The sequence below is a fragment of the Danio rerio genome, chromosome 16 (genome assembly GCF_052040795.2).
Source record: "Danio rerio strain M-AB ecotype USA chromosome 16, GRCz13ab, whole genome shotgun sequence".
Classification (NCBI taxonomy): domain Eukaryota; kingdom Metazoa; phylum Chordata; class Actinopteri; order Cypriniformes; family Danionidae; genus Danio; species Danio rerio.
Window position 1 is genome coordinate 46,582,382 of NC_141036.1, and position 72,089 is coordinate 46,654,470.

The following is a 72,089-nucleotide window of genomic DNA, read 5'->3' on the forward strand; positions in this document are numbered from 1 at the left end:
AGAAATCCTCTTGTGACATCAGCTCGACAGTTCAGGCCAGAGACAGACTCAGTCTGGGAGACGTACAGAAACAGTCGTGTCGAAATGACCGACAGATGATTTTTATTCTCTCATTGCATCTCCTGAAACAAATTTTCTCATGACAATTTTTAGTTAGGCAGCACGCTGGCACAGTGGATAGCACAATCGCCTCACAGCAAGAAAGCCACTGGTTCAAGCCCTGGATGGGTCAGTTGGCATTTCTGTATGGAGTCTGCATGTTCTCCCCATGTTTGCGTGGGTTTCCTCTGAGTGCTCCGGTTTCCTCAAAAAATCCAAAGACATGCGCTATAGGTGAATTGAGAAAGCTAAATTGTCCGTAGTATATGTGTGTGAATGAGTGTGTATGGATGTTTCCTAGTGATGGGTTGCAGCTGGAAGGGCATCCACTGTGTAAAAACATTCTGGATAAGTTGGTGGTTCATTATGCTGTGGCGACCCCAGATTAATAAGGGGACTAACCCAAAAAGAAAATGAATGAATGAATAAATTTCCTGTTATTTGGCCTAGAAAGCCATGGCTTTAACTTTAATTCAAAAGTGTTTAGCAGCTGGACTACAGGGTACTGAGGAAAGTGTTATTGTGAAAGAATGCTAAAGTTCAGACTGAGCTGAAACATCCTATTATACCTAATATACAATAAATAAATAAAAATCAGCTACCCAAATGTTGGCTAACGGATTATCACTGCATAACTTCACTTTAAAAGCATCATGCATCGAGGAATCACGTGGAAAAATCTACTTAATTCAAACTGACTGTCAATTCACATTGATTATAGTAACTGATTCATTGATTCAGTTCAGTTTAATTTGACACAGATCAGTTCAACGCATTTCTGTTCTTTTTCCACAGCTTTTCCACATTTTCAAAACACTGTCAACCTTTTTCTAAATTCTACACACAATTCCCAAAACTACACACACAAAATGCAAAATGCCTAACATCTCATTCAAAATATAACTCTGCATTCAAAATGCCATAAACACATGTCAGAATGAAGCATTTGTTCACATGGCAAACACGTCTTTCATAATACTAAATGTTTGGGTACACCATGTAAACACTGCTGTTTTAAATCTAAAGCTCTTTGCTCTTTCATAAGCTTATTTCTTCATTTCAATACAATGTTCTACAGTAAAAGTAATCTGCTGAGAGGGGGAACAGGTACACTGTAAACATCAGCTTACCAGCACCAGGCTAAGCAGATTTCCCCTATTCTTTTTAGAGAAATTTAGAATTTAGGATTTTAAAAAAGTGACTACTAAAGTTTTTTTCCAGATGCTTTCAAAACAGCATCTCCTTGTTTCAAAACTCTACACACAATTCTCAAAACTGCACAAAAAAAAAATGCAAAATGCCTCACATCACCTTCAAAATGTAACTGCATTCAAAATGTCATAAACACGTCATAATGAAGCATTTGCATCAAATGGCAAACACTTCTTTCATAATTTAACACTTCTACATATAATATGTGAACACGGTTGTTCTAAATTTAAAGCCTTAGACTTAAATCTACAGTTCAATACAATGTCTACTGAGAGGAGTAACAGGTACACTGTATTCACCAATGACATGAAGAACAGAAACTATTTATTAGGCAAAACATTATTGGTGTAAAAAGCATACAAAAAATTAAAAGCATTTTGTTACTATAATTAAAAAAGCATAAGTAAAACTATATTCTTTAGAATCCAGTAAAGAACACAATTGTGTGAGGGGGGTCTTGGGGGGAAGCATTCATTGCCTGAAGAAGTGTCATGCTATAGGGTTGGCCAACATACACTTTACAGAGCCAGGCTGAGAAGAATTTCTCTATTCTTATCTAAAGGAATCTAGAATTGAGGATTTAGAAAAGATGAATATGCGCTAGGTACAAAACTACAGATTGTGGATGTTCTTTTGGACTATAACAGCCTGGTGTCCCATCGCCTTTGACCTGTTTGTCGTGATTAGGTCATTAGGCCTATAAAGCAGTGATTGCTTTGTGATCAGTTAAGAAATGACTGCTTCCACATTTGTAGAGAGAGTGTGTGTGTGTGTGTGTGTGTGTGTGTGTGTGTGTGTGTGTGTGTGTGTGTGTGTGTGTGTGTGTGTGTGTGTGTGTGTGTTACCTGGTGAATAACTGTAGCATTTTATTTGGTTGTGTTTGGAAAAAGAAAGCCTGTGGCTTCCTGTTAGATATTTGTGTTTAAGGTAGAGCATTGTGTGTAATGTTTTGGAAAAAAGTGTTTTATGCAATTGAATACTAAATTCAAGGCTGAGAAATAGGCTTCAGAGGCTTCAAGGCTTCTGGTTTTGAAGATTTGTTGTGTAGTTTTGCATTTTAAGTGCAAGGTTTCAGAAATTGTGCTTAAGCAGTTGGTAATTCAACACATTTCAAGGCACTTTTCTGCTGTACAGAGGTGGATGGGACAAACAGGAATGAAGAATGTGCAACTACCATACGGATCAAAAGCGTCTTAGTGTCATTTCATGTTAGTATAATTTAAGTCATCTTCATTTTAGTAAATAAATATATAACAATTTTCCCATTCATTTTTATTTTAGTACCTCAAATAAAATGAGAAATATTTCCTCAGTAACAACATTTCAGTTTTAGATATATTTTTGTATTTTCGTTTAAATTTATTTGCGTTAACATTCTTATTAATTAGCAAAAAAAATGTTTTATAGTTTTATTTTTAGCAAACAAATAAGAGAAAATTAACTCTGACCAAACTTAATTCACTTTATTTCATTTTTAGATTGAATGTAGATATGACAGTGAACAAAGGAAACCCAATTCCTTCTAAAAGCATGTGTCTTCCATTAAGATTCATCATCATTTGCTGGAAAACACATGCAGGCTTTATGCTTCAGCTCCTTGCTGGTCTGGCATTAAAGTCAAATAAAGGTGAGTTGTCAGTCTCTCTCTCAGCAGTGGCCATCAATGACATCATTCCTGAGCGGTCACATTTAGGGCTAAACATCACGAGAAGTGAACAGAAAAGTGAGTTAGAGACAGAGAGAGAGAAAGAGAGATCAGCATTCAGTGGCGGCCCCGTCTGCTGGCACTGACTGATATTCTGCTCGCTTCATTTTGCCCCGCTTGTTTTTCAAGTGAGTACACAATTTACATTATCAAAGACTATTATCCTGCTTAAAGGGATGGTTCAACTTCAAATAAAAATCCTGCCATCGTTTAATGCTCCTTAAAAGTATTTATTGACTTCCATAGCATTTCACTATACTTTATTATCTTTACAAACTGTTTTTACTACTTTCCTATCCATATGAGTTACTGTTTGAATGTTCCTTTCGTGATCCTGTTTTACATGTTACAGGACATAATTTGAATAACGTCACTGTCACCACGCTATCCACATTTCCTCTGGAGTTTCATGTAATTTTGGGTGTTTCTTTATTAATTTGTCGACTTTAAAGGGTCACGAAACACCAAAACACATTTTTTGAGCTGTTGATAGTCATATATGTGTCCCATGCTGCTATAAACACTATTAGGACACATATATTACACAAAAAAGTGAAAATAGGTTATTTTTGTGTTACTTCGAGCAAATTTGTTCTTCCGGTTTGAAACGAATTTTTGAAGCTGCATCCTTGATTAGATCCTTAAGTGTAATCCAGCGTGTAAACTGGCTGTCTGTACCTGGGAGTACTTCGTGATGTCTTGGAGTGTGCAGCAATCATTCATAAGAAAGACTTGGTTCAAACCAATCAGCACGCTCTATTGTGTATGCGGTGCAACTTCATTAATATGCATGATACCTTTGAAGAATGTTTGTACCTAATACAGTGTTCAGACTGCAGAGAGACGACACGATGTGTTGCCAAAACAAGTGGGAAAAGAAGAATTGTTTGGAGATATGAGTTGTCAGTGTTGCATTTTTAAATGTGCTGTAACTAAGGTTTTGTTTTAATTTTCCTGCTATGAGAGCGCAGGTGGACGTGTGGATTACAGTGCACATGACACGCAGCAGAAATATGTTTGGACGGAATATTTATTACTCAAGAACTTTTCGCATCTGGAAATGGTGAAATCTTCTTTTAATAAAGAGGTAGTTCCATTTGGTGTTGATTGTTGAGCGATCAGTGGTCTTTGTTTATTCAGATGGCAAAGTTAGTACGTATCATCAGCAGTTCTCTTTCAGTGTTTAAAGACAGACCTTAGTCTGAATGATTTTTAAGTTTCTTAGTTTACAGTAAGTTAATATCACTACAATATTATTGACTGAAAGATCTGCTGCAAATGCTGCTCTCCGAGTGTAAACATGTTAACACCGCAATCAAACTGTTTCCGACAGTCATGTTTAATTTCCGAAGCATTTTGTGATAGTCTACACCAGGGGTCACCAATCTCGGTCCTGTAGGGCCGGTGTCCTGCAGATTTTAGCTCCAACCCTATTCAAACACACCTGAACAAGCTAATCAAGCTCTCACTAGGTATACTTGAAACAACCAGGCAGGTGTGTTGAGACAAGTTGGAGCTAAACCCCGCAGGGACACCGGCCCTCCAGGACCAGGATTGGTGACCCCTGGTCTACACACTCACGGCTTTCTGACCTACCGAGTGCATCTGAGTTACCGAGAAATGCAGAGTTTTTTTTCTCTTATACAATGTGCAGTATCAAACATTCCAATGTCATTAAACGCAGTCACTGTCTTTCCCCCCTGCGTCTGTGTGTTTGTTTTGCCTCTGAAAATCAGCGCTTGCCCAAACGAAAACTCCCATTTTCATCCAAATCCATCCCTCTTTCCCTCCCCCGACACTTCAACCTAAACAGAGCTAGACACACCCACTTTCCTGACTTTTTCCAAACTACAAGTGTGAAAACACCCTGCTGAAACAGGGGGGTTTCATGGCCCTTTAACTAAAGTTTGGCACTTTTACTTTCATTCAGGACATTTGTCCCCGTGACAAACGAGATATTGGAAGCGAGTATGAACTGCTGGAAGAGTGTAGTTTTAATGGAATTGGGAAGAAAAAAACTTTGATTTGATTGATAACTTTGATTGCGGTGTTTACATGTCTGTACTGCACTTCAATAATGCGACTAAAATCGGCATACTCCACATGTCTTAATTCCATTCCTGTTTAGTTTGATTATGACTTTAGTCGGATTAAAGTTATCAGAAATCGCTGTTAACATGGTAGAGTCTTAATCAAAGTCTTAATAGCATTAAATACAGATTATCGTTGTCCATGCAAAGTACTCAATAACTACCAGTTTCCAACATTCTTCAAAATATCTGCTTTTGTGGTTGACTGGAAAAAGGAAACTCATGAAGATTTAAAATCTCTTCAGGCTGAGTAAATGATGAGTAAATTTGACATTTGTGTGAATTTTCATGTAAAAACAGGAAATTCTGACATTAATTACTCACTATTGTGTTGTACACTTTTGCTGCTAGCTAAAAAAATTACATCTAAAATGGGCTGAAACAACACAACTCTTGAACTTGTTATACATTTGTATTGTTTCATCAACTTAAATCTGACATTTGTTATATATATAAAATGTAAACTACAATAATTGAATATTAAACCATCAGCCAAATATTAAACCATTAATAATTAAACGTATACGAGTGAATGATGTTGTTGGTTTACTGCTCCTTTAAAGTGTTTATTGACTTCCATAGTATTTTACTGTACTACCTTTATAAACTATATTACTTTACTATCAACAAAGAGCTTAGAATGGCCAAGAGGCGACACTCAATTGAACGCTCCATTGCAGCAGTGCCAAGCAGCAGCCCCGCGATTCTGCCATTTTGGAGTGAAAGCGATCGGCCGTCTATTGGATCTTATTGCTGTCGCGATGGTAAGCAGCTGCTTTGTTTTTTATTTATTTACTTTAAAAGCGCATTAAAGCTGAGATACAACTTGAAAGGCAACAATACAACACTTACTATGACAATCATCGGCACTTTTAATAGTTTATTCTACAGACTTATAATATGCTGTTGTTCTATTGGAATTTTCAGTCCAAAATGGCCACCGCGTGACACAAGTGGCATCTAGTGGCTGTTTCCCAAATAACAACCAAGTGTCGCCTCATGGTGATTCTATGCTCTTTGCTATCCATATGGATGTTAATGGCTACCAGTTTCCAACATTCTTCAAAATATCTTCTTTTGTGGTCTACTGGAGAAACGAAACTCATAAAGGTTTGGAATCACTTCAGGCTGAGTAAATGATGAGTACATTTGACTTTTTGTGAGTGTGAATTTTCCACATAAAAACAGGAAATTCTAGCATTACTCACCTTTATGTGGTAAGTTTTTGCTGCTTGTTAAAAAATCATCTAAAATGAACAACATAGTCTCATTCTGAAATCGTAGCCCTATGTACGTTTCTGGAGATCACGAGTTATGTAGCCAGAAGTACGTAAATTATGTCTTTAAAACGAACGCTACGGTGCAGTATAATACGTTCCTTTTCACACTTACCAGCTGACTGCTTACCTCCATATGTACAGCTTTCTGGCTGTTACCAGTATGACCAGCAGCTCGCCATCTACGTCGATGGACTTGAGACGCAGAGAGAAGTTGACCGCTATAACAGGGATCGAGTCTGGTGAGGAACAGTTCCAGAAAGCGGGTAAGACAAAAAATAATAGGGAGTAAATAACAGGGTGATAAAGTGGTAAAATCTTAAAACGTGGTAAAAAATCAGCCAAAGGCTTTTCTTTTTCTGAATTGCTTTCTAAAATTGTCGGTTGGGTTTAGGGAAGGGGGTGAGCGGCTCAATCTGCGCTTTCGAACTATTAGTTGGGTTTAGAAAAGGAGGAAAGTGGGTCAGTCGATCAGCCAGTCAGTCAGTCAACAGCGGCCTCTGGTGGATTTACATGAGAACAGCAGGTGCGAATGGCACTCGTAAGAAAAATTTGAGATCTGAAAAAGCATACACAGCGGCCTCTTGTGAATTCGTGAAAAAAAACTGCAAAAAAATTTAGCTTCTGGGACGAATTTGACAGTCTTCAGAAATGTATATAGGGGTACATTTTCAAAATGAGCCTGAGTTGCTAAAATAGGCTGAAACAACACAATTCTTGATCTTTTTATTTATTTGTATTGTTTTATCACTTTAAGTTTGAAATGTATAGATATGTATTTGTTTTATTTATATAAATGTAAACTACAATTATTAAATATTAAACCATCAGCCAAATATTGAATATTGAACCAATATTAAATCATTAATAATTACAATTGTATGAGTGACTGATGTTGTCGGTCTAACAATTATGTCTAAACTACAGTAGCCAACATTTGAAGTGGATCAAAAAGGTTTTTAAAACTGTTAATTAATAGTTTTAGGATAACCTTGATAAAAGGTTTCGATCCACTTTAATTGTTGACCACTGTATATGTTTTAATTTTTCAACATCTGAGGTATCTGTTGGCGCATTCAGTATGGCTATAAATGTCACCAAAATGGTATTCAAACTCACACTGGTAGCATTTAAAGGAACACTCCACTTTTTTTAAAAAATAGGCTCATTTTACAACTCCCCTAGAGGTAAACAGTGGAGTTTTACCATTTTTTTATCCATTCAGGCAATCTCCAGGTCTGATAGAAGCACTTTTAGCTTAGCTTAGGTTAGCTAAGCTTACCATAAATTATTCAATCAGAATAGACTATTAGCATCTCGCTCAAAAAAAACAAACAAACAAAGTTTCAATCATTTACAAATATAAAGTTTAACACTTATGGAGTTACATCGTGTACTAAGACAGATAGAAAATGAAAAGTTGCTATTTACTAGGTCGATATATGGAAATATTCTACACTCGCATTCTCAGCACCATAATCAGCTGGACACTATTGTGCAGAGTTATGTGTGAAGAAGAAAATATGTAGACAATAAGTGTATAGCTAAGTGTTTAAAGTAAAGCAGAAGACTTGTTCACTTATCTTAGAGCTTTAAAAAGATTTAAGTGAGGTTTTAGGTTTTGAGAAGAGCAGTTTCATCTCTGAGATCAGTCGTTCAGTTCTGAGATCAGTCTATTTTACTTGTCAAGTCCATATGTTATATATAATATCAATAAAAGTTACTAAAATAGCTCAATTTTAATAGTATCAGATAACAGAACTTTCTGCTGGTCCAAAAGAAGTGAGTGAGATCGACTGGTTCAAAAAGAGTGAACTGTGTTGAAAGTAAATTCACAAGAAATTCAAATGAAAGAGAATTGATTTTGTTGGTTCAAAATAAAGGTTTGCCCTTGAGTTCCCTTTGACTATTAAGCCGAAATAACATCATTCAAATGTGTGGAAATGTGGGTCCTAATTAATAACCAATGATTTAAGTGTACATAATAAAAGTATAAACAATGTGTTTTTAAGCACTACTGAATGTTTATTTATTTTTATTTATTTATTAAATAATTTTCTTTTGAGCGTCAGCCTAAAAATGCTGCAAAATTGCTAAGGGTTGTGTTTATATTTTGTTTTGTGCATCTTTAAGTGTGCTGATTGACAGAAAAGAAGCACTTTAAAGGCGAAGGTTTGCCCTCAAAAGGCATTTTAATGGGCAAAAATGTGCTTCACTCATTATGTGAGTACAAATTCCATGCCTGTTTCCATTCTGACCATCTCAATGGAACTAAAAAGGTTAGTAATAGCTTTTGTGTTGAAAAGACCAATATTTTATGGTTTGGGTGCATTCACATTTACAGCAATTAAAGATATTGAGGTCACCAAGTCACTGTATTATTTGTTGCTATAGTTCATACTTGACTGCTGTGTCTAAGTGTGAAGTGAGTATGAGTATGTTTGTTTGTTTTTTCTGTTAATATCTAACTTCCTGCTTAAAGACGTTTTCTTTAAAATGTTTTTTTTTTTCCCAAGGTTCTTTTTGTTTTGTTCTGTATCGTTTCATATTGGTTCGTTTTGTGTGTTTTTGTTTTGTTTTGTGTTTATGTTTGTTTCAAACATCAGCTATTAGAACTTTATGAACTATTTACTTTATGATTAACTTTCTTTTTTAGAATCATTTAAGTTGCCTTAATTTAATTATTTAATATTATAGATATTAAATATTTCTGAATACATGGTTACATTCACATTCATTACAATTAAAGATATAGAGGTCATCAAGTCACTGTATTATGTCTTGCTATAGTTCATACTTGACTGCTGTGTCTAAGCATAAGACTTATGAGCATGTTTAGATTTTTTAATTTATTTTTTTTTTTGCTTTAATCTGTTTATATCTAACTTCTTTTAAAGTCGTTTTCTTAAAAACTTTTTTTGTTTTGTGTTTCGATTCATGTATTGTTTTGCTTTGTTTCATTTGATTTTGTTTTGTTTTGTTTTGTTTTGTTTTACCTCATTTTATTTTGCTTTGTTTCGTTTCATTTTGTTTTGTTTCGTTTTGTTTTGTGTTACGTTTCATTTCGTTCACTTTTGTTTTGATTTTTTTTTTTTTTGCTTCGCTACGTTTCGCTTCATTTCATTCCATTTTGCTTCATTTAGTTTCCTTTTTTATTTGCTTCATTTGGTTTAGTTTTATTTCAAATGTTTACAACATAAAAATGCAATAAAAATGTTCTCACTTCTCCTACCACTTGAAGAGCCTCGGAGCTTTCTGTTTGCGCCCAGCAGTGTCATCAACTCCACTGACCCAAATCTGCTCCAGGACAGTCCAGAAACCCTCCTCACCTGCAACCCGCAAATCCACCAGCCCATCTCTCTCTCTCTCTCTCTCTCTCTCTCTCTCTCCCAGCTGCAGTGTCTCTGTCCCTTTAGCAGCACTGCAAAGTCAAAAGATGATGTGAGTGTGTGTAAGAGTGTGAGCTCTTCAGCATGTTTACATCAGTGTGATATGAAGGATTTATCTGCAGATTAAAGGCATCAGGGAGGAACTATGATACTACTGTGAGCTGTGAGGAAAAAGTAACTAATACATCCTTATTTTAAAGTGTTACCGGTTTCCATATTTAACTGTTTACCATATGCCATAAATAATCTGTAAATACCACTAGAGAAGCATGTGTATTTTAATCAGAAAACATTAAAATTTTTATGATAATAGGTATATAAATATTGTGCTCAAAAGCAAGAAAGCCCATTTTGCTGTCTACATCAAACTCAATTTACAAAAGTAATTATATAAATATAACATGTTTACCTATTAGTCAGCATAAAAAACATATGATAGTCATTTTATTATTGTCATAATTTATCATGATCACTTTTTTTAATGTTACAATACCACGATAATAAAATATGTTGCATTGTCATTCAGCATAACAGATATGTTTATCTTAAATGCATTAACACACTTATTCTGACCTTTACTGATTAAAACATATAGAGAATAAATGATCACGATAAATTATGACAATAATAATATAATGACTATTATATATTTTAAAATGCTGACTAATAGGTAAACATAACTACTTGTAGGCTAACTTTATGCTGATGATTGAATATAATATAATGTAATTAAAAATAAAATATAATTACATAAATATTTTTATGTACTTTAAATCATGAGAATGCATGTGAATAATGTTTCATATACTCAGGGGCGCAACTACACATATACTGAGAGGTATGCGGGTTCAAGTTTTGTAACTAAAATAAAATAGTTTTGAACAAAAAAAGTTACCAAAAGGCCTGATGTATCAATATGACACATAATAAATTTATAAAAACATGTATATTGTATAAAATGGATCTTGATAGAAGGACTAAAAACATTTCAGTTCCAAAAAATGTGAATATTCGGACAATTTGTTCATATGTCAACTTTAACAGGGTTAAGAATCATTATAATCAAGTATATAATATTTATATAGGTGAATTTTTAATCCAAATATTTTATCTGAAATATCGGTTTATGTGAAATAGGTCTGTACTTACATAAACATACATTTTGTGTGATCCCTCTTATTTAGGCAAAATAATTAAATAATTAATAATAAATAATAATAAATAAAGAAAAAATTCAGATTAATCTTGACCTCAATTGACCTAAAATTGACCTCAACTGTACTATATGTATGATTTGACAGTTTTATTTTGATAAAAATTGTAAAAAAAATCTAAAGTTACATTTACATGAACACTTTACACTTGGCTCTGCGACTGCATGTTATTGTGTTGATTTTGAATTAAAATGTGTATGCCAACGTATGCAACTCATGGTATAATTTTTTATTTATTAAAATACAATATTATACTCATACAAAATGCAAAAAAAACATTTTTAACAAAACATATTTATTTATTTATTTATTTATTTTGAAACTTTTAGTAAGGATAATTTCAAAAATAGTTTTGGCACAATGGCGACCCCCCATGTGTGGCGCCCCTATGCGCCGCATATACTGCATACCCCCTTTTTGCGCCACTGCATATACTGCATTATCTATTATTATATTTCAATATACTAGTATTATTTTTCCATTTCCTATCCAACTTGCTACTAACAGCAATTGTGGTAGTTTTGTTTGTGTGTGCGTGTGCATGTGTGCTGGTCTTGCTCTGCCCTAGGCAAAGCAGAAGATGTGGCCAGTGTGCTACAGAAATTTGTAATTACGAGTACAAAGATAAAGGGGGATTGAAAGATAAAAACGACTTTTACAAGGATAAAGATAGTCGGCTGGTGGTGTGATGAGTGTTCATAATCACCCTGCATCTCTGTCTCCCCCTTCTGACTAAAAACAGCACAAACAAACAGTTCCACAGTAGGCTACGATGTACTGTGGTGTAAAGTCACAAATTACAAATACTCAGATTACAGTATTTGAGTAGTTTTTCCTCAGGAATTGTAATTTGCTATGTAGTTTAATAAATGTAAACTTTTACTTTCCCTTGAGTACATTTTTAGTGCTGTTTTGGTATTTTACTTCATACTTTCCTTCAACCTGCAGTCATTATTTTTTCTTGGGAATTTTATTTCTTACCTATGGGAATTAGAAGAGTCAGTCCTGTGATTTCTGTACAATCAAAGCGCACATAGAAAATAAATCGCATCATAAAGGACTACCTCAAGACATGGGCGATTTATAATCACAGCAAACTGTTTGGAAGGATTAAAAGTGTCCAAGAAGATGTCCAAAATCTTTACACGCATTGACCCTGAAACTGTTTAGATGCATGTCACTGATAAGAAGATGACTGGTGTTTACTAAATGGTGACCAAAATGGCCTTAAACACCCAGGAGGCACAAGACATCAACATGACGTTAGATTGACATTGTACCCCAACGTCAGAGATGTTGCATTTTGTTTGAAAATGAAAACCGGGTTAAAATCCAACATAACATCAGGCCGATGTCAATTTCCAACCTACAATTAACACAATATCAACGTCTAATGATGTTAAAATACCATGATAATAAAATATGTTGCATTGTCATTCAGCATAACAGATATCTTTATCTTAAACACATCAACACAATTATTCTGACCTTTACTGAATAAAACACATAGAGAATAAGTGCTCACGATAAATTATGACAATAATAATATAATGACTATTATATGTTTTTAAAATGCTGACTAATAGGTAAACATAACTGCTTGTACCCCAACGTCATGGGGATGTTGCATTTTGAAAAAGAAAATCGGGTTGACATAAGCACATAACATCAGAACAAAACATCAGCTTGGTGTTGTGAGGACGTTACTACTATAAATATCTGATAGACATTACCGTCTATCAGATATTTGATTTTGGTTACCATATAGTACCTGACAAATAAATGTCAGTATTTGACGTCAATATGACGTTGGTTTAAGATGTTGGCTCAACGTTGAATTTTGGTCACTTTCCAACACAACCTAAAATCAACCAAATATCAACGTCATATGACATCATTATTGGACATTAAATTGTGATTAAATTGAAGAAAATGTGCTCAACAATGTTCAATAGTGCTCAATAAAGTTTATAAACAGTCAGTTCAATGCAATGTAGCTAAAAAAACAATATATTACAATCTTAAACTTATTTTAATCTTATAAAAAAAAAATCTAACACATACAATCACACTACTTTCCTTAAAATATAACTAAGGAACAGTGACTTGTTTAAGTGACTTTTGATTGTTAAGCAGTATATTACTTTTAAAAGTAATTTTACCCAACACTGCTTGAAAGCCGTTTCTGAAAGATGGGTCAACACTAGCAGTTTATACCCTCGACTTTATACCCAAAACATATATTTTATTTGTGAATTTGTAATATTCATATTTCGTAAAATATGAATCTTTCTAAATTTACTTGTTAGCATGCTAACTTATAAAGCTAATGTGGCTAATGTTAGCATTAGCTGCGTCCCAAATGGCACACTATACACTATGCACTCATGCACTATGTACTTATGCTCTTACACACTCAATAGGATAGTACATGTATGTAGTGGCGTCCCAAATGGCACACTACTGTTTTTTTACTAAGCGGAAATTCAAACCGTTTCCCTGATAACGTTTGACGGTTGCCAAATCAGTGTAATAAACGACCGAATTGTCAAACAATACCTGGCGCGAGTATTTCCGCATTCATCATTGGGGGGCGCTAAAATCACTCTCGTGGGAGAATTTTGCTTTCACAATCCAAAATAAATAAAGTTATTAAACATGTGCGTCCGATAGCTCCGCCCTTTCCGCTACGTAAGCAAACCTGCGGTCGTTGAGTGCGTGAAGTGTCCATCATTACACACTTCACTTTAACGGCTGAATGAGTGCATCATCCGGGTAATTAAAGTGCACTTAATTTTTTTAGAGTTTTCATTGTGAACGCACTACTTACATTATTTATACTACAAAATGGCGCAGAATAGTGCATAAGTATGCGATTTGGGACGCAGCTAACGTCTCTGGTTTCATTCAGAAAACACTCTGTTCATCAGATCATTCATTCATTTTCTTTTTGGCCTAGTCCCTTTATTAATCCGGGGTTGCCACAGCCGAATGAACCGCCAACTTATCCAGCATATGTTTTTTAATGCAGCGAATGCCCTTCCAGCTGCAACACATCACTTGATAAGTTGGTGGTTCATTCCACTGTGGTGACCCAAGATTAATAAAGGGACTAAACCGAAAAGAAAATTAATCAATGACAGTATATAGTCAGGTGACAAACTTTTTACACTTTTAATAAGGATAAAATAACTGTATTGACCTTGTTCTTTGCATATGAGCTGGCACAGACGTTTGAATATTTTTAGCTCGAGACTTCCGGTCTCATTCACTTCCATTCATTTTTAGACATTAAAAACAAGCTCATTCTGCTACATGATGTTGCAAACTGATAATTTCTTATTATATTATTCTGCTTTGTCTGTATAGCCATGAACCAGCTTGTTTGTGGAGCAAGTAGTTTGACCTTTTTTTTGCCATTTATTATTCCTAGTCATTTCTCCCATAGGCAGCTGAATCGGAAGTTCTAAAACAATCACAAAAATGAGAGTACTTCTGCAACGAAAAATAAGGTCAAAAACAGAGCAATATTTATTTGGAAAGACCAGCACAGGTCAACCAAAGGTTGTAATTAAGTGTGCTCTAGAAATAAACTTTGATTTGATTGAAACAGTGAGGTAACATGCTAGTTGATGAGTTTAATCTTACTTTACATAATTTATCTAATGAACATAAATGTATCCACAAACTGTTCAGAACATCCTAGAGCAGCTAGCATAGAAATTCTAACTCTCCATAGTGTCTGACTGTGATTTGAATCTGCTATTGGTCCTTTCTGACCATTTTAGCTGCTGGAAATTCTCTTGTTTTGTTGTTTCTGTCATAATAGCTTGCAAAAGTGACACAGAAGAACAACATGATTTCTTCTCACACCCATATATGGCCAAAGATTTATTTATTTAGCAAACTATAATAAATTATCTGTGTGGCTGTTTTGAGCCCCACACCCCCCACCATACTTCACCTCCTTAAGCTTAAAAAATGACACTACACCTTTAACAGTTGCCATATTTATTCCCACCATTTATATTTGTCCCTCTAACCATTATAGTGATTTGTACACTGTATTTTAGGCTGCTAAAAATACAGAAGTGTGTACCCCGAGCGTTCATCTCTTCGGCTGACCTTCAGCAGCAAATGCTCCACTCGCCTTGGCAGACGCTGTGAATCCTGACCTCTGCTGGATGAATTGCCTCCCATTCTGTTATACAAGCATAACTCACTGGGAATGTTTGGTTACAAGGCTGTCAAGGGCCGCTGGAAATCAGGGTCAGACACTGTCACTCTGATATCTCTTCTGAAGGAGCTGATAGAGACACTTGTTAATTCATGTACTGGAGAGAAATCTGGAGCTTACACCACTGGATCATAAGCCAAAAATTGGTTGCAGGTTTGTTGATTGTGAACAGCACAGGAAAAATATGGCAAATGATCAATAATAATAATACAATATTTTTTTTAATATATCATAATAATTCATTTAAGTATTTCAAGGAAATTTTCACAGTATGTCTGATAATATTTTTTCCTCTAGAAAAAGTCTTATTTGTTTTGTTTCGGCTAGAATAAAAGCAGCTTTTAATTTTTTTAAATCCATTTTAGGGACAAAATTATTAGCCTCTTTAAGCTATCTTTGTCTTGATAATCTACAGAACAATCTACTGTTATACAATAACTTGCCTAAATACCCTAACCTGCCTAGTTAACCTAATTAACCTAGTTAAACCTTTAAATGTCACTTTAAGCTGTATAGAAGTGTCTTGAAAAATATCTAGTAAAATATTTTTTTTACTGTCATCATGGCGAAGATAAAAGAAATCAGTTATTAGAAATGAGTCATTAAAACTATTGTGTTTAGAAATGTGTTGAAAAAAATCTTCTCCCAGTTAAACAGAAATTGGGGGGGGGGGGGGGGGGGGAATAAACAAGCGGTCGAATAATTAGTGGGGGGCGGGGGGGTAATAATTCTGACTTCAACTGTATATATATATATATAATTATACTGTATATATAATATTATATTTAATATCAATGTTATTAATTGCTTTTTATATATGATGTAAATTAATTTTTTACTTTTTAATTTTTCATACAAGTACAGTTATGCTGTAAAATAACATAATAATATTCATTCATTAATTCATTTTCCTTCAGCTGAGTCGCTTAATTCATCAGGGGTCACCACAGTGCAATGAACCACTAACTTATCCAGCATATCTTTTACACAGCAGATGCCCTTCAGCCACAACCCATTGACCCAGCTGCAAACAAGGGAAACATCCACACACACCCATTCACTTTAAACTATGGCCAATTTAATTTATTCAATTCACCTTTATAGCACATGTTTTTGGACTGTGGGGGAAACACAGGGTGAACATGTAAACTCCACACAGAAATGCCAACTCGAGCCAGGGCTCGATCCAGCGACCCTCTTGCTGTGGGGCGACAGTGCTAATCACATGTCGCCATAATAATATTATTGCCCATTTTTATTTGTAACTTTATATATTAACTATATATGATACATGAAAAAGTTACAAATAAAAACAAGCAGTTAATATAATTCTATTATTTAAAGCCTAACTTCTTCTAGTTATTTTTTATTTCCATTTTTTTAAGTAAAGATTAAAACAACCATCCTAATTACGTCTTGCTTTTTTTTTTACCTCTAATATGATCCATTACTGTATTTCCCCTGCCAAGACTGCTAACACTGAAAACTGTGTCTGTGTCTGTCTGTTATAATCCTGGACAGTAGACAAAAAAGTCAGTCCAGTAATTTTACTGGAGGTGCAGGGAAGGTCTTGCTGGAGCAGAAGAAGTGTTTCTGGCTCCCATTGTGTGAAGCATCTGCACCATTAAAAATAGCGTGCAGTTTCACAGGTGCGTCTGTGGCAGCTCCAGGTCACAGCTATCAGTCTGAGACATACGGGACAACAGAGAAACACAATTACAGCTCGCCGTGATCTCCTCCAAAACTCTTCACTGAAAGGAGAAGGACAGACACTGAACATTAATAAAGATAATCCATCCATCTATCCGTCCATTCATCCATCCCTCCATCCATCCATCCATCCATCCATCCATCCATCCATCTATCTATCTATCTATCTATCTATCTATCTATCTATCTATCTATCTATCTATCTATCTATCTATCCATCCACTTACCCACCCTTCTACCCATCCATCCATCCATCCATCCATCCATCCATCCATCCATCTATCTATCTATCTATCTATCTATCTATCTATCTATCTATCTATCTATCTATCTATCTATCTATCTATCTATCTATCTATTTATCTATCTATCTATCTATCAATCTGTCTCTCAACCCATCCATCCATCCATCCATCTATCTATCTATCTATCTATCTCTCTGTCCATCCATCCATCCACTTACCCACCCTTCTACCCATCCATCCATCCATCCATCCATCCATCCATCCATCCATCCATCCATCCATCCATCCATCTATCTATCTATCTATCTATCTATCTATCTATCTATCTATCTATCTATCTATCTATCTATCTATTTACCTATCTATCTATCTCTGTCCGTCCGTTCAATCATCCATCCATCCACCCATCTATATAGTAAGATTTATTATATAATAAAAATTATATATTATTATATATAAATGAAATCATTGGCAGTGATGGGTTGCAGCTGGAAGCGCATCCGCTGTGTAAAACATATGCTAGATGAGTTGGCGGTTCATTCCACTACGGTGACCCCGGATTAATAAAGGAACTTAACCAAAAAGAAAATTAATAAATATTAATGAAATCCTTTATTATTTTGAAAGAAGCTACGTAATAAATATTAATGACAAGTATCTTATTTTTTGATAATTAAATGTTTTAATTCACGTAAAATGTAAATGTAATCTTAATATTAAGTTAATGTTAATGTTGTAAATTTAATGTTTAAAGTTAATGTTAATGTTGTAAATTTTTATATTCAATTTTTTTTTTTTTTTTTTTTTACAAATGAATGTTTAGTGAATGCAATAATTTGCATATATATTTCATTTATTAAAAATAACTAGACATTATAATATACATCATATATATTTATTTTTTAATAAATAGATTAAACTGTAGTAATAATATAAACATATATTTTTCTTATTCATTAAAATACATAAATACAAAATAATTAAAAAACTTGAAGTATGTTTTATTTATAAATGTTTTTTATTTTCATTAATAAATGTTATTTATTTATATTTTATTAAATAAAAACTATCGTAATCCAAATTATAAATTTATTGAGTTCATGGGAAGGTTTTACGGTTAGTTGCTTATGAAAGTGAAGTGATTTTTTCCGTGTCTCACTTTGTTTTATTCACTCTCTTGACTGAGGGCCAAACACGGAAAGTCCTTGCAGCAGACACAGTGCTTTATAGTGAACTTACAGGTAGCTGATCTGTTCAGATTACTGATAGTGCTGATTGAAGCTGCTTGTTTTGCGCGGTTGGCAGAGACGAGCAGGTTATTTATGTTTATACGAGGCAGCGGCTCAGAATTCACCGGCCAGGGACAGCACTGTAAACAACAGCAGTCAAACACAAGGCCTGCAATATCACACACACTTCAAACAACACATAAATCACAGCGGAATTACCATACATCCTTCTGACTTCAACTTACAAATGAGACAAATGTTCAGAGAAAGTGGCACATTCCAGAAAAGTTTCCTAAGGTCAGATGAAGCGCGTTTCACACCTATTTATTCACAATTATTTCAGTCTTGGCACTGTCTATATTAAAAAAAAACTGTTTTATGATGCCTATAGTAGAGTTTTGCAGTTAACAGTATGAACTGTTACGTCTGACATTACTTGTAACATGCATATTTATAAAGACAATATATTAATACAAATAGGCTTTTATAAAGTAATAGTAATATAATGAAACAGACCCATGTCATCTCACTTTATAATAGTGACTCTCCGCGTTAGCTGAACTAACACTTACTGTATAACTTCATACCTGGCAAACCCCTAGGTTTTATATACAGTATATTTAAAATGCGTTTTTTGAGTGAAACAAAAACGCACTTATGCTTTTCACACTGTTAACAACTTCATGTAGAATCTACAGCAACTTACTACAAACTTACTGTAAATCAATTAAAGCAAAATTACTGTATATACATCTACAGCACCATTTATCTTGCTCTATATGTATTTACAGTATTGTATATCTTTACTGCAATAGTAATTTTCACACCACAACTTTAAAATACAGTAACACTGCATAACTGTCCTACAGTAAAATACAGTTCATATTACAGTTAAACATTGTGTAATTTACAGTGCAAACACAGCTTTTAACTGGGGATACTCCGATCGATTGACTGGAGATCAGAATTGTAGCTTGTAGCGGTAGTTCTACCAGGAAGACCTAAATGTCACGTCACTCATCACAATCAGCTCCAACCAATAGCCACGAGACACAAGGGATACCTAATGTCATGTCACTCATCACAATCAGCTCCAACCAATAGCCAAGAGACACAAGGAATATATAAGCTGTCCATTCATTAGGTTGCAGGCACCAACGCAAACGTTCACCCACCATCCTCCCCACCACCACCATGTTGAGCCTGTCCAGGCGGGGGACTCTGCCCCTGCCTTCATCCTCGGCAGACATAGCTGGATCTAAAAGCTTCCAAACCAAGCTATAGATGGGGTCTCCGCCAAAGAAATCCTGTTTCATGATACTCTTGTCAAATTATACTCATCAATAAATGTAATTCAGTATCATAATTATCTCCCTGGTCTTACTGGTAGAATTGGCTGATAATCACATTTTATGACTCAATCGGTAATCGCCAATCTGGCCAGTCTCATGAATCGATCGCAGGTGTTTTGAATTAGATAAAATACCCTGGAAATCAAGGAAATGAGAGTGAATTAGCAAGAGAACAGATTGTGAGAGGTGATGTCCTAAGCTTTAAATTTGTTGGGTTAGATGAATAGCCCAGTACAGATTTCTCAAGTGAACATACCTGTCCCTCTCTTCAAGCGATCGAGTTGCTGTGAGGCTGTCTGGAGCATAGGAGCTGCAGTCACAGATGTGCTAGCCGGAGAGCAAAATTTTGGAATGGCCTTGACTATTTTATCTATTTTTTTCTGTAAAGCTGCTTCGGACCATGACATGTCCACAAAAACAGCTATAAGAGACATGTTTAGGGATTTTATGGAACATTCTTCATTTATTCTCTTGGGTATGGAAAGATCTCCACTTCAGTTTCATACTAAGAGAGGAAAAGTGCTTTATTCATCATAAAGCTGGAAGCATCAGAATCGGTACTCGGTATTCGGCCGATCACCATGACAAGGAATCGGTACTCTGTATCGGCTGCAAAAATCGTGATCGAAGTGCCCTTACTTTTAACCCTGGGTAGACAGGTTTTACACCTGTAATTTGTATAATAAGAATTTTATCCAAGGTTTTATACGATATTTTATCCACTTTGGTCCTTATTTTCTTTCTCTTCTTTCTCTTGTTGGTTAAAAACCAACGCAGTGAAATATTTCATAACTGAAAAGATGTGTAAATGCTGTCTAAAAATGCTGTCTGCTGTTCGTCCAATCAGCAACAGTGACAACGCAAATATGCAAATAAGACCCAATAACCCAGAGTTAAGGAATGTGCAGATATGTAAATGAATAGCCAGGATTATTTGTTAACCCTAGGTACAGTATGAACTGGGTGAAACGTAATTACAGATAACCCAGGATTACATTAATCCAACACAATCTCACGTCAATTCGTAACTTTTTGTTTTAGTGGCTAATTCGTTTTAATTCGTATGATCTGATTCGTACAATTTAGTACGATTTGCTTATTTTCCAATGACGGTTGGGTTTAGGGGTGGGGTTGGATGCCACGCCTTCTTTTTAAAATGATACATTTTTGTACAACTAAACTTGTACAAATTCATCTGAATTAGCCACTAAACTGACAAAACGTAAAATAGTTACGCCTCCTTGTGAGATCAGGCTGGTTTATCCAGCGTTTATGATGACCCAGGGTTAACCATTTCAAGTGTGAAAAGCTCTGCTGTTTCTTTTAATGCAAATTAATTGCTGCTCCCCTCCCCCTTTACAAAAGAAGGTGGAGTTTTACAGCTTGTGCCTCAGACACTCAGGCAAAAACACCCACAATAAACCATCTGCATGCATTCTGCAAGCCTTATCACTTTAAATACCTGTAATGAAAAAAATCTAAATCATTAGGTAAGATACAGAATGCAAACAATTGCAGGAAGGGGTGTATGTACCTGGCAAAAATGGGATATATTTTGTATAGATGTATAGATGATGTGTGGTGTTGTAACCTTAAAACAAAAACAGGTATAGTAATGAATACTTTAAGTATTTATTCCAGGCCATAATTCATTACTTGTACTTGAGTACAAAAGTTTAATCAGTACTTCAACTTTTACCAGAGTCATTTTAAACAACAGTACTTCTATTGAGTAAAGGATGTGTGTACGTTTGCCATCTCTGGTAACTGGGCCCCTCCTATAAAATGTAAATTAATTTAAATTTAGCATATTGGAATCTAGACTTCCTAATAGAAACCTCAGGACTTCATTAGAGGCTGTACCTAAACTAATTTTTCTCATGCTCAAACAGCTGCACACTACAGCTAGCTGAAAGTATGATAGGTCCACTTCAAGTTCCTAAGCAGAAAACAAACACACGCTCATTGCCTCATGGGTCTGGACAGGCAAAGTTAGTGTGCTTCAGTTAGCCAGCACCATGTTATGAAACGTGTCTGTCTCTCTGCCCTGAGCTACTCCTCAATATAGCATACAGAATCTATCCACCCTAATTGGTCCCAGAGTCAATAATGTTCTATTCCAATGCAGATCGAAAAATAATGTGACTGTGTGTCTATGCTGAATAAAAACATGACCACACACACAACAACAGCCATTAAAGTCTGCATGAACCAGCTCCAGCTGACTGTACTCCAGTCTAATGATGTATAAAACAGAAAAGTGAACAGAGGGAGGGGTTTCACTTTATGTCTCTTCCTCAACCATCTGTCGCTCACAGCAAACTATCAGTTAGAGAGAAGTGCTAATGTTTACACAGAAATGAAAATTTACCTTAAATTAAGTCAATATACACACACTAAAATGTTCAGAGGAATAAGATGGACTGACATCGTGGTAAAACGCGTCACTCATATGACAGTATTACACAATTTGTAAACAAAAATTGTTCCTATAGTTTGTGTTTTCCGTTTATTTAAGGCTGTAATTTACATTATGGGAGCTTGCTCTCTGCTCTGTTGAGTTTTGATGTTGAAAATTAAACTTACAGTTTAACAGAGTGACTTTTGACATTATAGTAAAAGAAAATATGAAAACTAATATTGTTTGTGCCATAAATCCGTCTCTTCTCATCTTCTTTCTTTGAAAAAGCGGAATTTGAACACGAGTAACGTAAGACAGACCAGTGATGTCGTTTCGAAAAATGTTTAATAACAACTTAACTGAACTATATTACACGGGCAAAAAACTGACTTGCTTCAATCTTCATGACACAACTTCTTCCTTCCCGGACGAGACATCAGCATATATTAAAAATGAAATTACTTAGTACAATATTTTCAATTTTTGTCTTTCATATTATTATTAATTTAACATGAATAAAAACAATGAACTTATGGCTCTGATAAATATATAGAGAAAGAAGTCTGTAAAATAACAGAAAATGCACTTGTAGTATATTACAATGATTCTGAACTGTAATATACAATACCACGCCAGAGAATACATCACTTTAAACTAATGAAAATGTTAATAAATGTCACTTTTTCAGTTGTTGGAAGAAAGATCAAGGTTACATAATGCAATTATAAAGCATAAATAAACTATGATAATGTAAAATAAAAATATGAATTATTAAAATACAGCAAAATCCTATGTTTACTGATATTTTCAAGTCTTTCATGAAGACAAATCAGGGGAAGGAGCATTGCAAATCTTTAATTTTCAATCTTCAAACTTCGCCCTGTACGAGTATGTTTGCTGGCTCCTCTTTAGTGTTCAACAGAAAAAAGAAACCCAAACATGTTTGAAACAAGTGGAGGGTGAGTGAATGATGACAATATTTTCAGGTAAACTATTCTGTCTAAATCATCTAAGAAGGAAAAGCATTCTGGAGCGGAAGTAAATTTTGATTACTCAGTCCAAATTCAGCACACCTAAAAAAAAACGATGAGTAAAATATCATTGTATCAAAGTGTGAGAAAAACAAACAATCCCAAACACTATCATACTTGCTCTAAACATATTAAAGGGCACCTATTTTACCCCTTTTACAAGATGTAAGATAAAATGGACTGAGCCAAAAAGAAAATGAATGAATGAAAGATAATCCTTTGGTGTCTCTAGAATGTGACTGTAAAGTTTCAGCTCAAAACACGCATCAGATAATATATTACAGAATCCAGAATCTGCCCATTTTGGTGTCTGAGTAGGCTGCGTCGCGCCATAAGCGCATTCACTATTTACCGGACGTAAAGTAAGTCTAAGTGGAAAAACTGAGCATTTCACTAGCAAACAGTTAACAGTTAACAGTTTTTTAACAGAAAACTGTTAAACAGAGCATCTACTGCGTGAGAATGAGAAATATGGATCACTCTCACTTTCGCTCTTGGATAGGGAAACCTTTACGCACAGACATCAATTAGCCTATAAATAATTAATTGCGTTTGTTAAACGCAAATATTTGTTTCAAAACTATTTCTAAACTCAGTTCTAATTTCAAGCAAATGAATAAATGAACAATATTAATGAAGTGTGGTCAAAAACCTGAGTTATATCCTAAAACACATGCTGCGCCCCATATGGTCTAAAACCTGACAGTCAGGCAAATCTAAGCTTGTTTTTAATAAAACAAATATAAATATGGATATTTTAAATAATACTGCTAATAATAATAACATTATACAAAAGCAAATTGTTATGAATGAACTGAAAAAGCCTCCCGAGATGAAGAAGGCATAAAAGCAGGGCTTTTTCATATTTCTGTAGGCTAGAAAATAGTATGTTTTGTAATATTTTAATCCTTTATATTTATATATTATATCTATTCTTATTATATCCTATATATTTCCTTAATATTTAAATTTTTACATATGTAAAGATATTTGCCTATTGCTTTCTTGTGCGTATTAAGCAGTGCGTAAGCGAGGCGCAACTCTGCGCCGGAGTTTAGACCGGGTTAGTTTTGGTCTAATAAAAAATCTATTTTAGTTTCTCAAAATGCGGCGTGCCAGCAGTGCGCCTCAGAATGCCTCCCTTTTTAGACTACAACGCCTAAGGACGCACATATGAACGCTAATGCATTTACTATTTAAACAGCATAGCGCAACGCCTCAAAACGACTCTTGCGCCAAGCTGAAACAACCAAAAGACTATTGCGCCGCATCTTGCGCCCCACTGCGCCGGGTGTATGATAGGGCCCTAAGTCTCTAACCCATATGTCAAATCAAACAGGGCCAATGGGCCCAATGACCCTAGTTTGAGCACCTCTGATTTAGATCAAGTATTATAGTGTGCAGGGCTGATGTTTTTCTCATACTTTGAAATAGATTTTGATTGCTAAATTTCCCCAGGGAGTAATAATTTTTTTGTATATTGACTTGCTTGGATTCATTTTTCACAAAGTAAAATGTATGATTTTTTATTTCACACAGACTTTCAAAGTACAAGACCATCTAAATAAAGCATTTAAGGATAGAGCAGCTCAGAAACAACATCTGAACAAATGAAGTCTATTTATTACCAGTGTATATGGCAGTAATGTAGATAAAATGGGGCCAATGGTAACTGCAGGTTGAGTTAAACCATGTTCCTAAATTTTGTGCTTGTATTCAGTACAGTAAAATAAAAATGTCAGTCAAGAGGACTGAGATGACGTCCTGCAGGAAATGTTGTGCTACAGTGTGACAGACTGTGACTTCTATAGATGCTGTAGAGCTTGCATGGCTCTGATATTGCATCATTCAACTGAGCCTACATAAAAAGAGCACGACCAGTGCAGACACCTTCCCTGCAGTTATGCACAATGAATAATTCATTATTAATGTGTGATTAACCACCCTCAAAAAACCTCCCACGCATATTTTCTTTTTTATTTAGTCGTTGGTCTTAAAGTGAAATGAGCTGATATATGTATACAAGAACATAAATAAAATTAAAACGATACAATATGGTTTAGTGTGGAAGTAGTGCCATCTAGTGTTCTAGTGCTGCTTTGAAAGGGTTGTGATGACGATTTTACAACAGCATTTAGCGGCCCCTAGTGTCATCTATGGGGCTCATTCAATATTTAAAGACTGGTTTAACAATATCATTTTGTTTTATTCAGCATTAATTTCATCCCTCATTCTTTCTATTAGACAAGACATTGGTAGAGCCTGCAAGTGCAACATTTGGAGACATTATTTTATAGCTTTTCAGCTTAGTTTTTTAGGTAAGCTAATCTATGCACTGGAGCATTTGCAGCATGGTATATTGAAATAATGGTACTCTTAAAACTCAAACAACAGTTTACAAAAACATACAGAAGTAGTCTAATTGTCAAGTTTTATACAGATATTTGAGAGTGTGCCCTTTATCAGTAACCTAGATGTAAAATATGTCTCAGAATCAGAATGAGTTTTATTGATAAGTGTGATTCACACACAAGGAATTTGTTTTGGCTACAGAAGCTTCCAGTGTAAATAAAGTGACAACACAACATAAATATGAAAAAATACACGTTAAACAGAGATGCAGTTAGTCAAAAAGCTCTGAATGTTGAATTGCATACAGATTTGTTATAAATATACAAGTTATAAGGTGATGTGTAAATGCGTAGGGAGAAAGTATTGCATTGTATATTGTTATAAGGTGCTGTGTACAAGTCTCAGTAATATCATTCCTGTTACAATATTTTCACTTGGTGTTATAAATCATCCAATCATGGAAATGCAAATGAGAGACAATGAAAGTGCCATACGCAGTTAAAGATGAAAGAAAAAGCACTTGAGCTATGCATTTTAACTGTAGTACTTATTTATCTGTGTGTTATAATTATATTTTATAGCTATTCAAACACAAAAAACAAGGGATTTTTCATGGAGTGTTTTAGTATTTAGATCCCTATATAGGGTTAAAAAGTCATTGTAAAATATGTAATGCAAAATGCCACCCATATTTATTCAATTAGAGTATTAGATACTCAACAGCTTTATCCCACAAGCTGTTAGAACCCTTAATTTTAATCAACTGAAAATCTACCCACCACTGAAATCTACAAACCTAGCTACCAAAATGAGGATCCATACTTCCCTTTTAGGAATTATGCAATTCTGAGTGTGCCCCAGATGAGTGGGGTGAACAAACCAACTGAAAACATGCTATTTCATCTCTCGATGCACCAGACACTTTCTTACAATTGCTCTATACAACAATGTGCATTTCTGAATGTGATGCACAGAGGTGAGTGTGCTTGACAAACCACCTGTAAAAACACTCTTCTCTATATGCACCAGACACTTTCTTAAACTTACAAGAACTCAATAAGGAAAACAATGTGTACTTTTGAATACCAAAAAATCATGTTGCATCGCTTGCTTTTTCACCCTTAAAAATACATATATTGCACAATATTGTACTGTATTACATGAGAATGTGTAGAGTCTGCCTTAGGTTATGTTTACTTAACTATTTATAGTATATGTATAGTTAGCAGGTTGTTTAGTTATTACTGCTCCAGTATGGTATGTATAGGTAAAAAATTGCTTGTATGGCCACTGTTGTGTTAATCTGTATGATTATTTTTTATTTATGCACTGTGGTCCTGTGAGATCCACTTTATGTCCACACGTGTGGTAGAATGACAAATAAAGCTTGTCAACATAAACGTGAACTTGATTAGTCCAGCTTTTCCCCTTAAAATTTATATATATATATATATATATATATATATATATATATATATATATATATATATATATATATATATATATATATATACACAATACATATATACAATAATTATATTAATAATAATAATTCATGTTTATATATATATATATATATATATATATATATATATATATATATATATATATATATATATATATATATATATATATATATATAGGTATTTTTATCTGTATATAGCCTATATTGTTTTTTATATTAAACATATTTATACATGTACACATTCAAACTGTATATGAATAAATCTGGATACATTTATTTGAACTAATACATGGTTATAAAGTAATAAACTGTATTAATTTACTGACTATATATACAATAAAGGTATAGGCTATATTTCTTGTTAATTGTCTTTCGTTTTGTCCCTAAACTGAACTGTGCATTGGAGCTTGAAGAAGTTTCACCCAGAAATGATTTACGAACAACACAAGATGGCGCTAGAGAAAGCAGCTCGTGCTTGTCGCTCACCAAACTCAAAACAAAGCACAACCAAACACCAAACATTCTTCACAGGGAGTGGCTGAGCTGCAGTACATTTCCCTCAGTCTGTGTTTCCAAGCCTCATGTTACTACACGACCTACATCCCTTTACAGAGAGTAAACATAAACTAGGTTAATTAGGGCTTTGTGTGAACAACATAAGACAGCATTCACTTTGGGATCTTTCGTATTCTCCATTAACAATCACTTTTGTTTGTCCCCCACTAGCTTACCAGTGGAAGACTGGAAAATACAATTTCTTTGAAATTACATAACTTCATTTTAAAGGGATAGTTCACTCAGAAATTAGGATTTCCTCACATTCAAGTGCTCTAAACCTTTATGAATATGAGTTGAACACAAAAGAAGATATTTTGAAGAATATTTGGAAAAGACAGCCATTGGCATTCATAGGAACGAAGACTTCTATTGAAGTGAGTGGCTGTTTTCCCCCACAACATTTTTCACAATATCTTCTTTTGTGTTCAACAGCAAGAATAATAATATTTGGGTGACCAAGCTCTTTAATACTAGGCCTTTACTAGAAAAGAAAGGTTATTTTTCATTTGGTGTCATTGATCAACAAAACAATAAAAACACTATTATGAATATTGAGAACATTTAAAAATGTAAGGTATTTGTGTGATTCACTGCTGAATCACATGATCTTTCAGAAATAATATTAATATGCTGATTTTCTGTTCTCGTCAGTTGGTATTTGTACTCAATTATTATTAAAAAATCTTAATAAATCAATTCATTCATTTTCTTTTCGACTTAGTCCTTTTATTAATCTGGGGTCACCACAGTGGAATGAACTGCCAACTAATCCAGGATTTGTTTTACGCAGCGGATGCCTTTCCAGTTCCAACCCATCACTGGGAAACATCCATACACACTCATTCACACACATACACAACGGACAATTTAGCTTACCCTATTTTACCTACTGTATACCACGTGTCTTTGGACTTGTGGAGGAAACCGAATCACCCGGAGGAAACCCACAGGAACATGCAAACTACACACAGAAATGCCAACTAATCCAGCCGAGGCTCAAACCAGAGACCTTCTTGCTGTGAGGCAATCGAGCTACCCACTGCGCCACCATGACGCCCCATCTTTATACATCTCAATGTTATTTTTTTTACTGATTTTGTTTTGTGAACACTAAAACATTTTACTTTTAACTATTTTTAATGAATAGAAATAGCATTATTTCAGAATTTATTTGAAATAAATATTTTTGATGTCTTTACTTTCACTCTTGATCAATTTAATGTGTACAATTTAATTTTACTTCCACAAAAATATGAAGCAGCACAAACACTGAGAATAATAACTAATGATAATAATAACTAATGTTTATTTTATCAAAAGATAATATCACAATGATTTGATACTCAACTTTGAATAACAGCATTAAATCATAAACTAGTCAATAAGAAAATACTACTCTTATTTTAAATAGCGATCATTCATTTATTCATTCATTTTCTTTTCGGCCTTCTGGAAATGAACCGCCAACTTATCCAGCACGTTTTTACGCAGAGGATGCCCTTCCAACCGCAACCCATCTCTGGGAAATAAATAGCAATCATGTTCCACAATATTGTTTAATCTCATTTTAATAAATAAACACAGCATTAGTCAGCAGAATAATAAAAGAGAGAATTTATGGGTCACCACCAGTCAAAATGATTGATGACTTCCGGCCCCGCCCACTTTTGATATAAACTTTATAATTCCAGTAATTTGAGTCGGTAACACTTTATTTTGATGGCCCATTTGAGTATTAGACTGTCTGCTTAATATCTGTTGATACTGCTCCTTCAACAGACATTTAACTGACTATAAGAAACTTTGTAAGTTCTTTGTAAGTACATGTCAACTTACACTAACCCTAACCCCAACCTAACAGTCTACTTATAATAATGAGAATCAGTTGGCATGTAGATGCAATGTACCTTTAATTCAACAAACAGACCATCAAGATAAAGTGTGACCTTAGATTCTCATCAAATAAATTAAATTATATTTAATAATTCCGTTAATTACATTCTCATCAAATAAATTAAATTATATTTTATAATTTTGTTAATTAGGTATTCAGATTAAATCAAATATTTTCCCAGTAATTAGATTATAAATAAACTAAATTGAATTTAATTATAAATTATAATTCCGGTAATTAAATTAAAATCAGATTATTTAAATTAAAATAACGGTAATATTAATCAAACTATTTAAATTATAGTACCTGTTATTAGAATGTAATCAGATTAAATGAATTATAATTTTGGTAATATTAACCAAACTAACTAAATCATACCAACTACTATTAGAACCCTTATTATATTTGAATTATTCCATTAAAATTATTATAGTAATAATATTTTGTATAGACTAATAATATAAACTAATATATGACATTATATTATATTATATTATATTATATTATATTATATTATATTATATTATATTATATTATATTATATTATATTATATCATATTATGCTTAAATATGTGAATTTTATTTTCATTTTTAATAGTTTAAAGTGATACATTGTTATATATACCTTGTTATTAACATTTTATTTAATGATATACGACTTATTTCTCTTTAAACTATTTCTTATATTATTTCAAACTACTAAAAGGTCAATAAAATTCACTTTTTTAAACTGCAGAGTTGAACTTTCAACATTAAAATTCGACAGAGCAGAGATCAAGCTCCCATAATGCACTTCACAACTTTAAATAAACAGAAAGCACTTGTGAAAAATATAGAAACTGTTAATTAACAGATATGGTTTATAGTGTATTCTGAGAACAACACGACAACAACAACATTAAACTGTCGAAAGTTGCTCTTCTGCATTACAACCAACAGCTTCTTATAAGGAAACACACACATGCTTGCACATGCCAGAAGAGAAGCAGGTGTGTTGTACGTGAGACATGTGCATGTCTAAAGAGAGGCAGCTCTTCTCTCATTCATAAGTGTGCATGTTTTACGCTGTGCTCGAGTCAGTGAGAGAGTGTCAGGAAATACCATCAGGCAATGACTGAACACGTTACTGTCCGCCCTGCCTTCATCATGACATGAGGGATCTGCTGTCTTCAGTATTTACAAAACACACCAAGCCAACTGTCAAATCGGACATTTATCATTTATGTTACTTCAGATCATAGCACACAATGAATAAGACCTCTAATAAATCTTAGATAAAGCTGACATGCAAAAACTTGATTGTTTTCTCCCATTTTTTCTCTTTTCTCTCGACTTTTGCACTACATTGCAAAAATAATTCAGGGTTCAACTAGGGTTGTAACAATATACCGGTATGACGGTCTACCACGATTTGAACGTGCACGATTATCATACCATGAACAATTGCATATCAACGGTTTTAACCCTTAAAGACCGAGACAGCCGCCCGCGGCTAAAAATAAGTATTGCTCTTAAATGTTTAATAACTTTTGATCCGCTGATCCGATTCATACCATTCAAATATTGGCATAAAGAAGAGAATCTCAGCTTTCCAGTGCTGTATCACATAACATTCGCGGACTTTCAGAGACTCCGGAATCAGTGCGGTTACCTCATCAAAATTTGACAACGCTGATTTGACAAAGAAACGCTCGTCACTGTGTCTCCGGACAAACCAGACATGATACATTGATGCATTGTCCCTCCTCCATGCCCAGATTGGTTCAAACTCGCTATATTAAAACCAATAAGCATAGGTTTCGCTTTTGTTTGTGGACCAACAGTGAGCATTTTGAACAACATGGAATGAGAGATTAAATAAGAGGCTAAATAAAACGCAAAAAAAAAAGGTTTGCATGAAATAATTCTCATACTAAGTACTTTTGCATCCACAGCAGCACAGAAACATGACAAAACAGTGACACAGCAAAGACGAACTGCTGCTCTTGCTGATTTCAAAAGACGCAAATGAAGGTGCAGCTGTTTGTCTGCATTGCAGACAACCATATCCAAATCCATATCCACAGACAACCATATCCATGCTGGCACATAAAACCTAAGGATGTTCCATATTGAATCTAGTTTCGTTATGTAACTATTTATAGTATAGTAAATATTTATATCTATTTTTTACTGAGGATTTGCACCATGTTTATTTGGACTTTATTTGGACTTTGACACATTATTTATTATTTTCTTATTTTTTTATTTGTTCATTGTAAGTGGTGTTGTTTATAGTAACTGAAAATATATTATTTGGAAAAAGTCAAATTTGCTTCACTGTTCTATTATTTTGTAACATTTGTAACATACCGTATACCGCGAAACCGTCAAACCGTGGTATTGTTTTAGACGATTATCATACCGTAAAAAATTCATACCGTTACAACCCTAGGTTCAACACAATTCCTTCATGTTGTCTCAACATAAATAGATAAAGTTAACTTAATCATTCTTACAAATTTAGGTGGATTGAACATCAAATAATTAAGTTGTCCCAAAACAAATCTTAATGGTCCTATCATAAACCCGGCTCAATAAGGTGCAAGACAGTAAGTCGCGATTTGTTGCCTTTTTCAGACCAGTGCAACAGTCTGAAAAACAGTGTAAAACAGACCAGTTTTACGTTTTGCGCCACTTTGTTTAAATAGCAGATCCACTTGCACCACCTTGTGGACTCATGAGTGTTCTGGTCTGAAAAAGAGGCTAGTTAAGACACATTGTTGGGGCATTACCATTATGAGTAACTGAAATAGGCAGCGACATCGACAAGTCCAGCACTGGAAATTAGAACTGAATTTAAAAATAGTTTTGAAATAAATATTTGTGCTTAACAAACGAAACTAAATATGTATGCTAATTAATGTCTTCAGTGCAGTGCATACAACACCGTTTCCTTATCCTCTAAAGTAAAGGAGTAAAGAGTAAAAGTAAAGTAAAGAGAAAGTAAAGAGGCCGAATGGAGGAGGCTCATTCATTATCTTTGCGCTGCAGATGGTCTGTCTAACTGTTTTCTTGCTACTGAACTGTATTTTCCCATCCTTAAAATACTTACTTGGACATAGAGAAATTAGGACCTGTTTAAAATGATTTAAGACATACAACACAATTTTTCAGTGAATTTAAGACTTTTTAAGGCCTAAAATTTTGTTTAAAAGTTAAGACATTTTAAAACTTTTTACGACCCTGCAGACACCCTGAACCAGCATTTTATTCTCACGTTTCATGTTATTTGAAACATTATATAAATCCTATATTAAATATTTTTTGTGTATTTAATTTGATTGCAGACAAATTGGACATCTCATCTTTTACACCTAAACATTCAACAAAATGTGTAGTAGTTAAAGCAATTAGTAAATTATATATAGTCTGTTTCTTACATTTTGTCAATCCGCTAACTTGCATCTCATTCTGCTGAACTGCTTTTCCATTGTTATTACATAAACACATGCAAAGCAGACATGTGTTACTGATGCACTCGTGCGTCTTATGTGTGGTGTTCTGTAAACACAGAGATCAAGAAGTTCAGTTTTGAAAAAAATAAAATGTTTCTGTCTTTTTTCCCCTTCCAATACCTTGTGGTATGTTTGTGCATTCCAGAGCAGCACTTTTCTATTTCACTTCTCTGTAAACTTGCTTTAGCCTGACATAATTGTTTCCTGTATGATATGACATTCTAGAAATGAAGCATTCAAGCTAACAGAAGCCAAATCATGTCACAATTCCGCTACAGTTCATCTCAAGTTTTGCATTCTTTTTCACTACTTTTCCACAATCTCTCTATGGAAACATGCACAAGACAAACATGTTTGATCTGTAATCTCCAGCATAATGTCATTTTTCTTCTCTGAATGTTTTATTCTACATCCTGTTTTTCAATGTTATGCGTGAAAATCTTTTGAAGTTAGCTATATGCCAGTTTTGTCACATTAAATAAATATGTTTTTAAACACCAAGTGTTCATGTTTTCATAAAGTCTCAAGTGTTCTGCATCACCTATATACAGTTGTAGTCAGAATTATTAGCCCTTCTGAATTATTAGCCCCCCGTAGATTTTTTCCCCCAATTTTTGTTTAAGGGATAGAAGATATTTAAAAACATAATAGTTTCAATAACTAATTTCTAATAACTGATTTCTTTTATCTTTGCCATGATAACAGCACATAATATTTTACTAAATATTTTTTCAAGATATTATTTTTCAGTGCATTTTAAAGGCTTAACTTAATTAGGTTAACTAGGCAAGTTAGGGTATTAAAGCAAGTTATTGTATAACGATTGTTCTGAAATTGCTTAAAGGTGCAGTAGGTGATTGTCTTCAGAAACATTTTTTGTTGTGCTAGTTGACAGTGTCTTCACATTCCAATAGTAATAATTGCAGTAAATGATCTAAATGTATTTATACATAATTTTATATTCTGAGTAAGGCAAAAAGCTAAAAAATGTTCAACCAATTAAAAATTGTCGAGCTGATAATTGTAGATTTGTAGATCGGCACACTCGTTCACACAGATCCCAGTTCACATGCACATCAAGAGAGTGACAGGTAAAAATGAATGCTGAATCAAAACTTTTTAAAATCCTGAATTAATATTGGAGTTACTTTTGCACACTGGAGGAAGGATGACACCAAGGCTGAAGTACTTTTTTTACAGGTAATGTTCTGTTTTAAAACTATTTTAGTCATGCAAAGCTGAGGTAGATTTTGTTGCGTTATGAATGGGTTATATGCACGGAAGTGTTGTTCAGTCACTGAAATATTGATGTGACCATTTTCAAATTCATAAGTTACCTTACCTTACCTTACAAAACATCAGTAAATAGCGCTATTTCGCCTATAGCCTGATTTACTGAGCTGAAGTTGGTTTTAAATTCACATTGGTTCATTTTGAACAATGACAGCCTGTGACACACTCACTATTTTGTTTGCCATGCTACTCTGAACATTTGCTCTGAAATAGCATGTAAGTGTGGCTCAGTAATAAGTGTAATTCCTGCACGCTGCCGGCCAACCACTAAGCATACAGTAGTCACTTTAGGACAAAGCGCGTGAGAGAGTGAGACCAGTGATCCTTGCATGCATGAAATATTGCTCATTATGACAAGTTTTGATTGCTACAAACCTGAAAACATGCTCGATATAATACAGATTTTCATTCAGAATTGTAGTATTATAAAGTAATGTAAAGTTTTCTAACTGGCGAATGACATGATCTAGTGGGTTGTCTGCTGTCAACTTTAAGTTGCGCACGTTCATGTTTTAGAAGGCTTGGCTTTGCACTGCAGGGAAAGGACTGTGTTTCAAAAATATTATGCTAATGGATAGCATATTGACAGAACACCTACTGCACTTTTAAGGGGGCTAACAATGACTTTAAAATGGTTTTAAAGAAATTAAAAACTGATTTTTATTCTATAGCCAAAAAAAAAACAAAGAAGAAAGAAGAAAAAATATTATAGGAAATACACTGAAAAGTTTGTTGCAAATTTACCCTCCAAAGCAGCATATCATAACCCTGGTAAAATTTGCTCCTAAATTAGGTTTAAAGCATTCTCTGACTCAGGGTTGAATGATAATGATTCATGGTTAGGCATAGCATGAATAGCATAGTTATATAGGTGATTCTAGAAATCCCAGTATTTTTTGTCTTCAAGATAATTCTTCTATTATTTTTCAAAAACAAAAACTGGAAACGGTTTTAATTAATGACACTAATTATATCAAGCTGTCTTTAAAATTATGTTTACATGCGAATTTCAGAAATTTCTTTGACTGTCTCTGCCTCCTTTATCACACATTCAAATTCAACTATAGTGAAATAAAAAAAGTCTATCCATCTTTGTTTGTGTGTTTACTCACTTAAGTCAAATTAACATTTGCATGAAATATCTATTTTCTGTATTATTTTCATTTATTCATTTTCTTTTCGGCTTAGTCCCTTTATTAATCTGGGGTTGCCACAGCGGAATGAACCGCCAATTTATCCAGCATATGTTTTACGCAGCGGATGCCCTTACAGCTACAACCCATTGCTTGGAAAGTATTGTTTTCAGTTAAAAAAATAATAATAAACTAGTGTCTGTCGTTATCCTGGTCGACTCTTGTTACATTGGCTATAAAAAGGCATAACAGTCTGTTGTGATAGAAAAAGCATGTGATAGAAATAGCATGTGAACTGCCCTTGGTATTAAAGCTGTGATTATTTTCCCCAATTCATTTGTACAAAATGTTTAGGATACATTAACTGTATTAATTATTTGTTACTTTGTTATTGTGATATTTCAGTGAATTTCTCTTTCACTTAAAAAAATATGACAAGAATGCATAAAATTCAGTTTTAGACATGACGTGGTCTCTGGTTTGAGGTTAGAATCATAGCCTAAAGCACAAAATGCTGAAAAATGTCAAGACTGCTAATGTTTAACAATAAGTTAAACAACAATAAGTAACATAATTAAATGTTTCTAATTACATTTAAGCATTTTACTTTAATAAATTATTTAATTTGCAATAAATTAATTTCATCATTTCAGTTTATGGGAAATTGATTAAAAATGCCTAAAATCAAGGCTGCACAATATATTGTTTTGCATCGGTATTACAATGTGATCATTAGCAATAGTCACATAAGCAATGTTGAGTCTGGATTATGATTTAATTTTTTTTTTTTTTTTTTCAAGGCCTGTGACTGTGTGAAGTATTTAAATGGGAAATTTTAGCGTTTTTAATTTAATAACGAATAATTTTAGTGATTTTTGTAATCAAACAAAGACTATGCAGTATTATTTTACATTTAATTATTAAATTACTGTATACCTGATTACAGTTCGACTCCTCCGAAAACAATAAAACACTGTTTATTTAATTTGTCTTTTTCTTTATTGAATTTAGCTAAGCTTGTAGATTGATTATTATATTTTATGCACTCCTATACAGAATAATCCCAATCAATCTAAAATGATAAATTCTTCCCAAATAGTTATTCAACTCATTTAGTAAAATTGTATTTATATTGTGATATATATTGTAGCCTAAACAATATTGCAATGTTAGATTTTTCCAACATTGTGCAGCCCTACTATAAATGTTATGAGTTTTTACATGATTTACTTTGGTAATCCATCATCCTAAGAGTTAGATTTAATAAAGAATATGCCACAAAATATCATCTAAACAGCATTCCTCCAGTGATTATTTTCGAATTTTATCCCAAGTTCACCCTGAATCATGGTATTTACCTTTAAAACATTTCATAACACAGGCTCAATCTCTAACTTGAAAGTTGTTTACTTGTCTTGGTCGTATAGTGCAAGTGTTTCTAAGAATAGTCCCCATATTTCCACACTGACGACTCTGTCAATAATTGTGCCACTCCACAGTCCACGTTATTTAGGACATGCTTCGCTCAGTGATTGTTCTGGCATGAGCTCATCTGTGTGAAAGGGTGAAGGATGAGACAGAGAAACAAACAGTTGAAGGCAACATGATTAGCCCTCCTCTTAATTTTGTATACTTTTTGAAAAAAATTCCCAAATGATGTTTAACAGGGCACGGACATTTTCACAGTATTTCCTATAATATGAATTCTAATTTATAGTCTAATTTCTTTGAGTTAGGCTGGAATAAAAGCAGTTTTAGACATGTTTTACAATTTTTAAAGGTCAATATTTTATTAGCTCCTTTAATAAATCATTTTTTATTATTATTTGTTTAATTGGCTACCGAACACTGTTGTTTAGCGATTTGCTTGACTTGACTAGTTAACCTGATTAAAAAAGTTAAGCCTTTAAATAGCAATTAGCTGACTTGCAAATTAACTAGTAAAATATTATGTACGATCATATGGCAAAGACAAAAAAGCCTGGTTATTAGAAATGTGCTATTATAACTGTTGTGTTTTTAAATGTGTTGAAAAAAGCCTTCTCTCTTTGAAACTGCACCTGGTAATTATTACATAACAGGGTAAGGACATTTTCACAGTATTTCCTATAATATTGTTTATTCTGAAGAAAGAAATTACTCAAAATTATTTTAGTTTAGCTGGAATAAAGGCAGTTTTAAACATTTTAACCACTTTTAAAGTCAACAATTTATTAGCTCCCTTAATAAATCTTTTATTCATTCATTTTAATAATCTAGGGTCGCCACAGTGGAATGAACCACTAACTTAATACATCTTTTATTTAAATTAAATGTAAAAATTAAATTAAATTGATTAGCTAGTGTTGTCCAGCGATTTGCCTAATCTAACCTACCTAGTTAACCTAATTAACCTAGTTAGTATTGTTGAATACTAGCAGCTTGCAAAATGACTAGTAAATTATTATGTACAGTCGCACGGCAACGACAAAAAAATAGCCTGGTTATTAGAAATGAGTCATTATTTTTTTGGGGTTTTTTAAATGTTTAAAAAAAAGTCTTCTCTCTTTATAACAGCAAAAAAATAACAAGGCAAAGGCATTTTAACAGTATTTCCTACAATATTTTTATTTTCAGGAGAATGAAATTATTCTTATTTATTTATTTTAGTTTGGCATGAATAAAGGCAGTTTTAAACATGTTTACAACTTTTAAAGTCTAATATTTTACTAGCTTTCCTAATATATCTTTTTAATTTTTTTTTTGATTGTCAACTGAACAAACCACTGTTGTCCAGCGATTTGTCTAATTTACAATTTAAAATCTTATGTATTGTCATATGGAAAAGACAAAAAAAATTGTTATCATAAATTTTCTTTCTTTATAACAGCCCCTGGTAAATGTTATTTAATGACGTTTAACAAGGCAAGGATATTTTCACAGTATTTCCTACAATGTTTTTTTATTCTGGAGAAAGAATTTTTTCTTGTTTATTTTAGTTTGGCTGGAATAAAGGCAGTTTTAAACATTTTTATAACTCTTTTTTTTAATTTATTGTCTACTGAACACTGTGGTCCACACTGTTAAAAAACTTTTTGTTTTGTTAGTTTGGCAAAAATCAGTAAAAATATATGTACAACTACATTTAAGATGTTAACCTAAATCAAAATGTTCTTCATTAAGTTAAAAAAAGATTACTTTTTAACTTTGCAAGTTCACCCCAAATAAGCTTCTGCCAACTTGTTATTTTAAGTTAGGTTAATCTCAGACCTCCTCACTTAAAGGTTGCAGGAAAAAAATAGGAAAAAATAAAGGTTGCAGTATTTCTAGCCCTAACAGTGACAAAAAATAATAGTAACATCAATAATACTATTATTATTGACAATAATCTCCTTCTTATTAACAACGACAAAATACTACTGCAATAATGCTATAACATAATTTAAAATTATTAATAATTTGAAATGTATCTTTTTGGGGTGAGGGGCGGGTGGAGGTTAGTCTGTTCAGATTGCTGGAGAACCACACAGGACATTTTAATGAACTACAACTCCCATCATGCACCTCACACACTAGTTTCTGGTTCCTCGTTATTATATACACACTGCTGGAAGCTAATGATGGACTGATTATTAGGACTATAAAGACACCTCATTCACACAGACTCTTCGCTGAGTCTTGTTTTTCCCTGTGAAGCATTTTAAAGTGGTTTTCACTGTTTGCCCCGCCATGTTTTGAGCCTTGTCCTGTTTCAAATTCTGCATCTAATAAATGTTTTGTTAACATTTGTATCTGTTTTAGTTGGGGTTTCAAAAGTTCAGTACACGAGAAAAAACTAAATGAATAAAGGATAATTTTTGTTGTTGTTGTTTGTTTGTTTGTTTGTTTTGTTCACTCAACTTCATGCATTCCAGTTCTACAGACAAAAATGTTCAGTAAACACAACTTAAAAAGTTTTGCTACAGAGTAGTTCACACCTCCAAAAAACAAATAATCTTACGTTAACCCAACTAAACATTTGCAGCTGTGCAGCTGATGTTTTCAAAAGTTAAGTGAACAAGAAAAAATAAAGGAAATAAGGACTATGTTTTTTGTTGTTGTTGTTTTTGTTGTACTGGCTTAAAAATATATAGTGCACCGATTTGTCTAATTTACTTGCCTAATTAACCTAGTTAAGCCTTAAATTGCACTAATCTGCATACAATCTTGCAAAATAACTAGTAAAATATTATGTTCAACCATAGGACAAGGATTTGTTTCAAATGTGTTAAAAAAAAAGTCTTCTCTCTTTATAACAGCACTTGACAAATATTTTTAGGCCTATTTTAGGATTAGAACTTCATAGAAAGGCTAATAATTTTAACATCTGTTCTGCACTGTAGCCTACTGGACCTCGCCAGATTTGGTAAAAGCGTTCTGCTGACCGCAGCATTTCGCAAAGAGCAGATGCATTTTCAGCCGCCAGCCCTGCGTGGCCTTTGGTATAGAAATCCAGAGAAAGTCAAGAAGCAGAGGGAGGGGGTGGTCGTGGTTGTAAACATAGCCATTAGTGCTGGCGTGTTGGCCAGAGCTCAAGAGCTGAGGGCAGGCAGTGCAGCGCCGAACACGTGCGCGAGTTTCCCGCTGTTCACAAACACAAACACGACCTCGATCACGGGGGGAGGGGCGCTGCTGATTCTAGGAAATCATAACTGACTGACACAAATGCAACCTTCACCAAAACCAGCATGTGCCTATGAGATTTCCTACATCCTTCAGTTGTGCTCGACCTGTTTTTTCTTCTCGGTATTGTGTACTATTTTATACAGGCTCAATTTGTCAAGTACTGTTGCTTTTTCGAGCGCTTATTTTGAGCAATATGCAAGATCACATATCACATGCTCACTCTATCTATCTACACACATTACCAGGCAGTCGTGTCTATTTGTAGCGTATGATGATGTCAGGAAGGACATAAACACTTGTTTGTTAGGAGGAGGCATCTTCAGGCAATTGATTTTTGGATTGCGATGAGTTGCTTATTACACCATATTCAGGATTTGGTCACTCTGCCAGCAAGCCAGACATGCAAAGGACTTTTTTTAAAACTCTGAATATGACAGCTGGCATATGCCTGTAGTATAAGCCTAATCATATTTATTAATAACATACTGTAAACACCTTCTTCAGAATGAGCTCTCATGTGATCATGCCAGTGAAAAGTAATTCTGGGTAGTATCAGGGTGCGTTTACACAAAGATATACAGTATGTGCACAAAGAATAATTTGGTACACAGATGACAACACTGACACAACACTGAATTATTTATGCCAGGCCAGTTTGCAATGGCCCTTTTCAAAGAAACGTTATGCACATGCACACATGGAATTCTGTAGTCCACCATTGTTGGTCTCACTTTCAAGTATTGATGCCAAAAATGAAATACACCACAGTTTTAATATCAAGATAATAGTGGATTCATTACACACACAAAAAAAACATGTGCATTGAAATCTGGTTTTAATTTAAAGCATTTTAAAGTTCCCAAACTTCTGTTGATGCATACATGATCAGCCAAAATGCATAAAACAATTTTAATTATTTTTTATTTTTATTTTTATTTTATTTAATGAATTTTTATATTTCATTATTAATTTTCATGCTGTCTGGTAAACCCTTGGAAACAGGCACTTCCATATAAATAAATTAAATAATTAAATAATAAAAATAACAAATATTCTGTAGCAATGAAGAGATTCTTTTACTAACATTTTACAAGCATTACAAGATCTGTCATGGCCTGCATTTTCTAACGTGTCACTGTGTGCTGTATGAATGAGAAGTAATGAGCCGTTTCAAAATCCTAATAAAATGGCAAGAACAAGCATATCCAGTATTACAAGAAGAGATTAGCTGAAAAGAATGTCCATGTCCCTCCTGATCACATGCTATATACTATAACATTTTCAAAATAAAGGTTTAGCCTAATTAGAAGTACTTAATTTGGAGGCTGTATAAAAATAATGTAATATTTCAATAAAAATACAGTAAACTATTGTGAAATATCATTAATGCTAAAAAGCAGAACCGTCAGTGCAAATAATTCATGACATTACATGCTAATAGTACTTTTACAAATTAAGTTGATTCTATATGAGATTCAACTTCATCTTTTAATACATGCAGCAGGGAAAATAAGTATTAAACATGTCACAATTTTCACAGAAAAAACCTATTTCTAAAGGTGCTGTTGACTTGACTTGACTCCCCGGCTGTTGGTAACAACAAAAGAAATCCATTTATGCAAAGAAAACAAATCTAATAAGTTTACAAATTAAGTTATGTGTAATAAAATGAAATGGTGCAGGAAAAAAGTATTAAACACATGAAGAAAGGGAGGTGCAGAAACGCAATCAAAGCCCAGACAGCAGCTGAAATCTCTCAGTAGTTCTTCAGCAACTCTCTGCCCTTCATCAGTTTAAAATGAATAATCAGGATGATGCAGATAAAACCAGAGTGGACATTTTAGCAAGACAATGATCTCAAACACAGCCAAGGAAACTCTCAAATGCTATCAGAGAAAGAAAATCAAGCTTTAGAATGGCCCAGCCAATCACCTGACTTAAATCCAACGTAAAATAGAAATTAAAGATTATATTTGATAAACGAGACCCACAGAGCCATCAAGATTTTTTACACTGTGTTGAAGTCCTGAAAAACTCACACCTGAGCAATTCATGTAACTTCATTCTCCATATGAGAGGGATCTTTAAGCTTCTATAAACAAAAAGGCCTTTAATATAAAGTATTAAATATTTTTCAGTAGTTTAGTACTTTCTCCCTATCTCATTTTATTGTTATTACACATAACTAATTCAGATTTTTTTATTTTGTATTGTATTTTGTTACCAAAATTTGGCTTAATTCCATGTCAACAGCTCCTTTAGAAATATTATTCAATACGTACTTCCCCCCGGTGTATCTTGCATTCCTGCATTAAACATATCACAAAACAATTCCAGCTATTCATGTAGTCAACCGAATAAGAAGCACGTTGGCATGTTAAAAACAAAAACTATTTTGATTTATTGAAATGCATTTTCATTCATTCAGTCATTTATTGTCTTTTCGGCTTAGTCCCTTTATTTATCTGGGGTCGCCACAGCGGAATGAACTGCCAACTTATCTAGCATATGTATTACACAGCGGATGCCCTTCCAGCTGCAACCCATCTCTGGGGAACACACATACATTGTCCTTCACACATATACACTAAGGTTCCGTTTACACGAATGCGTTTTCGCTTTAAAACGCGGTTACGCCATCCATCCACACTACGCCAGAGTTTTCGAGCGCCGAAAATAGAGCGTTTTGAAAACGCTGGAGAGGCCGTTTTCATTCTAAAATGCTGCTGCTCCGTCTCAGTGTGGATGGGGGAAAACGGAGACATCTGAAAACAGAGGCGGGGCTGCAGACATTCGCCTGATCTGATTGGGGCTTTTCCTCAATATTAAGTAGCCTACATAAAGTTCAGTCTCGCATCCTCTCCTTGTAAGTTCAGACTTCGCAAGTTTGATATGGAAAACAAACTCATGAGGACACGTCCGGTAAATCTTCAAAGGAAACAGTGCACTTTATTACATCCAAGTAGTTTAATTTTTCAACAATAAAATGATAACATGATTTAAGGAACTGCCTATTTTCATTTGTTATTAACAACTTAACAGACAGCAGAAATGTTGAGGTGCCGTGCTTCATATGCCATCTTCATTGTATGCATATTTATAACAAGACAGGAGACTGTAACATTACTGCCTCCTTTCATTTTCATTGAAAATACGAAACATACCCTCTTTTGCTGAATATCAGTTTTAATAATCAATAATGGCTATTATAAAAGTATACCGTACAATAAGTTAATACATTAAAGGAAATAAAGGCAAACAACCAGTCAATATACAGAATGTACGTGGTTAAATTAATTATTAACTTATCTTAGCGCTCAGCCAAAACATGTTCCCTGAGAACAAGTAATAGATTCAAAAGACCAAAGTCGAGGAATATGTTGTTAGATAAAGACAAAAATATGAATGAAATATCACGTTTAACAAATATAGTGAGAAAAGATCCAGCGGGAGATGCTTGATGATCAGTCCCATGAGTACAGCTCTCATCTGGGTAGATATGCTGCAGCGCATGCCAGAGAGTGTGTGTGTGTGGTCACACGATTTGCGTTTCAGTGGTTTTGATGTGGACAGAGAGCTGCTCAGAAACGCTGGGTGAAACGCTAGTGTGGAAGCGGATCGTTTTCATTCTAAAACGCCGTTTTAAAATTAAAACACACTAGTGTAAACGGGGCCTAAGTACAATTTTAGCTTACCCCATTTTACCTCTACTACATGTCTTTGGACTTGTGGGGGAAACCAGAGCACCTGGAGGAAACCCACATCAACAGGGGGAGAACATGCAAACTCCACACAGAAATGCCCACTGACCCAGCCAGGACTCAAACTAGGGACCTTCTTGCTGTGAGGCGACAGTGCTAACCACTGAGCCACTGTGCCACGCTGATCAGTTTAATGTCTTTGCCAAATAAAAGTATAATTCCTTTCCTGACTCCAATCAATTGAATGGTACTGAAAACATGGTCATTCTCTCAGCCTTTCAGTTCACACTTTCATATTCCAAATATTAAAATAGCATAATCAAAAAGAGTGCAGTACAAAAGCTTGCAGCTGAGGGTTATGACTGTCACTGCTCCAGCACTGCTCTCACAGTAATCTCACACTCTGATCAGGATGAGCCTGTCTAAAGTTAGACTGTATGAGATGTACTATTGTCCCCTGAGCAAGAAAAGTCTATGTGCTGAAGGCTAATCCAGAGGAGCCCTTCCCCCATCCGAGTCCAGCCAGCAGCTGAAACTGAGAGCTGACTTCACTCCACCGAGGAGGAGATTCACACCACAGCTACAGCAATGCTTCGCTGACAGTGCGGGAGGAGCTTTCTGGAACACATCTAATTGAATGTTTTGTCTGAAGTCAGATCTGCTCTGTGCGTTGACTCAACAACAATTCATCCACCCCCACAATTCACACAGGTAACATGAGTCAGGCTAAAACAGGCTGCATACAGTACATGAAGGCCTTTAATGTTTTAAGAGAGCTAGCAATCATATGCATTTTAAAAGCAGCTGCTTGGCTGGTGCAGGGTGTACCTTATTGGCATCTACGGCTCCAAAAAGAACTGTATAAGCCTTCATGGAAGCTTTTAAATCCCCCCCACCCACCCCAAAAAAATCTTTAGGCTTGTCATATGTTTTTCACACTTAAATGGTTTTGTAAAATCATAATTTACAATGTTTATATTGCTAGCGCACAACAGCAAGTTTAGCTCGACTCTTTTGGGACCATACTGCTGTGCTAGGTAGTTTATGAAAGTGTTCTGAAAAGTGGTCCACTATTTTGATACCTCTGACAGTGGTAACAAAAATAATTGTTTGCTGTACTGTACCAAGTCCCTTTAAGGGTGTACTTACACTATGCTATCTGAACCGTGCCCAGGCCCGTTTCCTGGATCGTTTAAGAAGTGTGAGTGCTCTGAATTGTGCTCAGGCACGGTTTACTTGGCCGGCCATGGCCCGGTTGGAAGAGGTGTGCCAGAGCGCGGTACGCTTGTAGTGTGAGTGCAAAGCGCGGCTGAGCCCAAAACTGAAGATGAGACGTGACTTTTAAGGGACTGTTTCATATAGCTTTATAAATCATTCTTACTGTTCAATGAACGTAAACTGTCATAAATTATTAAAGATGCAAACCCCTCACTGCACGACAGCTGCACCTTCAGCAAACCTCCTAATTCCTGCAGCACGTTGACTTTACGATTGTTTATGAGCGTCAAAAGATGCTTGGCAAAAAGTTTGCATCCCAAACGACTAAAACAATATAACTAAAGAAATCTCCACTGTGCTGAGCGAGAGCGCTTCTGAACAGCACATCATCGATGACGTAAGCGAGCTCAGGCTCGAATGCAATGTGAGTGAGGGCCGTCGGGGGGAGACGGGAGGGGTGACAAGCGTGCTTCAACCCCGGTTTGAAGCAACTTTAAATATTGTGAGTATGCCCTAAGGTAAGTCATTTCACTCATCGGCCATCTTTGAAACGCCTCTCAGTCAGTATGCTCAGGCATTCTGTTTGAATGGGGAAACATAAAATTCTTCAAAATTGCTTGCCAAGCTTACAATAACATTTCATAGGAATCCCCAATAAGATTAAACAACAACTGTCTCTGTAGTTTTATTTCTAAATGTTCAAATCACACAAAATTGCCAGTAACTCACGTCTGGACCAAGCCCCTCCTCCAAAGAATAGTAAGTCTTTAGTGATTCCTGATTGGCTCCAGTACAAGAAGGCGGGGTTTTCTTCACTATATTGACCGTTACTCTTTTCCCCATTCAAAACTATATGAGTGACATGTCTTGTGTATTCTATAGTCGTTGACAGTACTGAACCATACCTGCCCAGTGGACATAAGCCATCAAGGTTCATTGTGTGAAAACGAAACTATTATATTATGGCCTAAAAATATATGTTTTGGAAACATAATTCTTATGTGTGTTAAGATGTATTTATTCAAGAGCAATAACTACATCGATACCATTGCACAATATCGCTCTATTATAAGCACATGCTTCAGTTTTGTTGTGTGCCAGTTTTAATGATTATGCTCTTTAAAGCCAGATGGATTCTGATGTCCTTTTTTAACTTAGAAATATTTTTGTTGCATATTTATAGTTATTGTTTATTGTTATGGTTTTATCTCAATGATAATTAAAATCCATGTGAAATCTAAATGTATAGTGTTTTCTTTTTTTTTTTTTTTTTTTTTTTTTTGCTAGAGCACATTCTAATTCTTTAGCCGAACAATTATTCTATCCAAGTTAACTGACTGAAAAAAAAATGTTTGTTTGGAAATCTTTGACCATTTGCTTCTACGTTGGTCCTGCTCTATTAACGTTTGACTGTTTCAGCCACAATCATCTTAACCACGCCACTTTTACCGTTAGTTTGCTATGTGGAAATGATGTGCAAAACGAAAGCCCCGCTCCCTACTTAATATTCTGTTTCAGTTGGAAGTACATTAACATAATGACATAAGGTGTCTAGGCAATTTCCACTTCACACAGACTTTAAACTTGCAGCATTAAACACTATTTAGATTTAAAAATATTTACTTTAAAAAAAAAACATTAATTTAATTTCTTTCTGATACTAAATTAAACTTGATTCATTAAACACAAAGTTTTTCCTGTTTCAGAGTGTATATAATAATAACCACGCTGACACATTCAAAATAACCAACTGCTAATGTTGATGCATGTATTTCCGTATGGAGGTGTATATTAGGCTGTAGCTGGCATTTAAACAGGAAGAAAAAGGCAATAAAGCTTCTCTCTTACAGCTATATAAAGGACACGGCAGTAAATCAGCAGGGAGAGGCTTTCTCTCTCTCACTCCTGTGTTTACACGTTCACTTGCTTATGGATTATCTCCTTGGTTACTTGGCCTTGATTTGTTGTGTGCTTCCATTTAAAAACAAATCGAGGACAAAAACACTTAGTAATACCCAGAATCCCTCGACCCTTCATCTGAAACCTGGTCCGTTCGAATCCGTGCTTTCCTTCCTCACATCATGGGTCTGTGTTCAGGTTTTCAGTTTATTGGCCCAAACCACAACAAATACGCCGTTCTCCACACCCTTATAGACTTCAAGGACTAACTTGTCTAAAAGGAGATGGCTCTGTTCTTCCTTTCTGAGAAACTAATCTAGCTAGGACAGTCCAAAAGAAACAGGACAAGTTTTACAACTTTTGTGATAGCGTTGCATAAGGTGGAAGAGATTACAGACCATTACTTCTTCATTCATGTTAAGTCTTTTGTGCATGTAGTCCAGATTAGGGCTCTGCAAATATGATGTTCCCCTTTTAATTGACTTCTTAAAATATTTAAATCTGAATACATAATGTTCAATTTATACTATTTGCAAAAAGTATACAATTTCATTAGTGTAACACTAGTTTATCTTACAAAATTTTATATCAAATATATTAGAATAAGCAATTAATGACATATTATTTAGGGATCAAAATACTGAAACAAAATACTGTCATTTTAAATGTTTACCTTGCAATTATACTTCAAACCACTAACACACATTTTTATCATTAAAAATATTACAGTATCTGACAAAAGTCTTGTTGCCTATCCAGGTTTTTAGGAACAACAAATAATAACGTCTTGAGCATTTGGTTTTAGAAGTGGCTTATATGAAAGGCAAAGGCCTCTAGATTTCGCTTATTTTAGCAAAATAAAATATGATCATGCCTTAGGACAGTAAGATCTGACTTTGCTTAGATGAAAGTCTTGTCACTTAATAATAGAAATTATGTAGAGCAGTGGTTCTCAAACTGTGGTACGTGTAGCAATAGTGGTACGCAGGCTTCCTTCTAGTGGTATGCGGAGGAATAAAATATGTAATGTACATGCTACACGCATTTCAAAATTGATCAAAAATTATGTATATAATATGCCATATATGACATATAGCCTATATTTCTGAGGTAATCTACCACGTTTTTTAACTGTTCAAAGTAGTAGCTGCTTTACTGGGCATACTATGCTACTGTATTTCAATACTGCTCATTTTGGTGGTACTTGGAGAGTTTGAGAACCACTGATATAGAGTATTAAAATATGAAGTCACGGAGCAGTGGAAAGATAATTAACATAGTGTTTGACTCCCATTAGCTTGGATGACTGCATCTATAAATCTCTGCAATGACTCAAATAACTTATTAAAAGTCATCTGGAATGGCAAAGAAAGCGTTCTTGCAGGACTCCCAGAGCTCATCAACATTCCCAGACATGCTCAATGATGTTTAATTCTGGTGACTGGGCTGGCCAACCTGGGAGCACCTTGGCCTTCTGTGCCTTCAGGAACTTTGATGTGGAGGCTGATGTATGAGAAGGAGGTTTGTAATGTAACGGGCAGCACAAATGTCTTGATATTAGAATACCCATACTGAATATAACCCCAAACCATGACTTTTCCTTCACCAAACTTGACTGATTTCTCTGAGAATCTTGATTTTATACATAGGAATTATTAAATTGTGTCTATTTTTAATCTTTCAAGTAACTTTGGTGATTATAAATTGTCAACATATTTGTATAAATGTCCAAATATATATTTTTTTTTTCAATGTTATGTCAAAGTGTGGATTTTAATTGGTTACACACCACTGGGGTTTTAGCCCATTTCATTATCCATTATGAGAAATATATTTCTAATGCTTATTTTTAAAAAAGCACAATTTATCAAGTAATTTATGTCTGTAACACTAACACAAATCAATACTCAAAGTTAAGGTTTAACTCTAATATAAGCAGTAATAGGACGAAATCGCCACAAATGGCATCAATCAATCGCCGTCTGAAATTTATGATCCACTTAAATATTTGCTCATACAACAGTAAACAAAAGTGTCTGATTTTTAAAAAAGGAATGACCTCAAGCTCTTTCATCACAAAGGCCACATGGCGCAGTGAGTTCTCAGTAAGGTGAATGAATTCTCAGAAAGCAAGTGAGCAGATTGATGATTGAAACAGTGAGCAACGGCACACCAGCAGCCTGTGTTTAAAGCTTCCACAAAGGCTCAGTCTGTGCTTAAGACTGTTCCCCTGCTGTGAGGTAAACAAGGAAAGCTGCTATGGATGTTCGCCTGCAATCTGTGCAGATACGAAATCCAATGAGTAATCGCAAGATTGCAGCCTGTATATTCATTTGCATTGAAAAAAGGAAACATATGAAACTTTATCTCATATAATTCGTTCAAATACCGAAAGAAGAGTTTAACCTAACAATTCCAGGAACAAGTTCTGCTCGGATCTTGAAAACCATACTGATCACATGCACAATGCAGCTAAACAGTAACATTACGTTGTAACATTCACCCTATAGTATCCACCCCCTTGGTGTTATGTAATGCAGACCGCAAAAAAAACAGACTGGCCCAACCTCGTGATCGTGTAGGTGAAGTAATATGATATGCATGTATGTTCTTTCATGTTCTGCGAGCTGTCAGCATACATTATCAGATTTAAACATTGTCATTTGTTATGTCATAAATGCAAGCGTGCTCACAGATACAGCTGCTAAGATCTTTAAGCTGCTTATGTTATTTATTTTAGTGCAGTGACTGAGTGCAAGTTTGGCATGAATGGGGGGCCAAACATTTGCAGATGTTTCTGGTTTTGCTAAGCACACTGAGGATTCATTATTATGATGTATTAGACATTAATTGCATGGTTTTGTGCCATATGCAACCGGATATCCAAAAGTAGCAGTTGTGCTTAACTGTTCGTATTTCTAGGAAGTCAAAAGCCTCTTCCTGTGAAAAAGAGGACGTGGTCGTGCTGATAACTGCGAGAGAGAACAGAAAGTTCTAAAGAGATTTTTGAAGAAGCCCAATTTCCTTTTTAATCAAGGTTTAAGGATGCTAAAGTACAATCGTTCAATTAAAATCTGATCATTTTTACATTAACTCAGGCCTCATTTGCGATTGTGAAAGTATTATTAAAATATAGCTCACGCATAATGTTATATCTTAGATGGGAAAGAGTAATTAATGTTACAATTTCATTGTCATCTTCTCACCAGTTTAATTACTGAATTAATCTGATGGTAAACAAATTATTTAAACCTGTTTTGTAAACTTGAACAACTGATTCATTGAAACAATAAAACTAAGAAGAATGAATCATGCAAGGTATAAGCTAATGTTAAGAGGAAATTAAAGAGTATTAAAACACAGGTTTTGACCTGTTTCTCACACAAAGCATATCAGTTATTTGGCCCAAATTGTCAGTATTTTAATTTTACTGAACATCTCCTTAAATCTAGCTGTAATGAGTCACTGCTGCAAGTCTGAATGGATTTAGAGAGATTTTTTGACATAAATCCATTGAGACGCTACACACCTTCAACACTGGCATGAGTGTGAATATTCTGCAAACACACCCTTAATATACTGGAAAGGCTTTAATGTTTCATAAACAGTTGAAGTCAGAATTATTAGCCCACCTTTGAATTTTTTTTTCTTTTTTTAATATTTCCCAAATGATGTTTAACAGAGCAAGGAATTTTTTACAGTATGTTTGATAATATTTTTTCTTCTGGAGAAAGTATTATTTGCTTTATTTCAGCTAGAATAAAAGCAGTTTTAATTTTTTTAAACACCATTTTAAGGACAAAATTATTAGCCCCATTAAGCTTTATTGTTTTTCGATAGTCTACAGAACAAACCATCATTATACAATAACTTGACTAGTTACCCTAACCTGCCTAGTTAACCTAATTAACCTAGTTAAGTCTTTAATTGTCACTTTAAGCTGTATAGAAGTGTCTTGAAAAATACCTAGTAAAATATTATTTACTGTCATCACGGCAAAGATAAAATAAATCAGTTATTAGAAATGAGTAAGTAAAACTATTATATTTAAAATGTGTTGAGAAAATCTGCTCTCCAGTAAACAGAAATTGGGGGAAAAAATAAACAGGGGGCTAATAATTCAGGGGGGCAAATAATTCTGACTTCAACCCATAACAGGACTTTGATAACCAACAAAACATTGACCCACGATACCTTGTAGTCAATGGAATAGTTCACTCAAAATGTTGACTTTTGGGTGACGCAATTTCGGTAATAATGGCCATCTGTACTTTGAAAGTGCAAATAAAACAAAATCATAGAGGCAAAACTAAATTTATATGTGTGTGGTGATAACTAAATGTTTTTTTTATGTATTAGTTGGACTATTTTGAGGGATGTAAACAAAAACAATGGTCCCAACGTATTTCTTGTTTTACATTTTTAATTTCTATAGTTTCCGAGAATCCAAAAAGAGCCACAAATTGATAAATAATGTTATGAAGACTGTTTTAACATTAAGTTATGATTGAATTGCCTCTTGGTAAAGTTATTAAATAGTTTGACAACATACAGCAAATGTTCATGGGCTAATAGCATGACCACATTAAAATGGTCTATACTCCAGAATGTCATTTCGCGCATTGTTTCAACAACAATTACAACACAAGTTTATTTTAAAAATCCAAAATCAAACAAAAAGTGCTGAGGGGTAGCCTAATTAATGTGTTAGTGCTTTGGGTAAGGAATTCATCAGAATAAACAGAAAAAGTAAGTTCAAGGCACTCAAAAAATTTGGATTTTTTTTTAAAAACCTTTATTGTCATTGCTATTCCTTAAAACTGTGTCTACGCATTTTGGCAAACACAAAAGTTTATTTTACTCTCACATTGTGAATTAATTTGCATGATAGAAATCATAAATCACTGTGTTGGTTTCAATCAACAATAATAACAACAAAAACCTTAACCTATTTTTTTGGTGAACTACCCCTTTAATTGTATCAACGTGTCTGATGCAACTGCATTTCAGTGTTCTCCCCCTGGCACGTGCCACACGAAACGAGCAGGTCTCACTTCCCAATGTGTTAAGATTAAGTACGAAACTAATTTGATGCCAACGTATACACTTCAGAACATTCCTAGAAATCAAGTACATCTAGTATCGCCCCAATCGGTTGAACCAGCATTTTGGGTGCATCGAGTTCACACATGTGGCTGTCTAGTTTTTATACACTCGGGGACTGTTATGTAACGTCAAGATTGATGACACGCGGATACGCGGAGACGTATGGCTGGGCCAAAATAAATATAAACACAAAGAACGCTTCACTGAGTGGACTGCTTAATTTGTGTAGTAGCTGAAACGTATAAAGTCTCTCTCCAACGAGTGGTTACATTACATAACACACGCGTTTATAACTTAAAACGACCAAGCGTGCCCCCTATTACTCTTAGAAATGGTACGTGCCGGATTCTGCGTCATCCATTGTTTACAAATCAACCCTTGAGCTGTTTCTGTTGGGCAGCGTGGCGGACGCCGGCTAAACGATCCCGTCCATTTGAATAAAAACAAAAACCACGTCTGGATATTTTGATATCTGCTTATTTATACAAAATGCCTTGTCGAAAGGAGAACTATATTTTTTTGGAACAGTCGGTGACGGTGGATTCAAAGGAAGTAGACGCTCTCGTGTCGAAAATCGGCGAGGCGCTGCAGCTTCACAACAATAGCTCGAGCCAGAAGGCGATGTCACGTCTACACGGTTTCACGGGCAGCAAACCGAACGGCGGCGGCGGGAGCTCGACGGGCGGTCAGCGGTGCATCCGTTTGCGCAGCCGGAGTTTACGCACCAGCCGGGCCAGTCCATACAACCCGCCCGGATCCAGCGATCAGGAATGGGACCATTTCAAATCCTCGTGGAACCGAAAGAAAATCGACGAGGACGATCCGCACCAGCTTCTGCAGGAACTCATATTGTCCGGGAATCTGATCAAGGAAGCGGTCAGACGACTCCAGTTTTCCTCGGAACCATCGGATCACGACATCCCCAAATCTGTGGACTGACTTCCCGAGCCAGCGGATGCATGAACGTCCTCACGTTTTCAAACGGGGCCGCCAGCTCATTGGGTTTTTACAAACTTTGATATCACGCCCTTCATGTTTTTTCTATTGTACATTGCCGAGATGGACATGTTATGTACTTTTTTGACTGTTTTTTGAAATGTGACCCTTCTTTCATTTATAAATCTCAGTGTTTGGACTGAAATGCCAACGTGATGCAAAAATCTAGTGGGTTAACGTTATAGGAATGCATTTATTATAGTATTGACTGGCCTCTGGTTGGTTTGTCCTGGAATGGTGCATCTTGTTTTGGTTTGCTGGAGTTTAGCACTGTGTGTGTCAGTAGCAAACAAGAACTGCTCAACTGCTTTGTTTACAATGTAGATGTGGTCGGGCTGCTGGGTTGCAGTCCTCGCCTAGATCAGGCAACGGGTCACACCTTTTGTTTACTTGTTTTGAAACTATGTTTGGATACAAAAATATCACTTTTTTGATTTCAAACCGGCCCCATGGTCACCTTGTGAGGGCCCATGTCCCCTGTCCTTTAGATTTCGAAGTGAAGAGCAAGGCCGACACTCCTTCTCAAAGAGAAACCAAGATCAAACCCACATGCATGTGGGTACATGTGCTGTACATGGAGGATGTGATCCCGACACACTGACACTGTGGTGCTTTTTGATTCCAATGTGGAGTTCTCATGTTTATTTTTGTTTTCACTCTGTGTTAACTCTGCATATGCTTCGCAACGAAGTGTTTTTAATAACTCTGGTTGTTCAGAGAGTTTGGTGTCTAATAAACATGGTGTTTTTGCATAAGATTCTTTGGTGTGTGTTCACTTTTTGTTAATAGGCTACCCTGTGAATTTGTTCTGACATGCTAATTTTTTGTTTTAATTTATGACTATATTCAGAAGTGTTGATTGTAAATGAATTTCCATGGCCATTCTAGATTGAAAATGTCCAAGGATAAATTATATTAAAGTACAATTTTTAAAAAGGAAATGTTGAATTTAAAATAACCTATTATAAATCATTTAAATTTGAATGCCATTGTGGTAAAACTGCAAGACATCCATTTACTGCATTAAAAAGCAGGCCTATAAATAATCTCATAATAGCCTTATACATGCTTACTACAAAAACTATTGATTCAGATTACAAGAACACAATACCAAAGTACATACCCTAAATCCAATAGAAATAATAAGGTATTTTTTATAATAATGACTAAATCTTGCTTATTTCTCACTCACAATGTGTCCCCCCTAAGCTAGCTGGCTGGTTTTAGCTGGTTGACCAGCCTGCTTTTAGAGGGGGTTGGTTTGGCCATTTCCAGGCTGGGAGATGACCTGCTAAAACCAGCTTGACCAGCCCAGCCAAACAAAACCAGCTATGTATGTACATAGTAATGTAATGTAGCTTATGTATGACCAGCTAAGACCAGGCTGGAAATGACTGAAACCCCTCTCAAAACCAGGCTGGTCAACCAGCTTAGGCCACATTTATATCTTCAGAAAATAAATGAAAGCAGCATCTAAATATAAGCTGCATTATTATGTATGCTCATACTTAGTGATGACAAATGGCAAAATGTGTCAAATAGCATTTTCAGTAGAGATGTTACACTTTTTATGGGTATGTGTGACTGAACTAGGTTTACATTTGCATATAAAGTCTCCTAGTAGTACTTTATTTACTATATAGATTAACTACACTCGTGTTGTTGTGAGGAGCGAAAATAACAAGCTGACTCACCACAGGGATGATATCTGAAGCGATAAACGAAGGTATGGTCTTTGAACACTGTTTGTGATTTAGAGTTAATTAATGACTAGATACTCATAAGCAAGTTTATTATAGCATCCATATAAACAAAATTAGAAACACAGCCACTCACTTCCGTGTTGGGTCTTTTTTTTCTCTGGTCGTCGTCCAGCAGATGGCGCCTCAATTCAAGTTTCAACACATCTGTCGATGGCGGAGAAACGTGTAAAGTTCAAACATCCAAATATAAACATACCACAGCTAAACTGCACTGAGCTACATATGACAAACCCTTCACGTATTAAGTAATGACAAATAAAGCCTTTATATAAACTAAATTAATAAAAAAAAAAACATATAAAGACTTATCAGGTGCTCTTGGCTAAATGTTTTGGTTCGAATTCTGCTTGCTAGCTAAGTTAGTGTAAATTGCAAAGAAGCTATGTGCTTTACCGATTGAAGAACTCATCTGTTGATTGTTGTGTATTAATATTAATTACAACCTGCATCTGAAATCGCTTTTTCAGCAGGTTAATAAAAAAAATACAGCAACTGACACTTCCAGCACGATTCTAAGGCGTGCATATTTCCCATGAGGCCATAGCATAAGACTTGTGAATGGCAGCGAAGCGAGCAACAGACAGTGGTAGGTCATGTCATGTGATAACAAGACAAATGTGGTAGCATACATCTATTCTATTTTATAGCTAAACTACACATTTATGCTATATGTAAAATGTGTAATTATTTATTCAAAATAAGAACTGCCAAAGGAGTATGAGAATATTTCAATATTATTATTTTGAATTTAATATATATTACAATAGCCTATACATTTTATAGAGGTGTTCACATATTCAGATATTTTACAGCTGTCTTAATATCTGTCAATTTTATGCCTCACACTTATGGCAATTTAGAGTAAGGTATTTAGCGCCATCTTGCAATTCAAAATGGTATTGTAAACAACTGATGCGGTTGTGACACTTCAACGCAATACAAAACATTGAGAATACAAACCATTTTGTAGATGGCTAGAAGCTCGTGATTCTCCGAGAGTAATGAAAACACTACTCGGAAGAAAAAGTAAGGTAATATGTGAGAACGAACACTGTTAAAAAATAAAAGTAGCTAGCCCTACTACATTTCAGAAAGACATGCTGAAAAATAACAAAAGCCAGCCTAAGCTGGTTGGCTGGTTACTTGGAGTTTTCTTGGTCAGCTGAGAGATGACCTCCTAAAACCAGCATGACCAGGCTAGCCAGGCTGGGAGCCCAGCCAAAACCAGCTATGTCCAACTTAAACCAGGCTAGTCAAGCTGGTTTTAGTTGGTCATTTCCCAGCCTGACCAGCTAAGACCAGGCTGGAAATGGTTGAAAACCAGCCTGGAAATAAAATAAATAAAACCAGGCCTATAGGCTGCTCGGTTAAAATATGTTAAAACTACCCCAACACATAACCCAACTATAGCTTATTATAGCACCTTCCCAAATATGGGTTATTTTAACCCAATGCATTGGGTTATTTTGATTAAATGTTATTTTTTCCATTCTTGTATTACTATTGCTACTAGTACTACTATTCATTTTATAATTATGGCTGTGTACATAAATAACAGTTTTCTAAAATATTAAAAATGCTTTCTTTCCATTACATTTTAAGTTCCAGACACTTGTTAAAATGAATAAAGAATCACAAACAAAGAAAGAGAACAAAGTAAAGGCAATTATAAACTGCAAGCAGGAAATATGTGTTGACGAAGCTGAATATGGAGCTCTGTGTGCTTTAGAGACTGTCCAGAACCTGGAGCAGGCTTCACTAAATAAATAACCAAATAAAGGTTACAAATAACTCAACAAAGCACCAAATATGTTTAACTCAGCCATTGGGTTAAATAAATAACTCAACGTTTTTTAGAGTGTGGTTTAAGCTGTTTTTTTTCAGTAGGGAAAACATACATAATCTCTCACACTGTAGGCCTAAGAGACTTATAGGCTACAGATCTAGCATACTTTTATCCTCCCTTAACTATCTGCTCTTAAAGGAATCTGTTTTAATATCATGAAAACATTTTAGTAACATAAAGAGCCTTTTATCCTATATAAAATGGCTTTGGAAAGCAGAAACCAAAAGTTCCTAATGGAACCATTTAAGATAAGGAGGTGATAACAGATGTTTGTTGGGCTTATTGTTTTCATAGCTTGTTTTAGCATAAACTTTGAATTGAATCATTTGATCAGATGAAGTCACAATGCTTTGCTTCAGCCGCCTGATTTTTTTTTCTTAATGCATATTTTACACCGCTTCAGACAACCTAGAGAAGCTTCTTTTTAACTTTGCTCCACACACCAGCTGTCTTTGTCTGCTTAATTAAACCGTGTCTCCTCAGAGTCACAGGGGAACGGCACAGTTCTCACCTCACATCCCGAGCCACCAGAGGCTTCTGCTGTTCCTTCAAATGTCACAAACACCCAAGGCTCAAAAATTATACATAAGGCTTACATAAGAACATTTTTTTCCATGTCCTGTCCTACATTTTGACCTACATCACAATGTGACGATGATGAAATAAGGGGATCCAATATCCAAACCAAAAGAATGTTACTGATTTTCTTGTTTGAAGGCATGGATGAGTCACACCGCAGATATTTTGCTTTTATCATCTCCTCTTTTCTCAGGATGTGTTATGCAGCTCGATATTTACTTGAGTTGCAGCATGTAGTGTTTTTACAGTGTTGCAATGCGATTGTTAGCGGTGCTGAATGGTTACTAGAAGGCTCTGCGTGGTTGCTAGGTTTTAGCAAGTCAAGACTTTAGCAAGTTGCCGTGTTAGAAATCAAGTGAGTCCCCTTAGTGTTAAATGTCCCGTAAAGTGCTTTGAAATGTCCATTTTTGTTTGAACTGTGACATTATCTCAACTGAAACATTATAACAGGGCAGGATATAGAGTAGCTCCCCTCTTTTCTAAAGATGTCCAATAGTGTTTTGTTTTTATTATAGCTCTATGATCAAAATGAGAAGCATCTTAAAGGGGCCGGTGCATGTCAGATTCTCGTGAGCATTTGATTGGTTAGAACATGATGAGAAACTGAAGTAGATTCATTCATTCATTTTTCTTCAGCTTAATTTCTATTTCAGAGGTCGCCACAGCGGAATGAACCGCCAACTATTCCAACATTTGTTTTACGCTGCAGGTTCCTTTCCAGCCGCAACGCATTATTGGGAAACACCCATACACTCTCATTCACACACACACACACACATACACACACACACACACACACACACACACACACACACACACACACTACAGAAAATGTAGTTTATTCAATTGCTGTATAGCGCATGTCTTTAAACTGTGGGGGAACTGAAGCACCCAGAAGCAACCCATGCCAACACAAGGAGAACATGCAAACTCCACACTGAAATGCCAACTGGCCCAGCCAAAACTCGAACCAACAACCTTCTTGCTGTGAGGCAACAGTGCTAACCACTAAGCCACCGTGACACTCCTGAAGTATGATGTCAAAAAATAATTGCTCCATTTAGGCTGAAGTGACAAACTGCAAGTGTTGAATGTTTATATCTTCTAATTACTAACTTTGTCACTTTTATTTGGTGAGAAATTTTTTTCTTTAATCTTGGTTAAATATGTCAATATGACTAATTACTTTAAAAAGTAATGGGACACATTTCTACACCAAGGCACTTCATGTGCACACCATAACTGATTAAACAGTACCTGAGTTTACTATACCTAACTGGTCAGGCTGTAAGTTTATGCATTAAATCGCATTAATTCATCCAGCCAAGTTGTTCAAAAGCACTGAATCATTCTGAAAATGTTTCTTTTGGTCCTGTTTATGTAACTAGTCTTTTGAGTCTCTTCTGCAATAATTACCAACTTTTATAAATCTTTCAGTGATTTATTGTCTGTAAAAATAGTCAGAACAAAAACTGAGCACAGACATTCAACCAGCCCTCATGCACTGGCTTTTTCTTCTACATTCATTCATTCATTCATTTTTTTTTCAACTTAGTCCCTTTATTAATCAAGGGTCACCACAGCGGAATGAACCTCTAGCTTATCCAGCACCTGTTTTACACAGTGGATGCACTTCCAGCCACAACCCAACACAGGGAAACACCCACACACTCATGTACACATTCACATACACTACAGCCAATTTAGCTTATTCAATTCACTGGGGCTTGAAACAGAGACCTTCTTGCATTGAGGCGATTGTGCTACCCACTGCACCACTGCGCTGCCTTCTTCATCATACACATCCAAATTATTTTGTCCTTAAGGTAACAGGATGGGGGGGGGGGGGGGGTCTACATTCATTCATTCAATTTTCTTCATCTTAGTCTTTTTATTCATCAGGGGTTATCACAGCGGAATGAATCGCCAACTTATCCAGCATATGTATAACACGGTTGATGCCCTTCCGGCTGCAGCCTAGAACTGGCAAACACTCATACACTCTCATATGCACTCACTCATACACTACGACCAATTTAGTTTATTCAATTCACCTGTTCTGCATGCAGTTGGACTGTGGGGGAAATCGAAGCATCTGGAGGAAACCCACGCAAACACGAGGAGAACATGTAAACTCCACACAGAAATGCCAGCTGACCCAGCCGGGACTCAAACCAGTGACCTTCTTGATGTGAGGCGACAATGCTATCCACTGAGCCACCGTGACGCCGGCGATCTACATCTAAAACAGGGATCACTAAACTTGTTCCTGGAGGGCCGGTGTCCTGCAGATTTTAGCTCAAACACACCTGAACAGGCTAATCAAGGTCTTACTAGGTATACTTAAAACACACAGGCAGGTGTGCTGAGGCAAGTTGGAGCTAAACCCTGCAGGGCACCGGACCTCCAGGTACGAGATTGGTGACCCCTGATCTAAACAATAAACAAATGTTAACCCCTTCCTTCCTAATAGCATTTCAACATGTCCCGCACTAGTTTAATGTCAACAAGTGAAGAGATACAATATAACCCTGTTACATTACACCTGGTATGAAATATAAAGTGGATGATGTTAAATAAAAGTGTTAATGCTGTCGAAAACTTGCTGACCTTCCACCATGTCCAGAGGTAGTGTGTAAAATGTATTCAGTGGTATTGATTTTGTAGTGTAAACGCTCATGTGGTTGAATGTGCTCAAACGGCCGCAAAAAAAACACCCACTCTCTGCTGACTGACCCAATTCTTAAACATTACGTGTTGTGCTGTTGCACTATAGCCAGATGGGATTTAAACTTTGTTTAACATTGTAAGTTTTGTGTGAGGGTGGAAAAAAATCTAACTTTTACGAGTCCTGATTTTAGCAAAAACCCAGTGCTATTGAGGCTGTCAGAACAGAAACAAATGCTCCCACTCTCCCTATTGTTTTATGTGGTCTCATTTCTGGTTCATATGTAAAAGTACAAGCTTGTTTGAAAATATGAGCCGCCCTGTTTTATTCCCCCCCAATTTCTTATTTCTTTTTTTATGCATTTCAAAACATAATATTTTTAATAACTTTTTTTTTTCAATTACTGATTTATTTTAGCTTTTCCAGGATGACAGTAAATAATATTTGACAAGATATTTTTCAAGACACATCTATACAGTTTAAAGTGACATTTTAAGGCTTAACTAGGTTAATTAGGTTAACTAGGCAGGTTAGGGTAATCAGGCAAGTTATTGTATAACAATGGTTTGTTCTGAAAAAAAAAAAAAAAAAAAAAAAAATATATATATATATATATATATATATATATATATATCAGAAAAAATATATTGTATCAGAAAAAATATATAGCTTAAAGGGGTTAATAATTTTGACCTTAATATTTGTTTTAAAAAAATTTAAAACTGCTTTTATTCTATTTTATTCTAGCCTAAATAAAACAAAAAAGACTTTCTCCAGAAGAAAAAAACATTATCATATATACTGTGAAAATTTCCTTGCTCTGTTAAACATTATCTGGGAAATATTTTAAAAAGAAAAAAATTCAAAGGGGGCTAATAATTCTGACTTCAACTATATACAGTAAATATATTTATATATAAAAAACCCCACACGAATGCAGGGAGAACATGCAAACTCCAAACGCCAACTGAGCCGAGGTTCAAACGACCCAGCAACCTTCTTGCTATGAGGTGACAGCACTACCTACTGCGCCACTGCATCACTTTTTTTATTGTTTTTATGTGTATACTAAAAACATGAACACAGTCTTTTTTTTAGCATCTTGCCTTCGAGTATCACATATTTTTTAATGACACAATGTAAAATTGAAATAAGTTTGTTCTAGGGCTGGGCGATTTGGCCTAAAATCAAAATCTCGATTAATTGAACATTTTAACTTGATCACGATTAATGAACGATTCTTTTATTTATTTATTTAATGTTTTTGCCCTCACAGTTCACTGACAAGTTTTGTACAGTAAATATGCTCACAAATTACAAGTGAGAGATTTTTGATGGTGCATTACTTGATTTTAATATAATTGAAGTAAACACACACTATCTATATGATCATTTATTGATTATCAGCGCTGAACAACTGAAATTAAAACACACATTGTCTAAAACACGGCTCTCTGTCCACCATCTTCACCACTACCAAACCAACCAATCACAAAGCTTGCACTATATGCATCGTTGTGACGTGTACGTTTTTTTTTTTTTTAAAGGTGCGTGGGGATGCGAAGGCTGGGCTGGACTGCATTCATTGTATAATATCATAATAATACTATAAGTATAAATCATAATATAATAATAATTCAGCCTTAACAGAGCGGGGTCACGTGACTCCACACACGGTAGGGAAAGTAATGGAAAAAATTGACCTAGAAAAATTATATCTATTATAGATTCTGAATGTTTAATTACTTTTCGGTTAATTGCCCAGCCCTAGTTTGTTCACTTCCTTTATTATTATTTTTATTATTATTATTATTATTATTATTACTATTTAAAGGGGTGGCGTAAATGACAACAAACTGATTAAAAACAAAATGGCAAATGTTGTTTTTCCCTTATATACTTACTTATTTTACTTAGTTTACAACATTATAAAGAAACTAAAAGGGGTTTAGAACAAGTGGGGGACCAGTAAATGATAGCAGAACTTTACTTTTTTGGTGAACTATCCCTTTAACAAACCTTCTCAATACTACATGCATTCTGTTCTGTTCCACAGTGATATATTTTTAGCATAAAAACGTGTACAAACAACCACTAGACCTGACTAAATTGCATCTGCATCCACCATACAACAAATATATTTTGAACTCTAAATGGAAGACGCTGATTTCAAAGCAAACCACACATGCGCACACACTCAGTCTGCTCTTCTCTAATTAGTGCCCATTGTGTGGCACCATTCTCTCTGATCAGATACCCACTGGTTCACAGGGCCACTTCAGGGCACACCTGTGAGCAGCTGCAACACAAGCAAACAGCACAACACGCTAATGTGTCGCTAAAAGCTGAGATAATTAACCTCATCATCAGGGTCCATCCTGGGAGAAAAACAACCAAGAGAGTGGCCAGCGACCACAAAAGCAGCTGTGACTGAATGCAGCTAAAGGGCTACATTAATATTTGATTCAAATGGTTGTCGTCTCTGGGCTTCGATCCAAACACACGGGCAGCACTTCAGCTTTAGATAACACTTTAGAGATTGTTTTTTTAATTTATTTTGCCTGTTCTTTCACAGTGTCCTGTTTACATGGCCCTCTAATAACAGTATAGCCAAAAAAGAAAATGGAATATCTTGAATTAGTTTCGTATTTTAAAGATACATTTAAAAATATATAAATATGAAACACACCAATCCATACTGGAAACATACTAACGACATACCAATCCATACTGGAAACATACTAACGACATACCAATCCATACTGGAAACATACTAACGACATACCAATCCATCCTGGAAACATACTAACACTACCAATCCATACTGGGAACATACTAACGACATACCAATCCATACTGGAAACATACTAATGATATACCAATCCATACTGGGAACATACTAACGACATACCAATCCATACTGGAAACATACTAATGATATACCAATCCATACAGGGAACATACTAACGACATACCAATCCATACTGGAAACATACTAACGACATACCAATCCATACTGGGAACATACTAACGACATACCAATCCATACTGGAAACATACTAATGATATACCAATCCATACAGGGAACATACTAACGACATACCAATCCATACTAGAAACATTCTAATGATATACCAATCCATACAGGGAACATACTAACGACATACCAATCCATACTGGAAACATACTAAGAACATACCAATCCATACTGGAAACATACTAATGACATGCCAATCCATACTGGGAACATACTAACGACATACCAATCCATCCTGGAAACATACTAACAACATACCAATCCATCCCGGAAAATACTAATGATATACCAATCCATACTGGGAACATACTAACAACATACCAATCCATACTGGAAACATACCAATCTATACTGGAAACATACTAACGACATACCAATCCATACTCAAAACAAGAATCCATACTGGAAACATACTAATGACATAGCAATCCTTACTCGAAACAAGAATCCATACTGGAAACATACTAACGACATACCAATCCGTACTGGAAACATACTAACGACATACCAATCTGTACTGGAATCATACTAATGACATACAATCCTTACTTGAAACAAGAATTTATACTGGAAACATAATAATGACATCATACCAATCCGTACTGGAAACATACTAACGACATACCAATCCATACTGGAAACAAGAATCCATACTGGAAACATACGACATACCAATCCATACTGAAAACATACTAACGACATACCAATCCGTACTGGAAACATACTTACGAGTCCGACATACCAATCCTTACTCGAAACAAGAATCCATACTGGAAACATACTAACGACATACAAATCCATACTGGAAGCAAGAATCCATACTGGAAACATACTAACGACATACCAATCCGTACTGGAAACATACAGTATTAACGACATACCAATCCATACTGTAAACAAGAATTCATACTGGAAACATACTAATGACCAGGGCTTTACATTAACACCCGCCAACCTGACAAATGCGAGGAGATTTTATCTGGGGCGGGTTAGACAGCCGCCTCCACTAGCCACTTTGGCTGGTTGAAAATTATTTTTAAATTGTAGTTTTCTTAAAAGCAGGGTTCGATAATAAGGATGGCCCAATATTAGTGCAAATGGGATCTTAGAATCAAGAACCAGGATGACTGACAATTATAATTTTGTTAGTGCGGGCAAAATAAACAAAGCCGGTTGAATACCGAATTAGAGGATAATCACTCGCGCCAACAGCTGATGTGATGCGCTCAACTGTTTAAAACACGTGCACGCTCCCATTTTCTTGCTTGAAACAACCGTGCCTGGAAACGCAACGGGTGTGATCGGTTCTCTTTCAAATAGACTACACAAAAAGTCATGTTCGTGCACCCACAGTCCTGCTGCTTTCAAGAGCTCCAGATTGGTCTTTTAGTAAGCAGCACCAGTTGCTTTCGCTTTAACCATTATTTAAACAGGATATCGGATATTAACTTCACATTTATGTGTAAGAAATTTTTTGTTAAATTAAAAAGTATAGTATATAGCTATATTTTGCTTGTTTTGACACATTATTTTAATTTTGTGGCTAAGAAATTATTATTTATTTATTTTTAGTGTGGTTAGAGAAAAAAATGGTAAATTTAAGCTCTAAAAAGTCATGTGAAATAAAATATAATTGTAATACAACACTATAAAACCATGACACATGTGCTCATCCTTACTGAGCAACCTCACACACAACATACACAAAAAATAAAATAAATTAAGAGGCATGTGGAAATTCCACAAAACCTAAATCAAGTAGTCTTAGCATATCAAAGTCATATTTATGTATATAAAATATATATTACCAACAACAAAATTGTGGCTAGTGAAAATGGCGAGGTGCTATTAATATTGGAAAACTACTAGCCACATTGGCTGGTGATCAAAAAATGTAGTGTCAAGCCCTGCTAACAACATACCAATCCATACTGGAAATATACTAATGACATGCCAATCCATACTCGAAACATTCTAACAACATACCAATCCATACTGGAAAAATACTAACAACATACCAATCCATACTGGAAACATACTAACAACATAGCAATCCATACTGGAAATATACTAATGATATGTTAATCCATACTGGAAACATACTAACGACATACCAATCCATACTGGAAACGTACTAGCAAACATACTAACATACCAATGTACAGCTTTGTGTCTGTACATTATGACAACGACAAGGTTTATTTGAGCTTGGGTCATCCATGGCTTGTTATTGTATGCATATAGTATTACAATGTAATGCCTCAGCTGTGTAAAACATGGCAGTTCCTTTGTTTTCATTCTGGCTAGCTCCACACGAGCTTGTGACGCATCTCTGTAACCAATCAGCGTTCAGCTGCGAGTGTAGCTCCACCTTTTGGTAAACATTTTCGTATTTTGTTACCCTTTCGAAAGGGTGCAGAAAAACTGGTACAATACATTTCGGTTTGGTACACATTTGGACAGTGGAAACGGCCATCAATTAAGTTAACTTAATCTATTTGTTGTAACAGTATCCTCTATGAGATTTAAAGTTTCCTGGGCAAAAGACTTGGGAACCGAACTCTCTGGAGACACATGGGACAATTGTCTGACTTCAATACAGTCAAGTTCAGTCAACAGCAGACACCAACTGATTCAATTCAAGGTCACACATCATATATATTACACCTAAGCCAAGACATGCCCATGCCTTGCTCATGCCTTTTGGCTCTGTCCCTTACTGAATAGATTCTGGATCAACATATATGACTGGTACTCTAAGGCTTAAAGCAGACCTTTCTACCGAATGCTAAACTTGCCATCTTTAGCACAACTTTTTCATAAAATCAATCTTCTCTATCTCAAACAATCAAGAGTTTTTAATGCAAGGCATGGTGGTGGCTAAAAGACTAGTGCTCAAGAACTGGAAATCACCATTACCTCAAATCTCTGAAAATAAATCTCTCTATCAGGTTATATAATGTGTCTATGTACACTTTTTAGTTTGTTTGTTTTCCTGTGCAATGAAAGAGGACCATCTGATACCACACTGCTGCAGCAAGGGAAACCCTTGAGAAACAATACATTTGTTTTGTGAATTATTGCTTTTGTCATCCCCAAAAATTGCAGCCTTGGAGAAGGGCGCAAACACAATGGGTTTTTTGATTCCCTCCGCTGTTTCATTCTGTCTCCATCTTTTCTGGCTGGCAAGATGATCCAGGAAGGGTCAGCCCCCTAAAAATCCTGTCTTCAAACATGGGTGAGCTTGTGACTCACTGCAGTGCTTTTGGCAGGTATTGAAAAGCCGTCTGAAATCCCTCACACAATGTGTTACCCCAGATTAGCAGTTACATGACATTTATGCAAGAATTTCAACAGTTGTGTTTGACAAGATAATACAGTTTGAGATCAGTCTTAACCTTTCAAGCATGAAAGCACTGTAGATAGTGTTTGAAATTTATTTGTTTGGTTACTTTGTGTAAAAAAAAACAATGTCATACATGTTTGAGGAGTAAAATGCATCTAAAATTGGATTTCAAGATTATTTAAAGATTATTTTGTGTGTGCCATCATGATTTTTAATCATGCTTAAACTATGCTTAACTTGTTCAGTTCACCAAACTTAGTACTAAGTTTGGTGAACTGAGCAATTAAATTTAGTCAACAAAAATGGCAAGTTAAATAAACCTAAATATGCAAGTTTTGGGAGAGTCCATTACTCAATTAAATTGACGCAACGTGTTTACTCAATTAATTTAGTTCTGTTATTAGGGTTTTCAGTGTAGCTTTATGATATAAGATATGTGAAAAAAAAATCACATGATTTGTTATAAGTGAAGCATGAGCACACATTGCTTTGCATCCTATAAACAAAACCAAGCCTTTAAAATATACTCCGGACTATTCTTTTAAATATTTTTAAACAAACGTTGTCGTCCTCGAGATTACGCAGTAGAATGAAGTACTACTGTTTGAAGGAAGTGCCTTTATTTCAAACTGTGATCTAAATTGACTGAAACCAGTTCATTTAAATTATTTATTAAATAATTTGCTCATAAATAAACGTTGTTTCATCCTGCAATTTAAAAAGTGTTTTTTGTGTGAGTCCTTGAATCATTCGAATCATACAAAAGTATTATATTTGAATTGGCCCGTAGTAATTAACATTTTTCAAACATGCTTTTTGCCAAACTGACAATATCGTTCGAGGTTACAGAAGTAACCCTTCGTTCCCCGAGGAGGGGAACGGAAGTGCCATGAATGGGAGGATTCGGATCAGAAGCCGCTTATCTGGAGAGTATTGAACGGGCCAATGAATGAAATTAATTGGCAGCGTAAGCTTGCGCAGGTGTGCGACATCTGCAATTATCTCAGCATATAAGCACACCTGAAGCCAGCAGACGCCATCCTTTTAAGCTGAAGAGACTTTCAAACAGCTAAGGGACAGTCATTATGGCGACGGAATATGGCACTTCCGTTCCCCTCCTCGGGGAACGAAGGGTTACTTCTGTAACCTCGAACGTTCCCCTTCGGTTGGGGAACTTCAGTGCCATGAATGGGAGAATATGGAAAGCGCCATAATGACTGCACCTTACCAACACCCCCGATGAGGAGATAGTCAAGCAAGCGTGACGCACCCACATCATGGGGGGCGCGGTCCTCCAACGTGTCCCTGGCCCTAATTTATCCTACTTCAACAGAAGTTTTACGGATTTAGATATATTTTTTGGGAAGTCGTGAGCATCTAGATAATTCTAGGAAATACGACAGTACGTTGGGAAGCGTGCAATCCCGATAGGGAGGACGCTGCGGAGGCCATCCGTTACCCAAGGGGGGGATAGATGGCAGAATTTACCTATGGACTAGCCCTAAAAAGGGGGAGTACGCATAGCAAAGAGTGGTTAGCGGAGAGGGAAGACACGGGTCCGCCCAGGGGGGGGACTTAACCGTGGCGGAATAAGCATATGGGATCGCCTAGTGGGGATCACGCATAGCAGGCACCTATACCCAAAACGCGGGCTGACCAGCGGGCAGACCTACAACGTAGTGGGCCAGCAAGTGACTCCTCCGCTGAGTCAGTGCTGGGGGCCACGGAGGAATCTGCAGGGCTCACCTGACGGGGAACTTTACTGACAGATAAAAAAGGCGCACGTACCTCCGTGTTAGGGAGAATGGCGCAGCAAGCGTGTTTCAACACCCTACCGAGTTGTCTCCTCAATCACCAAAGGGTTACCTAATACCCTTGAGGAAACCGGCTCCACTCGCAGATTGTAAAACCTTGCAAATGTGTTGGGTGTCGCCCAGCCCGCAGCTCTACAGATGTCTGTTAGAGAGGCGCCGCGTGCACGCGCCCAAGAGGATGCAACGCTCCGAGTGGAGTGTGCACGTACTCCCGGGGGACACGGCTGACCTCGACTCGAATAAGCGAGTGAAATGGCATCCACAATCCAGTGGGATAATCTTTGTTTCGATACGGCACTTCCCTGCTGCCGACCGCCATAACAGACAAAGAGCTGCTCAGATGATCTAAAATTCTGAGTACGGTCCACATAAATGCGCAGAGCGCGAACTGGACAAAGTAAAGAAAGGGCTGGGTCTGCCTCCTCCGGGGGCAGCGCTTGCAGGTTCACTACCTGATCTCTAAAGGGGGTGGTAGGAACCTTGGGCACATAACCGGGGCGGGGTCTCAGGATAACGTGAGAGTAATCCGGCCCGAATTCCAGGCACGAGTCACTGACCGAAAATGCCTCCAGGTCCCCGACCCTCTTGATGGAGGCCAACGCAACCAGCAGAGCTGTCTTCAGGGACAGAAATCTTAGAGATACTGATTCGAGTGGCTCAAAGGGATCGGATCGCAGACTCGTGAGAACGAGGGCGAGATCCCAAGAGGGCATGAGAGGGGGGCGAGATGGATTAATTCGCCTAGCACCCCTAAGGAACTGGATGACCAGGTTATGCTTTCCCACGGTGCCGCCAGCTACCGCGCTATGATAAGCGGAGATGGCGGCCACGTAAACCTTGAGAGTGGAGGGCGACAGCCTGCTGTCCAACTTCTCTTGAAGGAAAGAGAGCACAACACTAATCTGGCAATTTCGGGGGTCTTCTCTGCGAGAGACGCACCATTCAGTGAATAGACTCCACTTCAGGGCGTAGGCGCGCCTCGTGGAGGGGGCTCTAGCCTGAGTGATGGTATTAACCACCGCAGTCGGTAGGTTACCCAAGTCTTCCTCGCGTCTAGGGACCACACGTGGAGGTTCCAAAGATCGGGGCGAGGGTGCCAGATGGTGCCCTGTCCCTGAGAGAGTAGGTCCTCTCTCAAAGGGATCCGCCAGGGGAGGGCCGTCGCGAGGAGTGAGAGCTCTGATATCCAGGTCCGGTTGGGCCAAAGGGGCGCAACTAGCAGAACCTGTTCCTCGTCCTCCCTGACCTTGCACAGAAACTGCGCGAGCAGGCTCACTGGGGGAAACGCATACTTGCGCATGCCCCGAGGCCAGCTGTGGGCCAGTGCATCCGTGCCGAGAGAGCCCTCGGTCAGGGAAAAAAACAACTGGCAGTGAGCGTTCTCGGGGGAAGCAAACAGATCGATGTGGGCCTCCCCGAATCACGCCCATATCAGCTGAACAGACTCGGGGTGGAGTCTCCATTCTCCAGGGCGTAACAGCTGTCGTGAGAGCGCATCGGCTGCACGATTGAGCGTGCCTGGGACGTGAATGGCGCGCAGCGATTTCAGCCGCGGGTGACTCCAGAGGAGCAGACGGCGGGCGAGCTGAGACATGCGGCGAGAGCGCATACCCCCCATGCGGTTGATATACGCCGCCGCCGCCGTACTGTCCGTCCTGACCAGCACGTGTTGCCGCTCCAGCACCGGTAAAAAGCGGTGGAGAGCGAGGAACACTGCCAACAGCTCTAGGCGATTGATACGCCAATGCAGCTGGGCACCCTTCCAGAGGCCCGCAGCCGCATGCCCGCGACACACGGCCCCCCAACCCGTGTTGGAAGCGTCTGTTGAAACAACAACATGGCTGGACGCCTGTCCTAGAGGCACACCGGCCTGTAGGAACGAGGGGTCGTTCCAAGGGCTGAGGGCGCGGCGACACAGCGCAGTAACCGAGACCCGGTGTGTGCCCGCGTGCCATGCGCGTCTGGGGACCCGATCGTGAAGCCAGTGCTGAAGTGGTCTCATATGGAGCAACCCGAGCGGCGTGACGGCGGCTGCGGATGCCATATGCCCCAGGAGCCTCTGAAAGAACTTCAGTGGGACCACTAGTTTGCTGTCGAGCTCCCTCAGACAGTTCAGCAACAGGCGAGCGCGTTCCTCGGAGAGGTGCGCTACCATGGTGATCGAGTCCAGCTCCATCCCGAGAAAAGAAATCCTCTGCACGGGGGCGAGTTTGCTCTTTTCTCGGTTGACCTGAAGCCCCAGTAGGCGGAGATGCCGAAGCACCTCGTCCCTGTGCATAATCAATTGCTCCCGCGAGTGGGCTAAAATCAGCCAGTCGTCGAGATAACCGAGTATGCGAATGCCCGCGAGCCGAAGGGGCGCTAGGGCACCCTCCGCGAGTTTGGTGAAGACCCGCGGAGACAGAGAGAGCCCGAAGGGGAGGACCTTGTACTGCCACGCTCGACCCTCGAACGCAAACCGCAGAAATTGGCGGTGGCGTGGAAGAATGGAGACATGGAAATACGCGTCCTTCAGGTCTATGGCTGCAAACCAATCCCGAGGACGAACGCATTGGAGAATGCGCCTCTGCGTGAGCATTCTGAACGGCAGCTTGTGCAGACAGCGGTTCAAAACGTGCAGATCTAGGATTGGCCGTGACCCACCGCTCTTTTTGGGTACGATGAAGTATGGGCTGTAAAACCCACTCTCCATCTCGGCTGGAGGAACCGGCTCGATTGCACCCTTCGCCAGGAGGGCAGCAATCTCCTCTCGCAAGACAGGGGCGGACAGGGGGTTGACCCTGGAGAAATACACGCCCGTAAACTTGGGGGGCCGTTTCGCGAACTGAATCGCGTAACCGAGTCTGATTGTGCATATGAGCCACCGCGAGGGGCTGGCCCGCGCTAACCAGGCAGGCAGAGCCCTCGCTAATGGAGTCATCGCTACAATCGCTGACGTACCAGCGGTGGGGCAGCGCGGAGTGGGTGTGCTGATCCGGGAAGCACGAGGGTCCCGCGGAAAAGCTGGAGGAGAGCGATTCGCTCTGGCTCCGCACCCTGACTCCGGAGAGGGGGCTGGAGGGCTGAGGGAAGGGAGACCGTCCCCCCAGCGCTCGTGAGCCACTGGCGAAGCACGTAGAGTCTGCGAGCCGGAAGGCAGCGCGTCCCGGACTGGCAGAACTCGTGCAGTCACATCCGGGGAAGGGAAAAAGTGCTCTTTTACTGATGTTTTGGTGGCACTGAAAAGTACCGTTGTTATCGGGGCCCCGCCCTCCAGCGGGGAAAGAGCAAGTTTCCTCTTCTCCGGATGGCCTGTCTCAGGGACGCTTCGCGGTCCGTTTACCGGACTTAACGGCGCCCTGGGCAGGAGGGGCTGCCTGCTTTCGAGGTGAACGCCGCGCCCGCTTGGCTGGAGGCGCAGGCGGGGGCGGGGCAGCACTCGTTGACGGGCGCCCTCGGCGAGGAACAGCGGAGGTGGATGGCTCGGCGGGCGGAGCGGGCTTACGGCCACGCCGATAGATGACATTGCCCATCGCATCCGACTGCTCTTTCACCGCCTTGAATTCCTGGGTGAATTCACCGACGGTGTCGCCGAACAGGCCAGCCTGGGATATGGGCGAGTCAAGAAAGCGAACTTTGTCAACGTCGCGCATATCGGCCAGGTTTAGCCAGAGGTGGCGTTCCTGAACCACAAGTGTGGACATCGTCCTCCCCAGCGCACACGCGGCGGACTTAGTAGTCCGAAGAGCATAGTCGGTCGCGGTGCGCAGCTCATGTAATAAGCTTGGGTTGGACCCGCCCTCGTGCAGCTCGGCCAGCGCCTGCGCTTGGTAGCGCTGGTAGGTGGCCATCGCGTGCAAAGCAGAAGCAGCCTGGCCCGCAGCCTTATAAGCTCTGGCTCCGAGGGAGGCAGACAACCTACAGGCTTTGGACGGGAGGCGGGGCAAACCCCGCCACGTAGAGGCGCCGCGCGGACAAAGATTGACCGCGATAGCGCGCTCCACTGACGGGATCGCCTCATACCCCCTGGCAGCTCCACCGTCAAGGGCGGTGAGGGCGGAGGCACACGCAGCACGGGCAGAGAAAGGTGCCCTCCAGGACTGCGTGAGC

General features: G+C 36.7%; 2 protein-coding genes and 1 long non-coding RNA gene across 3 annotated transcripts; 2 read left to right on the plus strand and 1 right to left on the minus strand.

The window, feature by feature from the left end:
* Positions 1-2,759: 2,759 nt before the first annotated feature.
* LOC147840386 (uncharacterized) lies at positions 2,760-55,257 on the minus strand. Its single transcript, XM_087287860.1, has 5 exons — positions 55,104-55,257; positions 54,784-54,854; positions 9,616-9,804; positions 6,514-6,622; positions 2,760-3,006 (listed from the first exon to the last, which is right to left on the minus strand). Coding segments are annotated over exons 2-5 (405 nt in total). The 5' UTR covers positions 54,785-54,854; positions 55,104-55,257; the 3' UTR covers positions 2,760-2,900.
* LOC147840387 (uncharacterized) lies at positions 27,195-34,845 on the plus strand. Its single transcript, XR_015512020.1, has 3 exons — positions 27,195-28,480; positions 30,297-30,823; positions 31,895-34,845. It is a non-coding gene; the product is annotated as an uncharacterized LOC147840387 (long non-coding RNA).
* On the plus strand, positions 52,346-53,701 carry gbp (glycogen synthase kinase binding protein). Its single transcript, NM_131442.1, is given in 1 exon segment — positions 52,346-53,701. A coding segment is annotated over 1 exon segment (450 nt). The 5' UTR covers positions 52,346-52,440; the 3' UTR covers positions 52,891-53,701.
* Positions 55,258-72,089: the final 16,832 nt, after the last annotated feature.

Excerpts from the sequence above, each read along its gene's own strand:
- LOC147840386 (XM_087287860.1), bottom strand. Across the intron at positions 6,623-9,615 it reads GCTCCGAGGCTCTTCAAGTG|ACTCGATCCCTGTTATAGCG; the intron begins GTAGGAGAAGTG and ends GTTCCTCACCAG. Across the intron at positions 3,007-6,513 it reads AGAAAGCTGTACATATGGAG|CCCTAAATGTGACCGCTCAG; the intron begins GTAAGCAGTCAG and ends CGTGATGTTTAG.